The sequence below is a fragment of the Bidens hawaiensis genome, unplaced genomic scaffold, assembly GCF_021521415.1.
Source record: "Bidens hawaiensis isolate Kalapana, Puna unplaced genomic scaffold, B.hawaiensis_p1.1 tig00000670_1, whole genome shotgun sequence".
NCBI lineage: Eukaryota > Viridiplantae > Streptophyta > Magnoliopsida > Asterales > Asteraceae > Bidens > Bidens hawaiensis.
Window position 1 is genome coordinate 748,007 of NW_027491040.1, and position 72,089 is coordinate 820,095.

Here is a 72,089-nt window from a genome sequence, read left to right on the forward strand (position 1 = left end):
TTTTCATCACTTCCAAATGCCACAGGACCTTCAAACTTTTCTTCATAATTAACTAGTGACTTTCTGTCACAAGTCATGTGCCTAGAACATCCACTATCCATGTACCATATGTCATTCAGTGGAGTGGATTGTTCCTGCACAAAAGAAAATTTTGATTAGTTAGGTGATGAATTGCAAGTCATTTCAACTTGCAACTCATCAGTTTCAATTTCAGTGGCTGCACTAGAAGTGAGTGTTGTTGGTTCAGGATCTTCATGACTCAACTCAAGGTTGTCTAAGTTATCTATTTCATATCCACACTCTCTTGGAGTTTTTACAAATGATGTGGTGTTCTTGCTTTTATCATCTGTTTTTGTAGCTTCTTGCACAACATACTCCTTCTTTTCAGAATAGTCTCTCAAATCAGCAGTCTTTTCAACTTTGGATTCCACCTTGGGTTTCCAAAGAAAACCTTGTGGTTCATATCCATGCTTTGATAAGAACTTCTCATCACCTGTCAATTCAAATGGTTTCTTTCTTGAAAAGACACCTTTGTTTCTAGTCTTTTTATTACTAGGTGAACCTCGAGATTCATCAGACTTGACTGATTAAGTGTCTTGTTTGATTCTCAAAGGCTGATAATTCTTCTTGACAGCTTTCTCATGCTTCTTAGGAGACATACTTCTTCTTACTGATTTAGTCACTTGTTTCTTTTATTTGACTTCAGTTTTCTTCTCACTTCTTGTCTCTCCTGTTGATTTTAACTCATCTTTTCTTGATGGTTTCATTTCTACACACCTTTCCTTTTCCCAGGTAAGTATCATACTTTTGCTTGTACTGAACAAAGTCTTGGCCATACTTTGTTTCATCTGGAACATGAAAGGGTTTGAATTTGAATCTTTCATTACATGAATCTGTGTGGTAACCATATTCATCACACTTTTTGCACCAAACTTTTCCTTTGAATATTTCATGTTCTTTTGGTTTCTTGAATCTTTCACTTGGTTTAGGTGACTTGAATCCAAGAGTCTTCTGAGTCTTCAGACTATCAAAATCAATAAAGAAGGGAACAAACTCCTCAATTTGATGTCTTGTCTTTCAACTTTGCTTTTAACAAAGACAATTTTCTCCACAATCATAGGTTCCTCATCACTACTTTCTTTGTATCTTGACTGCCTCTTCTCATATTCTTCCAATGTTTCCACTTCTCCAATGTCCAGTACTTCATGACTAGAAAAAACTGGATAAACAGGGATAAAGTTCTTAATTTCAACAGATTCAGTTACCTTCTTCTTGTTGTTTTGCTTTATCCTTTCCAACACAGCCTTGCTTGGAGGCCTTACTGCATTGTAGCTTACCTTCTTTTCATAACTGTCATAAGAAACATGCTCTTTTCTCAATTTTTCGTTTTGTTTCTTCATTCTAGATGTGACAGGTGGATACAAAGGAAGTTTGTCAATAGATTCTGGTTTCTTGTATCTTCTTCCTCTTTCAGCTTCTTTGATCTGTTCATCTGTGATCTGATCACTAAAATCACTCAAATCATCTTGATTGAGATCATTAGAATCAAAGTCATCCTCAGAGACTTGTACACCAACAGATTTCTCTTCTTTCACAACAAATTCACCTTCTTCATTCATCTCAACATCTTTGTACAAATCAACAAATTCTCTTTTATCATCAAACACTTCTTTGAATTATTGCAGATAGGCATCTCTCTTTTCTTTGTCAACTTTGGGCATTAAATTGTTGTTGAATGGAGGTGGAACTGCTTTGTATTTGTCTTCTTCTTTTACTTGATTCAGAATTCCACAAATTTTTCCAGTGGAGATCAGATTCTTCAAGAATTCATTTTCAACTTGCAGTTTTGTATTCTTCACCTTTTCTTCAACTAACATTTTCTTTAATCCATCTATCTTAGTGATGTATCTGGTTTGAGTTCTGTAACTGATCATGCAGTCATCTTCCAAGCTTTTAATCTTTTCTTCACTGATCAGCTCACTTGACTCATACCCATTGATGATACTTTGTTTCCTAAAACACTCACTTTCCAGCTTACCTACTTTTGTTTTCAATTCATTAATAATTTCATTTAAGTCAACAGTAGGAGCAGAGTGTACCTGAGATGATGATCCAACTTCTTTCTTAATCAATGCCATAAATGCCACATTTGCTCTTTTGATGTCCTCAGCAATGTCTTCTTCATGATTACTCCAATCAAAATTACCCTCATGCTGTGAAGTTACAGCCACATTTCCTTGATTTCTGGGTTGATTTTGGTTGATTGGAACTGAATTGTTTGGAACAGTTTGAAGATTCTGATTGTTGTTCCTTTGAAAGCCTTGATTCTGTGGCACAACTTGTTGATTATTGTTCATTGGATGCTGTTGAAAGTTGTTGAAGTTGGGGTTATAATTGTTGGAGTTGTTTTTGAAGTTCTTGTTCCTTGAAGTCTGTTGAAACTGTTGATATTGATGCTGCTGATTTCTTGGTTGATTCCTGGTATTGGTTCATCTGAAAGTTTCTTGGCATGTTTCATTCTCTGGCAAAGTGACCAGGTTGTTGGCAGTTATAGCAGATGGCTTTAGACTTATCAAAACCAATTCTTTCATTAGGTCCTGATAGAAGAGATCTACCAGTCCTGTTATATAGTCTTTTGCTTCTGAGTGCCAACATAGTTGCTTGCCATTTCAAATCCATGTCTTCCAAATCATCTGCATCAATTTGCTCCAAATCATCTTGAACAATGCTTGTATGAACCATGTTTTTTTGCAACAAAAGCATTATAAGATTCAGTGAACATTGAGAGCAAACCATGATAATCTGATCCATGACGTCCATGTCCACTAGCCATTGAGGCTGAATCATGTTCTTTCAAGAGTTGGACATTAAACCTCTGCTGGTTTTGTGAGTTACTTGAACTACCACCAACAAAAGCCTTAGGTGTATCAACACCATGCTCATTTGGTTCTTCAATGACGGGAATCTGTTGTTGGTTTTTGGTTGACAAGTTCCCCATAGGTGCAATGAGAGCATTGGTTACTTGAAAACATGGCTTTTCTTCTTTGATCATTTCATTTTCAATCATTTTTATTTCTGCAGCCTGAAGGAAGCATACCACATCATCTACCTTCAACTCATTGAAATTGGGCTTTTGAAGGATGAATTTGAAGGCATTGTACCATTCCTTAGGCATTGAGTTGAGCATCTTGGTATTCAGGTCAAAATCGGTCATGACATAATCAGTTGTCCTCAACTCATTCACAATAGCTATAAAATGTTCTAGAATTGATTTCAATCTTTCTCCCTCCTTATACTTGAACCTTTCCAACTGTTGCTTCAATCTTTGCTTTTTTATGTTCTTCAGCTCAGTATTCCCCTCATACATCTCAAGAATGGCATCATACATTGCCTTGGCAGTTGTATGATGTGCCACCTTGGTTAAAATATCCCAAGACAGTCCTAGATTAATCATAGCTAAGGCCCTGTCATCTATCTTTCTCAATCTTTCACTCACAGCAATAGTTGCATTTGCATTTGCACCTTCATTGTTATCCCGTGGACCATTTTTGATTGAATTCCACATATTCACATCATTATAGCATACGGCTGCTTCAAAGAGTACTTTCCAATTGGTAAAGTTTTCCTGTCCATTCAATCTTGGAATCTTGTTAGTAGACACTTCTTGTTCCTCATATCCAGACATTTTTGAAAGAATCAAAATCAGTTTCTTTGTAAAAACAGAGTTTCAAAAATAATCAGATCTGAAAACAGGTTGTTCAGATCTGATGTGTCTGATATGATTAGAGCAAGATTTATAAATAAAGATTAAAGCTTTAGTTGAAATAAGGAAGAGAAAACACCAATAGATTGTAGATCTGGAAGAAAAACGAAAAAAAAACAGAGCTGCTGACGTCACTTTTCAATAGAACAATTGTATGCTTACGTCATCATTCTTCAAATCTTCAATCAGAAACAAGAATCTTACTAAAATAGCAGCAACAAACTCTGATACCACTTGCCAGGTCCCCGATTTCAGCTGGATCTTACTCAAATCATGTCATAACTCACACAAATAAATGTGTCGACAAGGGAGTTAATGACGGGTTACTATATTTAGAAAGATTACTGTTTATTAAAGGCGGAATCAATAATAAACAGGGTAGTTGCTATCAATAATCAAAGGTAACTAACACACACAAGACTCACTCAAAAGATTTCCATTCATACAAGGTTAATCATACAAAAGGATAATCGATTTAGGGTTTCTTGATAGGAAAGTTATGTCCGTACGATTCTAAGAACGGTTGTCTCTCAATAAATGTTCTTACTTAGTATCACATACCGCCTCTCACTCCGTTCGTTTTCTCGAGTGTGCCCTAATTATTCCTTTTATAGGCCTGACACCCTTGGACAGCTGTCATTCTTTCTAGAAACCCTAAATGCTAAAACATATTCAAATTACATATTCAGAAATAATCCTAAGTGTAAAACAAGTCTTCCGGGTAGGCTTTGCATCAATTTTGTCTTTCCGAGTATGCTCTGCCATCCTTCATAACTTGGTAACATAGAAGTGTGCTCGGGATCAGTTTCCGGGTAGACTTTACTTGAAGAGTATTTAACCAAGTAAAATACTCACCGGGTAGACTTCAATCTTCTGGACTTTGCCCGACAAACCCTTACGAGCAACCTTGTTCTTCAATGGTCCCTTCAACCTTTTGCTAGAAGATAGCTTATTAGCAAAGTATGCTTGGTAGCACTGTTCCTTGCTTGAGTTGAATCTTGCCCGATGTTACATAGAGATATTCCATAAAAACATCAAGCCTACTTGGACCATACTTAATAATGAATACCTTGCCCGGTCTTCCAATCACTTGGCTTCATGAGCTTGGTTAGCCTAAAGCTTACTCGGGAGTGAACTTTACTTGGCTATGAAGAACAGACTTGCTTGATAAAGTGATCCTTGCTCGGATAAGCATAAACTAGTGAACCATGCCCGGATCCATACTTAGCAAATTCTGAGGAGGTTGAGAAGATTTCAATCTTCAATTTGATCAGTTTTGAGTCAAATCTTGACTCAACATTATTTAACTTATGTTTTTTGCACGTAAAACACGTTAAGGTATTGGTTTTACCCCGAGTGGTTAACATTTTTAAGGTATCGGTTTCTAAGTTAAGGATGAGGTTATTCTTCGATTAACATGTAAAGACAATGCGTTGAAGAAATTGAAGAACAACGATGATGATAAAGACCCAGATGCAGCTGATTTTTGGAGGAAATTAGCATAAACACGTTGCGGGTACGTATTCTGGTGCTACTTAGACTGAAGGCGATGATCGACAATTGGTTGTGTATCAAGATACTGCCAATGTAACTCCAATTGAGTTTTCAAAGCCAACATGATTTTATTTATGGATTATAAAAAGGGGATTGTGATGAGCTCAGTGAATGCTGACGAGATCGAGGAGGGTGAGTTTGTGGATCATGACCTGTCTCTAGATCAAATTTTGTTGATATTGGGATTGAACAACGAAGAATTAGATGTTTTGGAAGCCGAGGAGGATATTGAGGTAGTAGATAATGATGAGGTACGATTCGAAACAAGTATTCCATCTGGGGATACGTCGTTTATCTATGAGGACATCAAGGTTGAGGATGTGCAACAGAGGAATATCCTGATCAATATACACGTTCTAATGTTGATCAGGGTGTTCCATTCTTCAGTGACGAACATGTTAAAGCTGCTGAAGAGCATCTGGAGAAACAGATGAAGAAAAAGGGTAAAGTATCTGAAAAAGGATCGGGTTCGACAGATCCTGATGCTGAGGGGTGGTTTGGGACACACAACAAATCCCAAACTTCTAAGATTATCGAAGCTTATCGTTATGTTGATAAAGAGCACCAGATCGAGGTCAAAGCACGTTCAACAACTCACAAAAAGATGACATTCAAAGCATCGAAGACTGTCAAAGGTGATATTGTTTCGTGGTTGTATGATTCGGATCTGAGAGTGTGTTTAATTAAGTGGGAGCACGGTGTTCAGTATTTTCAATACATCACCAATATTCTCACATTGCCGAGATGGGATGTAAGGACCCTAGCTAATCGGCCGTTTGTAAACTGTGGTGGAAATCAACTGGCAGGATGGTTTCATCAATATCTGCTTTTTGAGGTCAATCACGGGTTTAAGTTTTTCAAGCCGAAAGTGCCAACTAGAAAGTATATTGACGAGATATATCAAAAGACAGGTTGGAGAAATCTCGTAATGAAGGTCAAGCCACCACGAACGATGAAACGAGTGCCTGTAAAGACGTTTCCACAAAGTCTTTACAAGACATTCAACAGGTGGTATTATGATAACCAAACGGGTGAAGTGGTTATTGTTCTGGGAACATGTTTGAAGACTGAGTTTGTGCGAGTCATTGATCCAATGTGGCTCGTTAATTTATTAGAGACTGACAATGATGTGTTATTCAAGAACGAGATTCTTTTTGTTGATATCAAAGACCATGACCGCGCTATGCAATTCCAACATGTTATTCGTGTTTGTCACGCGATTGGAGTTCATAGTTTTGCTGACTGGAAGACAAAGCAGATCAAGTGAAGTAAAGACAAAGAACACGAGAAGAGGGGTAGTTTGTTAGTGCACCGTTTTGGTCATCTCGGGTCTTTGTATTAAATGTAATTTGTATTTATTAATGTAAAGGGCATTTTGGTAATTTACCTAGTCCCATTCGTTATGTTTAATAGCTCATTCATTAAGGATGTTTAACGAATGATGATATACGCTATTATCATTGTCCATTCGTTATTGATGTTTAACGAATGGACCTAATCGTTATTGTTTCGTATCCATTCGTCATGGAATGTTGACGAATGAGGTATAGCGAATGACTCATTCGCTATACTCAGTAACTTATGTAAAGAATGAAGAAGAATGAATCCATTCGTTACGAGATGTGTAACGAATGGAATTCATCTTCAATATATAGGCTGTTAAGCCTCGTAATGTATACAAGTGTTCTAATTATCTCTCGTGAGTCGTTACTCTGCCAAATTATACTCTCACACTGAACACAAATTAGTAACTAGATCCTGATTTCAATATCGATATGAATTGATTCGTGTTTAAGCTCCATCAAGCTCTCTCTCAGGTGGTTAGTCGTGACCCTCACTCCATCGGTGAAGCAATGGACCTTGCTACTTCCCTTACCGATGATCATGTTAGGGATGGAACCTTTTCCCAAAAGGATTCCAAGCATACCCTTGACAATTCCAAAACCGAATCCTCAACTGATGCTAAAGTTGAACCCAACCTCGCTCAAAACAACAATACATCTTCTTAGAACAATAACAACACTTCCCCTCACAACAAGAAACATAAACCCAACCACCAAGACTATGTTGTTAACCAAACCAACCAACAACCTCAACAAAACCAAAATGACCCGAACAAGAACCTTACTCCGAATCTCACCCGTTATGCACTAAGTGTAACCGCCATCATCCTGCCCAATCCCAATGTCGTCTTTGCACCCAATGCAATTGTTATAGTCACCTTGTTAATGTTTGTCATTTACATCATGGTGCGCAAACTGTTCCACAACGGTTTATGACACCTGCTCCTAGACCCGCTACTACCCCGTATGCTCAACCCGGTTTTCCTACCATCCGTGCTTGCTAACATTGTGGACACCCTAACCAAATACATAACATGTGCCCTCAGCTTACCCATGCTCACCAAGCCCTAGTTATACCTGCACCCTACTACACTACACATTCTCACCAAGTTCAAACTTATCAACCCCCATCCTTCAAGCTCCTCCCGTCAGTCAATACCATCCTTACCTAACCCAACCCTATCAAATTCCATACCCATAAGCTCAAGTTTACCAAACTTACTCTAACCAAATACCACTAGTGCAACCCATCCAAGCTCAACCTATTTTAGATATTATGATTCAACTTACCTCTACTGCTCAAGTTCTTATGAATCCAACTCATCAAGTTGCTCCAAGTCAAACTAATTAAGCTACTCAAGGATTCTAAAGACTCTTGCTGATTTCATTATACTAAATTTATTTTGTCTTTTCAAGTTATGTATTGTAATGAATCCTTACTTCATTATGGTATTGAATAATTTCAATTAGAATTGATTTTCCTATGCGTGTTCTTATCTCATAATAAAGTGAAGTTAATTATAGCATACTCCTATCTTATTCTCATTTTAATCTCAACTTCAAGTGATTCATTCCCTTAGATTTTCAAGATTTATTCAATTACGTCAAAAGGTGTTTTAGAAATTTCATGGTTTCATTTAAGTTCATTTCAAGTTTTTGAAATGTTTTATACATTGATGACTTTCTAGTCTTAAATTTAAAAAGCTCCTAAAATTTTTGTTTTCTCACGAACGTATGTTTTCATGTGTTTTGTAACCCACATGATGGGACGAATTATATGGAGCATTCGATGATCTAAGTGATTATGGGTTGACGCGTAATTATCCAAATCCTCGCATGGAAATTATAATATTTACAATTGTGTGTCATAATATAGAATTGAAAGTAGTTGGGTTCTGTACAAAAGTAAAGATGATAAGGACATGGTGGATATGCCGTTGGTGCATCCTATATATAATTTCCCTTATCGGATTTCCATTTGGAGCGTTGCTTTGACAACACAAAGTTCCGTGTTATGGTAAGTTTTATCTAAATTTTTTTCCTTAAATTTAATTATTTTAACACTGTTTTTTTTTAGTTTTCTCTAATTTCGGGACGAAATTCCCAAAAGTAGGGGAGACTGTAACATTTCGGATCTTTCGTATTAATAAAAAAACATGTATTTATTGGTATTTAACTTGGTTTAGCTAACTTTATATTACAATAACTTTCAAACTTGTCAAACAATGCTTAGAAACCTTTAAAATTGCTTAAAATGGCTAAAAAAATGCATTTTTGGAACTTCAGGGACTAAAAATGACAATTTTGGAACTTGCTGGCCAACCTCCCTCGCCGCGTCGCGCGAGGAAGCCTAACCTGGCTGAATAGCACGGCCAGGTAGCTGGGGAGTTCCAGTTTTTTATTTGGTTCGTTAATTCGTTTTAATTGCTAAATTTTTCCTAATCAAGCCCAAATCACGAATTTTAAGCCCCAAGAAAAGTAATTTAGTTTAGTATAATGTCTAGGTTCATTCCCCACTAATTTCCTGAGATTATATTGATCAAGAGACCCAATTTATGGTCATTAATGCATAATTCGGTTTCCTTAACCGATTAATTGCTTAACTAAACCTTTAATCTCTGTATTATTCATTATAATACTTGCCCTAAACCTTAAAACACTTGTCTCAGCCGTCATCAAGCTCTCTCACTTGAATTTCCTCCTTCAACCATCCTAATCTCCATCAATTTAACAAGTTTGTTCAAGGTTTGTTGACTTTGAAGTTCAAGACATCATTGACCTCGATTTTCTCTTAGTTCTCTTCTCGTTTGGGTATGTTTTCTTCTGTAATCTTGTAGTTTTTCATTCAGTAAACAAAATCCCTCAATCACTGATTGAGGGAGTTTCGGTGGTCAATCTGATCCCGGCCCGTTAAGGGTGTTTTAGTCAAGTTTATTTGACTTGTCAATATCTCCATCTTCTAATCGGATTTAGCTTTTGGTCCAAAAGAATTTTTTTGTTCAAAATAAAATTTTTGAGTGTAATAACCAAAACCCGACCCCCAACTCACTATTTGAATTATGGTCAATACCAGCTCGCATAAACTTTAAAAATCTCATAACCGGAGTTCTATACGTCCATTTGGATTGATTTCAACGCATATATTCGCGGTTTTAATTCTAGTTTATTATCTCTAAGTTTCAGATCTATTTGGATTATCTCAGTCGGAGCGTTAAAGTTTGATTCTTTGTTATTCTTATTACTTTCTAGTCTCGTTTAAGTGATAAGGTGAGAAATCATTCCTCATTTTATATATTGTTTTTAAACATATTTTGGGGACGTATGCGCATTTACATTTTTAAGTATTATATTATACACGCTAGAAAATTGTCATATATTGTGTGTGTATTCAATTAAATGACTAACTGTTACGTGATTATTTGATTCTAGCAATTCATAGGGTCCAACATAATCACATTATAGTAAAATCATACGACTGACATAGTAGCCATAGTCCTTGAGAGTTGGTCAACTGACACTTTTATTTTCTCATTGTTTGATTGTTTACATTCACAATAACAGTTTTGCCTTTTTATTATATTTATTTATTATTGTAACAAATCTGATGATTCCCTCACTCAACCATGTGTTGACAAAATTATGTTATTTTATACGTATATGAAGGTTATCAGTTGGTGTGAAGCTAGGTGAAGAGACTATGGGAAGACTATAAGAATAAAATTAATAAAAGACTATTTAAGTTAATTTATTTATTCTGATATGTTTGAATTGTTTTGGTAAATTTCTCAAACTTGATGTACTTAGATGATGTTTTGATTTTTTTATAAATAATTAAATAATATTGTCATATTATTTTGCACTAAAGTACCTTGTGAGCTGTGAGCAATCAATTCGCTCCCGGAATTTTTGCCTTAGGTTAGGGTGTGACAAGAATACTGTCGGAAAAGACCCCTAAACTCCTTGTTCTGTGGGTCACAATTTATCACCAGATGAATTGGAGGATACCGTCAGTCTGACCCTCTATCGTGTGATGATTGGTTCATTAATGTATTTAACCGCTTCTCGCCCTGATATAATGTTTGCTGCCATGTGCTAGGTATCAATCGAGTCCCCGAGTGACTCATTTGGCGGCTGTTAAGCATATTTTCAACTAACTGGGGGGTAATCCTGACATCGGGTTAAGGTACCCCAAGGACGATAGTTTTGATCTTATTATTTATACAGATTCGGAAACCGAATTATTAGGAAACTGAATTATTTCCTAGCAGTGTAAAAATTAACTTCAAGTCTACCAAGGCATGATGTCAATTTTTAGGAAACCGAATTATTTCCTAGCAGTGTAAGAAGCAGATAGCGGTCTCTACTTCAAACGCTGAAGCAGAATATCAAGGCTGGGAAGTACATCATATGGATGTAAAGTCAACATTCTTAAATGGAGAATTGAAAGAAGAGGTCTATGTCTTATAACCTGAGGGTTTCATGGAGCCTAAGAATGCGGGAAAGGTTTTAAGCTTACTAAAGCATTGTATGGACTAAGGAAAGCACCACGTGCTTGGAATATGAAGTTGGATCAAACTTTGAAGTTGTTAAACTTCAAGAATGAAATTTGGAACAAGCGGTTTATACAAAGAAACCGAAGAATTCTACACTGATCATTGGAGTTTATGTTGATGACTTGATAGCTACGGGAACTCCAAATATGGAAAGACTTGTTCAAATCCCAAATGGAAGATAAGTTTGAAATGAGCGATCTTGGATTGTTGGCATATCATATAGGTATTGAAGTTACCCAAGTCGGGGATGAGATCCAATAAAACAGACATGATACATCAAAAAAATCCTGGAGGTTAGTGATATGGTTAACAATAAATGAGACCAAAATTTCCATGGATCCGGGAACAAAGTTAACCAAGACAGAGGGAGGCACACTTGTAGACTGTACTCAATACAGAAGTCTAGTTGGGATCCTAAGGTACTTGTTTCATACAAGGCCTGATTTGTGTTACTTAGTGGGATTACTAAGTAGATTCATGCAAGAACCTATGGATCATCACTTGAAGGTTGTTAAGCAAGTGATACACTACATCAAAGGAACGAAGGAGCATGGAATTAGCTACAAGAAAGTAGGATGCAAGATAGTTAGGTTATAGTTATAGTAGTTATGGCGTCAACACAGACAAAGGAAAGGGAACTACTGGGCTCATATTATACTTTGTAGAATCAGAATTCATGGCAGCAACAGCAGCAGCATGTCAAGCACTATGGCTAAAGCGCTTACTTAGAGAATTAATTGGCTGGAAGGAAGAGAAGATAACTTTAAAACTAAAAGTTGACAACATTTCAGCAATAGCGCTTATGAAGAATCCAGTGTTTCATGGAAGGAGCAAGCATATAGACACACGTTATCAATTCATTAGAGAGTGTGTGGAAGACGGGCACATCAATGTGGAGCATATTAGAGATGAGTTACAAAAGGTTGATATTCTAACAAAGGCACCCGCATGACTCATTTTGCGACTATGAGACAAATGCTCAGTGTTTAAGATCTATGACAAAAATATGATAGTTATTAAGGGGGTGAATGTATCACTCGTCATCAAAGTACAAGGGTCGTGGGGTAATTAGTTGAAAGTATGTTTAAGTTTTTAAGTTATACTTATGCATGTCTGTTTTAATCTAGGGGTTAGAGTGTCAATGTGTCAAGTTTGTAACTACCAAAAACATTTGTCTGTATTTTGTTGATCATGAAATGTTGCAACCCTAATCATCATACCTCTTGGTGATAGGGGCAACATCTTATCATTCAATTCATTCAATCCAAGTTCAAGTTATGAATATAAGATTGTTGTTCTTATCATATCGTTCATCATATTATCCTATCAATTCATTATTCAAAGATCCATATTGGGCCAACATAAATCTTGCAACTCCCAACAAGTAGTAGGATAGTAAACCCCTCGACAATTTAGTGGTTACGGTCTTGAAAGCTTCAAGATACTCCATGAATTAACCGATATTTACCCACGCAAACATATCGGCTTCACACCGTTCCACAAGAATTTTATGAAATGCTTGTAATATTTCTTGTTGGGCAAAAGCACATGAGAGCATATAACAATTTGAGCTCCCCCACGTCCTAATTAGGCCCCAAATATATTCATTCCACCCATTTGCAATAATTTTGAATTCAAGATGTCTTATTTTCCCACTTTTAAAAACATCTTGTAACATATATCTAAAGCTTTACAAACCGGCGCCCATAGTTTCATTGGCGAGACCGTCTTGAACAAGCAAATTATTAATATGTGCAACGCATCGAGCATGAAAGAAATTTCCATAGCAAAACGGTTTATATTTTAAGTAAAGTTTTTCAACCGCCTTTGTATAGTTTGTTGCGTTATCCAAAGACAATAAAAATATATTTTTTTCCTCAAGTTAAAAGTCGTTATTATCTCATCTAAATTAAAAAAAAAAAAAAGAAATCGGCAGTATGTGGATACATAAAGTTTTCAAACACGATGGTGTGTTTCATCATTTGCCAAGAGGCCGGATCGACCCAATGAGCGGTGACACAATGGTAGGATTCCGGTAACCTATGTGGTGCCGACCAAACATCACTAGTTAAATTCACACCCGTTTGTATAGTTCGAAAAACTCAACTAAGTCACTTTTCGCACAATCCCACAATTTTAGACAATGTCGTCTAAGGGTGGTACGACGTACATGAGTGTAGCGAGGTTGAAGAGTCTCTTGAATCATAGTCGTCAAACGAGGGTTGACAAGTGGTTAAACGACAAACCTTTTTGAATCACGAACTTCGTCATTCTATCATGAACCGCTTTCATGTTGTAACGTAATATTGTACCATCTCGACCCAATTCGACTTGGTCCGAGACGGGAACTTTTTTTAACTCCTTGTAACATTTCTTTTCGATATGTTTTTTTATCCACAAAACCTGGGAACAGCAACTCGAGGCTGCAACATACTCAGCTTCGGCGGTTGAAGTGGAGACCGTTGTCTGCTTCTTACACTGCCAGGAAACAAGCCGGTTTCCTAAAAATTGACATCCTGCAGTCGTTGATTTGAAGTTGATCTTGCAACCTCCATAGTCCGAGTCGGAATAAGCAGTAAGATCAAAAGTATCATCCTTGGGGTACCACAACCCGATGTCTGGATTTCCCCTCAAATACTGAAGAATTCTCTTGACCGCAGCTAGGTGAGTCACTCGTGGACTTTCTTGATACCTAACACAAAGACAAACAGCAAACATAATATCAGGGCGAGAAGCCGTTAGATACATTAAAGAACCGATCATGGCACGATAGAGGGTAGGATCAACGGTATCCTCCAATTCATCCGGTGATAAATTGTGACCCACGGGGAGAGGATTAGAAGGGATTTTTCCGGCAGAAATCTTGATTCGGCTCAAGACGTCGTTCACATACTTAGTCTAGTGAATGAAGATTCCGTTAGCAGACTGGTGAAGCTGCAGCCTTAAAAAGAAATTCATCTCCCCCATCGAACTCATCTCGAACTTTGTTTGCATGGACTTCTCGAACTCCTTACACAATGTGTCGTTTGTTGACCCGAAGATAATGTCATAAACATAAATCTGAACTAGGAGAAGATCGTCACCAAACGTTTTATGAAATAAAGTGCAGTCGATAGTCCCTCGTTTGAAGCCAGTATCAGTCAGATGGTCGGCGAGCGTGCCATACCAAGCTCTCGGGGCTTGATGTAGACCATACAGGGCCTTGTTTAATCGGTAAACACGGTCCGGATACTATGGACCTTCAAAACCAGGTGGTTGTTGGACAAACACCTCTTCGTGTAGTTCACCATTGAGAAAAGCACTCTTAACATCCATTTGGTAGACCTTGATATTCTTATAAGCAGCATATGCCAGGAAGATTCGAATCGACTCTAATCTTGCAACTGGAGCATATACCTCTGTGTAATCAATACCCTCTTGCTGATGAAACCCTTGCACCACTAGACGTGCCTTGTTTCTGACAATCACGCCTCGATCGTCTTTTTTACACTTAAATACCCACTTAGTCGGAATCGCTTTCTTGACTCTAGCAGGCTTGTCTATTAAATCTCAAACACCCAATCGTGCAAATTGCTGTAATTCTTCATGCATAGCTTCTACCCAAGAAGGATCTTCAAGTGCCTTACGAGCTGTCGTTGGCTCAACTTGAGATAGAAAGCAAGTGAATATAGCAAGATTTACAATTCCCGATGAATGTAAATCAGTGTAAGCACACAATATGTTATTATCACTTGAAGAAGCAACTTGATGACGTGTACGAACGCCCACATCAAGTTCTCCAATGATGTTTTCCTGTGGATGATATCCATGAATCCGAAGAATGGGATTCTCAGGAACAACAACATTATCAAATAAGTTAGTGTAATGTTCACCAAGTTCAGGAGATGAAACATTATCACTGTCAAGGTTAATAACTTGATCTTTAGCTTGATCATCATCAGAAGAAGTGGAAACATTATCGATAGCCACTAGAGAAGCAACTTGAGGTTCCTCAGTTGGAGCATCAGATTGAACTGCAACATCATTAGAACTTGAAAATCTTGGAATTGCCAAATGATCTTCAAAATATGCTCGAACCAGGTCTTCATCAATGTGTTCAGTTGATGGAGTAAATGAATTAAATAAACTATCGTAGTCAAACATCCAATCGGGACCTTTCCCTTGAGGAGGAGTTGTGTACTTTTGACAGTCCACATGGTACCATTCTTCAACACAACCGGGTGTAAAGTTAAATACCCTTTTCTTTGGAGATGCATATCCCAAGAAATAACCTTCGATAGCTTTTTCTTCAAATTTACCTGCATCCTTCTTCAACATCGTACATGGACACCCAAAAGGTTCCAGGTACTTTAAATTAGGTTTTCGATTATTCAATAACTCATAGCTTGTCTTTTTGAGTCTTTTAACTGTTAGAACCCGATTAAGAGTATAGCAAGCTGTATTCACCGCCTCATTCCAGAATTGGACGGGAAGCTTAGAATCAGCGAGCATTGTACGTGCAGCTTCAATCAAGGTTCGATTCCTTCGTTCGGCAACACCATTTTGTTGAGGTACATAAGGTGTACTGTATTCTAGATGAATTCCTTTATGAGCACAAAAGAAATCCAAGACAGTGTTTTTGAATTTAGTACCATTATCACTACGAATTCTCCTCACCTTTTGTTTGTAAAGAGATTCAATCTTGGTGATAAGGTTTTGTACCAAAACCGGTGTTTGATCTTTCGTACTCATAAATAACACCCATGAGTATCTTGAATAATCATCAGTCACCACAAGACAGTACCAATTCCCAGAAATACTCGCACGATTCACAGGACCAAATAAATCCATATGGAGTAGTTCAAGAAGAGTATTAATGGAATTCAATAATTTAGAAGGATTTGTCTTCTTCTTCTGCTTGCCCTTTTTACATGCAACGCAGTGATCGGATAATTTAAAATTCTTCAATGAGACACCTTCCACTAAATCATTGGTAATCAAATAATTCATCTTTCTAACATGTATATGACCCATTCTACGATGCCATAGAATTGAGTCTTTCTTGGTTGATTTCGAGACAAAACATGTTTCGATCGATGTGGATATCTTAGAGCTCATGTTTAAGACATATATATCATTCGATCATGGTGATCGCATGACAACCATGTCCTCGGGAATAACATATCCCGGTTTCAAGATAAGACATTTTTGTCAGTAAATATTGTTGTGTACTTTTTGTCACAAATCTGTGATACACTTAATAAGTTATGATCCACTTTATCACAATAATTTACTTTCTCAAACATGACGTGACCATTTGAAACTTCACCCTCTAGTGTGATCATGCCCCCAGAATTCCCAGAAAATGCTACATAACCCCCTTGAATATTTCTCACGTTGGTTAGTAGGTCGAGATTCCCAGTGATATAACGAGAACATCCACTATCCATTATCTAGTTTTCACCAGACACAGTCCTGGATGTACCCTACCCACAAAATAAAGATGATTTGTTCAAAAAGGTAGCCCAGGCCTCAGTCTTGGGCACCTTTTGGTTTTCTCTTTGATTATTAACTTTAACAGAGTTCAAATGTTGTTCAGCCACTTGTGAATAAGTTACCGGCTTCCTAGACTTTCGTCTTAAGTATGCTGCTTGAACAATGTTTGAATTCGTGTTCCTACAATGTTTGAATTCGTCTTAAGTATGCTTTGATACCACTTGTTGGATCCCGAAATCGTATCAATCTCAGTAACAATAACAATAATAGATCTCAGATCTGAACGTAATCGATTAATACTTTAACAATAGATCTAACTCATAATTACGTATGATTAGGTGTTGTGTATGTTTATATATTATCAGTATATGTAATAATATTAAGGTTGAAGATCGAGAGAGGATTTGGAAAGAGTATTGTTAATTAAAAACTCACAAAACTTAAACTAAGCGTGAACAGGGTTCACTATAAATAGAAGATAGGTCTGGTTCGCTAACATCCCCTAGCGAACCAGATCCTACTTCGTTACATACATTAAATAGGCGAAACACCCCCTGATTCGTTAACATTCCCTAACGAATCAGGGGAAACTTAACTTAAGGAGCAGTTCGCTAGACATCCTTAGCGAACTGGCCTAATACCTTAACGAATTACATGAAATAATAATAATTTATTACATTAACCAAACGACAAATATGTTAACGATAAATACAAAGACTCAAGACGCAAAAACCGTGCACTAACAGACACCCCCTCGTCTTGAGCCCTTTGTCTTTAAGTTACTTGAAGAACTTGGACCGCCAGTCTCTGCAACTATGAATTCCATTTTCATGACAAACACGCACAACGCGTTGGAATTGCATAGCCAGGTCGTAATCTTCATGGCGCTCGATCAGAATCTGCTTCCTGTGTAGCACATCATTGTCTGTTTCAGGTAAATTAACCAACCACATCGGGTCAATTATCTTGATAAGTTTAATCTCCAGTCCTCGAGCAAGAACAATGATGGCCTCGCCCGTACGATTGTCATAGTACCATCGGTTGAATGAGAGATGCATTTGTTGGGGCATCGTCTTCACCGGCACTCGCTTCATTGTCTTCGGCGGTTTTACTTTAAGAACAAGTTTCTTCCACCCAGTATTTGGATCAATTTCATCAATGCGTTTGCGTCTCGGGACCTGGGGCTTGAAGAACTTGAACCCATGATTAACTTCGAACAGCAAGTGTTGATGAAACCACTCAGCTGTCCGGATGCCACCACGATTGATAAATGGACGCCTCGCGAGAGTACGAACATCCCAACGCGGTAGTGTAAGAACATCCATTATCCTCTCGTAGTACTGAACTCCCTTCTCCCATTTAACTATACATACCTTAAGCTCGGAATTGTATAGCCATGAGACGATGTCACCATGAACCTTAGGTACAGTCTTGAAGGTAGTTACTTGATTCACTTTGACCCATGCAGCTGCTATGTCTTTCCGTTCTTGATCAACAAATCGATACGCCTTGATAATCTTACCCGCAGCTTTATGACTGGACCATTTAGCAATATCAGCATCAGTTGGGTTCACAATAGAGTCAAAACGAGTATCCACAACTTTCTTTCCCTTAGACATCTTCTCCACATCATCCTCAGCTGCTTTAAAAGTCTGTTAATTAAATACCAGAGCACCTTGATCAACGTTCGTGTGTTGATACAAGTCAGGATACTCCTTAGCAGTGACGTCTTCCATCTCAACATCCTCATCTTCGTAAATAAAATATGTATTCATTTGACTAGACAGATCATCCTCTATACCTTCCTCATTCACCACTTCGACATCAGGCTCAGTTTCTAACACGGTCAGCTGTTCGTCATTCAACCCAAGCAATAGGGAAATCTGCTCTCGTGTCAGAGACCTGTTAACAAACTCACCCACCTCTATCTCATCCTTGTTCACCATACTTCTAATCACCCTCGTTCCATCCATAAATATTACTGTGTTAGATTCAATCATCTCAATTGGTTTAGCAGCCGAAAAATCACGATAAACAACAATCTGTTTCTCTGAATCGTCAACAGAACTCGTACCCGCACCAGATGCAGGGTCTTGAGCTTGTTTAGGCTCACCACCAGCACCAGACTCATCATCATCAGGATCTTCCTCATTATTCTTGATCTTCTTCAAAGCATCATCTTTGCAAGTCAATTGTAAGATTAGATCCTCTTGCTCTTTAATCTTCACCCCCTGAGACTCAACAATCTCACGTAGGGCCATTGTTTCCTTTTGACAGAAAGAAACATAGCTGAGAACTTTCTTCTGATTTTCCATTAAGCGTTCTTGATTCAACCGATCAGCAGACATCTGATTCTCATATAAATGCAGAAGATTAAAAAGCATTTCTGTCTGACGGTTTGGTGGCAAAGCATACAAGGATGGATGAACTGGTTGAATTGGACCTTGAGGCCTTGTAATTCTCATAAATGACAGATCACTAGGAGGATGAGGCCTCATAGATGTTGTTGGAGGAGTTGTAGCCACAGTATCAGTTGGCAAAGGTATTTCAGTTAATGCTGACTGAGGTATCATACCCAACTGTTCATGTGATACCATCGTCGTCGTCAAGGTCATCGCTGAAGTGCTAGTTGTAATTGGCACTACCTGGCGTGGAGGCGTTGATTGACGAGGTGATGGCACACCAATGATTACACCAGCCCCAGCAGACACACGTCTCTTCTTTCATGGCTCACCAGTTGCCACTGCCTTCCCTTTTCTCTTTCTTTCTAATTGAGCAGCAATGGTGGCAGCTAATGCAGCATCAACTGCGGCCTGTTGCTCTCTAAGAGCTGCATCACCAGTATTATCATTTCCACCTTCATTACCCCCATCACCATCATTTCCATCATTACCATCATTCCCATCTTCACCATTGTTCCCACCTTCTCCTTCCTCACTCTCGGAATCAGAATCATCATGAATCCAGCTATCCTCGGAAGGACATACATAATTAGGATTAATGATATGACCAATCATTCGTTTAAATGTTGGCCTTGCCTTTCGATAAATCGCCATTCTTCGTACAGTATCGGCCGTCATGTGTTCCATATGAAGCTTATCATTCACCAAGGTTTGATCAATTGCTAAATTAGGTATCAAATCTTGAATAATCAACTGCAAAAACCAAGGATACATTAAAAATTTCTTCTTCTGGTCCGTCTGCTGAACTTGTTCTATCAAATGATCGAATACAAGCTCAAAGTAGTTGAATGGCTTGTTGAGGATTAAAGCCACAAAGGCTGATTGCAAACTCAGTCGACATTCATCAAAGCCACCACGACGACCACTCATACAGTGAATAAGAATATCGAGAAGATACTTATATGGTGGACATAATCCATTCTTGTTCAACATAGATTTATTAACGTCTCCACCATACCGCACACGTGTAAACAAACCCCTAACCAGTTGCCTATCAAATTCACTCGGATTGTCATCAGTATTAGCAAATCGAAGCACACGCCTAATTACTTCAACATCAATTGTAATAGGAGTGTCATTAATCGTGGCTCGAATATGCTTCTCTTCCTCCACATACGCAGCAGTATCCCAAAACTGCCTTATAATACTCAGATACACCTTAGGTCGAGCAGTGATGGCGTAAAGTATCACTGATCTTCTTAGAAAAGTCAACATATCTCCAAAAGTAGCAACATCAGCAACATCTTGGTCAACATAGGCACATATGTTATGTTTTTTATCATACGGCAATAAAATAACATCGTCATGTTGTTCTTGAGGAGGTTGCTCTGGTGGTGGTTGTTCTTGTGGTGGTTGTTCCTGTTGCCCTTGATCAGGAACTGGTGGATCTTGATACACTTGATAAGCCATTTTACTGAATGAATATACACAAGATAAGTAATATGAAAAGATAATATACATATATATAGTTATCTATGTATGTCTAAACGATGTATTTAATTTCATATGATATGTGGAATTTATTTACGCGTTTAGATGGTTAGAGTAATATTATTTTCATTAAAATGTAACTTTAAAATGAATAAATAATTACAATTAAAAAAATAATGTCATTCGTGTGAGATATTACTCTGATTCGTTACTATTCAGTAGCGAATCAAGTGATTCGCTATCAGGTAAATAAGCTAACGAATTAAAATTAGTGAATTACTATAAAAGAGAACGAACTAGAAACCATTTCGTTAAGAATTGACGAATCCACAGCTTATTCGTTAGATAAATTATTCGCTATTCTAATTCGTTTGATTCTTTAACGAATGGGACACGAAATAGTTCCAATTCGCTAAAGTTAACGAATGGTCATAAAAGCTTAATCTTTGACTCTCCTGGTCAAATTCAAAATCACCAAGAACATCGAAGGTCAACTAAGCCAAACCAGATGCAAATCACTCATGCATATCGTTGAGTAATCAAAGCAATAGGTCTATCCAACTCGGAATCGTAATCCGAAGCTCAAGGTGTGAAGATTGAGGCTTTACACCATGATATAAACAACACGAATAAATAAGCTAAACAGAGGCTAAAACCCCATACTGATTAATGGACAATCAACATAGCAAACGATAATCAATCGATGATTAACATCTACCCAAGGTCTCGGAATCACATTCCGGTAACATTGACACAAAAATAAGCTCTATTATCACAGTATTTCAAACATAAATTAGGATTTAAAACTCGGAAAAACCCTTGAACACAAAAGTCCAGAATTAGTGTAGTAAAACACCATCATTTTTGACGAAAATCACATCGTTTTGATCGTTTATACCTTAGTGTCACAATGATATCCTTGAAATGTCAAGATTTGAAGATCTAAAAATCAGAGGAAAAAATTTGAAAAGGGTGACTTAGTGTTGAAGAAAGAAGATGAATAGTGAATAGACGATTCGTTTGCTTTGTCTTATATAACCTTACACGATTCCCAAAGCACCTTTTGTACGAATCAAGCGATTCGTATAAATTTTAAGTTAACGAATTAGACAAGTTAACGAATTAGACAATTCGCTATTCTAATTCGTTGCCTCAACAGACATGACTTATATCCTGATTCGTTAAATATGTATAACGAAGTTGAGATGATTTGTTACAGAGTGCGGAATCGAATTAGGTGAGCGAACAAGAAAGTAGTTCGCTAAGGAATCACCTAGTTCGTTTTTCATATTTAGCGAATTAACTCTTAACGAATTAAGAATCATTATTTAATTTTAACTTAAATAAATAAATGAATTAAATAATGAATAGATTTAACTTAAAAGGATTACCGAGAACCTTTTATCCCGGTAATTGAATACTTTAAAAACGTTTCACTTTTACAAAACATAAATTAAATTATTTATATAATATGTAAAGAAAGAAAGAAAAAAAATAAAATAGTTTTGGTATTTTTGTAAACAATTTTAAAGAATGTATGTACAAAGAAATATCCGAACCGTTTAAAAATTGAACAATCTTTTTGTGTTTTCTATGTTTTTAACAAAAGCAATACATATTTTTGTGTTTTTGTTGAGTTTGAGCAGAGAATCATATTGACCAAATTGCCCTTCCATCACAGTTTTATATTTCAGCGATATTATGACTGGTGTTAAGTCGGTCATTGGTATTGTTGTCCACTTAAATCTAATAACAAATTTTCAAGTGTTTTTGTGATATGATTAATTGGTTCAATTATAGCACAGAATATCAGAAACTATCAGCCTCTAATCTCGGTTCAAGCTTAATTTGATTTATGCCAAATCACCCCAACTTGACTAAACCATTATAGTTTTGATCAAAATTTTTGATACCAATTGTAGAAATGTTGAGCAATGCATCAAGTTTCCTTTACTGTGAGTGAGTATGCATGAGTCCATCTGTCGGCTTACATACATTGTATCCCCTGGGGTCCGTTTCTTAATGGTATTAAGATGCGCGCAAGGGAGGAACAAATGTATAACTAACGCGGATTTTGATCAAGTCAGTAGTTTGGAAGTTTGTACTAAGTACAGCATTGATCAAGTTTAATGACTTTGGGTTTGCTCTAGAAAGCGAGTGAAATATTCATGCTTATGAATACCCAGATGATTAAGCCGCACAAAGACTCACAGTGTCCAGAATCCTAACGCTTGTTATTTTCTTTATTATAGTTTTGGAGATCAACAACTATAAGGCTTGAGTATGACTGGTTATTACATTTCTGCCATCCTCACCGAGACTTTTGCTAGAGACTAACACCCCTTTCAATTTGGCGTTTCTTTATGTTTATATCACATACTTTACTCTACTTAGTTGTTTTAAGACCTACCAATGCACCAGTGCAATTAAGCACACAGTCTTTTAAGCTTACTTCTTGCTGGACTTGGAGTCAAGATAATCAATGTACTATCATTTTCTCTTTTTGCTTCAAAAACTCAAAATTTTGAGGAGCATAGAAAATAAAAATAAAGATAAATTTAATCGCCCCAGTTAACTTAAGTCTATAAATAAATGGTTGTTCTATCAATTCAACAAGTGAATAATAGGACCAAGTCATGCAAGCATGCTTCACAAACTTAAATAACCGACATAATTTTCAGCGAGAAAATAATCTAAAAACGCATAACGAACGCCCAACTCTTATCAATTATCAGGTAAATGGCTAACCTGAACATTTACAAGTAAATGTCATGACCAAACATATACACGTACATGTCCGTCAAATGTAGATAATTGACATAATTTTCAGCAAACGCATGCAAAAATCTTTTTGATTTTTCTCTATACATACTTTAAAAACACAATATTTTGTCTTTTTCAATATTCTTATAAAAAAATTAACTTCACATTCTTTTTGGATTTTTGGATTTTTTTTCTGTACAAACTGAAAAATACAATCTTTTTGGATTTTCAAATTTTAAAATGTTTTTGGTTTTTCAAAATATTTTAAAGGAAAAAATTAAAGAAACGAAATCACAATATTTTTGATTTTTCTGAATTTTCTAATGTTTTTGGATTAAGAATTTTTTAATGTTTTTGGGTTTTATCTATACAAACGAAAAACACAATCTTTTTGTATTTTCTAGACTTTCACCCCCTAAAACCAAAATAAATTTTAAAAGAAATAGCAGAAAATAAAGATAGTCATCCTTGTTTAAGGATATCAGCAAGGGTTTTCAATCCGTTAAAACCAAGCAAAAATTTAAAACGTGTTTTGTCAAAAGCTTTAGTAAACAGATCGGCTCTCTGAAAGTCAGTATGTACTTTCTCAAGGTCAATCAACTTCTTCTCAAAGCAATCCCGTATAAAGTGATATCGAATTTCGATATGTTTCATTTTCGAATGTTGTACAGGATTCTTTGTGATAGAAATTGCAGAAGAATTATCAATCAGAATAGGAGTAGTAAGAAACTTCAAACCGTAGTCGCGGAGATGTTGTTGTATCCACAAAACCTGGGAACAGCAACTCGAGGCTGCAACATACTCAGCTTCGGCGGTTGAAGTGGAGACCGTTGTCTGCTTCTTACACTGCCAGGAAACAAGCCGGTTTCCTAAAAATTGACATCCTGCAGTCGTTGATTTGAAGTTGATCTTGCAACCTCCATAGTCCGAGTCGGAATAAGCAGTAAGATCAAAAGTATCATCCTTGGGGTACCACAACCCGATGTCTGGATTTCCCCTCAAATACTGAAGAATTCTCTTGACCGCAGCTAGGTGAGTCACTCGTGGACTTTCTTGATACCTAACACAAAGACAAACAGCAAACATAATATCAGGGCGAGAAGCCGTTAGATACATTAAAGAACCGATCATGGCACGATAGAGGGTAGGATCAACGGTATCCTCCAATTCATCCGGTGATAAATTGTGACCCACGGGGAGAGGATTAGAAGGGATTTTTCCGGCAGAAATCTTGATTCGGCTCAAGACGTCTTTCACATACTTAGTCTAGTGAATGAAGATTCCGTTAGCAGACTGGTGAAGCTGCAGCCTTAAAAAGAAATTCATCTCCCCCATCGAACTCATCTCGAACTTTGTTTGCATGGACTTCTCGAACTCCTTACACAATGTGTCGTTTGTTGACCCGAAGATAATGTCATAAACATAAATCTGAACTAGGAGAAGATCGTCACCAAACGTTTTATGAAATAAAGTGCAGTCGATAGTCCCTCGTTTGAAGCCAGTATCAGTCAGATGGTCGGCGAGCGTGCCATACCAAGCTCTCGGGGCTTGATGTAGACCATACAGGGCCTTGTTTAATCGGTAAACACGGTCCGGATACTATGGACCTTCAAAACCAGGTGGTTGTTGGACAAACACCTCTTCGTGTAGTTCACCATTGAGAAAAGCACTCTTAACATCCATTTGGTAGACCTTGATATTCTTATAAGCAGCATATGCCAGGAAGATTCGAATCGACTCTAATCTTGCAACTGGAGCATATACCTCTGTGTAATCAATACCCTCTTGCTGATGAAACCCTTGCACCACTAGACGTGCCTTGTTTCTGACAATCACGCCTCGATCGTCTTTTTTACACTTAAATACCCACTTAGTCGGAATCGCTTTCTTGACTCTAGCAGGCTTGTCTATTAAATCTCAAACACCCAATCGTGCAAATTGTTGTAATTCTTCATGCATAGCTTCTACCCAAGAAGGATCTTCAAGTGCCTTACGAGCTGTCGTTGGCTCAACTTGAGATAGAAAGCAAGTGAATTTAGCAAGATTTACAATTCCCGATGAATGTAAATCAGTGTAAGCACACAATATGTTATTATCACTTGAAGAAGCAACTTGATGACGTGTACGAACGCCCACATCAAGTTCTCCAATGATGTTTTCCTGTGGATGATATCCATGAATCCGAAGAATGGGATTCTCAGGAACAACAACATTATCAAATAAGTTAGTGTAATGTTCACCAAGTTCAGGAGATGAAACATTATCACTGTCAAGGTTAATAACTTGATCTTTAGCTTGATCATCATCAGAAGAAGTGGAAACATTATCGATAGCCACTAGAGAAGCAACTTGAGGTTCCTCAGTTGGAGCATCAGATTGAACTGCAACATCATTAGAACTTGAAAATCTTGGAATTGCCAAATGATCTTCAAAATATGCTCGAACCAGGTCTTCATCAATGTGTTCAGTTGATGGAGTAAATGAATTAAATAAACTATCGTAGTCAAACATCCAATCGGGACCTTTCCCTTGAGGAGGAGTTGTGTACTTTTGACAGTCCACATGGTACCATTCTTCAACACAACCGGGTGTAAAGTTAAATACCCTTTTCTTTGGAGATGCATATCCCAAGAAATAACCTTCGATAGCTTTTTCTTCAAATTTACATGCATCCTTCTTCAACATCGTACATGGACACCCAAAAGGTTCCAGGTACTTTAAATTAGGTTTTCGATTATTCAATAACTCATAGCTTGTCTTTTTGAGTCTTTTAACTGTTAGAACCCGATTAAGAGTATAGCAAGCTGTATTCACCGCCTCATTCCAGAATTGGACGGGAAGCTTAGAATCAGCGAGCATTGTACGTGCAGCTTCAATCAAGGTTCGATTCTTTCGTTCGGCAACACCATTTTGTTGAGGTACATAAGGTGCACTGTATTCTCGATGAATTCCTTTATGACCACAAAAGAAATCCAAGACAGTGTTTTTGAATTTAGTACCATTATCACTACGAATTCTCCTCACCTTTTGTTTGTAAAGAGATTCAATCTTGGTGATAAGGTTTTGTACCAAAACCGGTGTTTGATCTTTCGTACTCATAAATAACACCCATGAGTATCTTGAATAATCATCAGTCACCACAAGACAGTACCAATCCCCAGAAATACTCGCACGATTCACAGGACCAAATAAATCCATATGGACTCATTCAAGAGGAGTATTAATGGAATTCAATAATTTAGAAGGATGTGTCTTCTTCTTCTGCTTGCCCTTTTTACATGCAACGTAGTGATCGGATATTTTAAAATTCTTCAATGATACACCTTCCACTAAATCATTAGCCATCAAATATTTCATCTTTCTAACATGTATATGACCCATTCTATGATGCCATAGAATTGAGTCTTTCTCGGTTGCTTTCGAGACAAAACATGTTTCGATCAATGTGGATATCTTAGAGCTCATGTTTAAGACATAAATATCATTCGATCGTGGTGATCGCATGACAACCATGTCCTCGGGAATAACATATCCCGGTTTCAAGATAAGAAATTCTTTGTCAGTAAATATTGTTATGTACTTTTTGTCACAAATCTGCGATACACTTAATAAGTTATGATCCACTTTATCACAATAATTTACTTTCTCAAACGTGATGTGACCATTTGAAACTTCACCCTCTTGTGTGATCATGCCACCATAATTCCCAGCAAATGCTACATAACCCCCTTTGAATATTTCTCACGTTGGTTAGTAGGTCGAGATTCCCAGTGATATGATGAGAACATCCACTATCCATTATCCAGTTTTCATCAGACACAGTCCTGGATGTACCCTACACACAAAATAAAGATGATTAGTTCAAAAAGGTAGCCCAGGCCTCAGTCATGGGCACCTTTTGGTTTTCTCTTTGATTATTAACTTTAACAGAGTTCAAATGTTGTTCAGCCACTTGTGAATAAGTTATCGGCTTCCTAGACTTTCGTCTTAAGTAAGCTGCTTGAACAATGTTTGAATTCGTGTTACTACAAATTGGCTCATGCGGGATAAACTTTGGTTTAACCTGACCATGTGTCTCGTTAACATGAATAACCTTCCGTGGATTCACATTAGAGAACATAATATGAGTGTCATCAGCATACGACGCAGGTCGTTTTAGAATCTCTTTTACCAATGGAATTGGCTTGGAGTTGTCCTTGATAAAAAGATGAAGATTCTGATAGCTCTTCTGACTACAATTTCTCATTACATGACCATCTTGACCGCAAAGAAAACAGCTCCGCATGTCTACATGATGATGTTGAGAGGTAATTGGAATAAATGACGCAGAAGTTTGATGATGGCTCACATTTTTGGTCATGCTCTTAGTAAACTCATCAGATAATTCAGACTTCTTTTTCAAGTAGAAATCCAAATTAGAACAATTCGAGAAACTGTTCAATGTATTTGTCCCAGTTGACTTCACAAATTTAATTTTATTTGCTTGTTTTAAAACTTGTTTTGCTTTCGTCAATGGATCAGATAGAACTGATGTTTTTGCTTGAGCATATCTACGTTCAAGATCTTGAATCTGTGACGTTTCATTGATAAAGACACTCTAAATAAGTTCAGGTTTAATGATACTTATTGGAATATCTTTTTCCGTGAACATCGTGTCCATCCCTTTTAACTTAAAAACTCTAATAGGTGAAGGCTTAGAACTAGGAGGATTAACAAATCGCATTAAGTCCTCATCAGAAATCTTTGGTTTATCTGACTTCTTTTCTTTCACTGGTTTAGGTTTTACAGATTCTTCCTTTTTCATGTCAGACTTGAAAGAACCATTCACAGCTTTCTCAAATTCTTGAGGTTCGCAAAGAATATGATTTGAACTTGGGATGTTCTTATTCTTGTGTATTATCTCAGGTTCAAACACGTCCTCAATAATCACTTTGTCATCATTCTCAACAAAGACCTTTTTACTTTGAACATGAGGTTTTTGAGGAGCAACTTGGGTCCTAACAGTTTCTGTATTAACTTGTTTTTCTGTTTTAACTGGGTTAGGTTTTTCAGATATCACAGTTTCTTTCTCAATCAAATCCTCTTCTTTTCTAGCAAAAGGATTAATTTTGTAATCATTGTGAAATGGTGGTGGAATTTCAAAAAAACCAATACCTTTCTTTGAATCCTTTTGTTTACCAGATACTTCAATAATTTCATTCAACAGAAAAGAAGAATTTCTAAACTTTCCCAGTTTGTTCTTCAACTCAAGAACCTCATTCTCAAGCTCGGTTATCTTTGAACGATGTTTCAGAATTTCTTGAAACTTTGGGTCATTTATCGTCATTTTTACAAATAACTCAGCTTTGAGATCGTGGTTACTTGTCGACAATGCTTCAATCTTTTCTCGAGATTTCATTTGAGATTCAAGAGATTGTCGATAAGTATCCTTCAAAGAAGCAATTTCTCTTACAAGATTATCATTTTGACTTTTCAAAGTCTAACTTAGGTTTGTTAGATTCACAATCAACACATGATACTTTAACAGATGAAGTAGCAGAGATAGAATGACTAACCTCATTGGTCTTGGTCATGCAAGCAAATACTATTGGAGGCTTGTCGCAAGAGTCGTCAGAATCAGATCCAGAATCATTATCAGAAGACATCTCACTCCCACTTGTATCTTGACAATCTTTGTGTAACCCAAGCATAGCCAAATTTGCTTGAGCATCATTACATAATAACCGTTGTGACTAGTCATTACCATTTGCTAACATTGTTTGTGTTGTAGAAGAGGATGGTTTCTTTTCAACATCACTACCTCGTGGTGTAGTATAATTTTAACCACGAGAACCATTGTATTCTTTCTTTGGTTTGTCACATTCCTTTGCGAAATGCCCAAATTCTTGACAATTATAACATTTAACTTTCAACTTGTCAAAACCCAATTTCTTGTTTAAAGCCGGAAGATCTTTTCCAGTTCTCTGCATGAATCTTTTAACCTTACGGACGATCATAGCCATGTTCTACTTTAAATCCATAATTTCCAAATCATCTGGATCTATCTGATCATAGTCCTCATCAGTTAAATCACTTGTGGCAATCTTACTACTTACCAAGTTTTCATATGAAGACATGAAAGCTTTCAGAAAAGCAAAGTTTTCCTCAGCTTCCTTCATATTAACACTAGATGGTGAAGCAAATGGATTAGTAGTAGTTGAACTTCCAGAACCACCAGACAATCCAGAATTACCAGCAGAATAAAAACAAACTTTTGGATCATTAAACATAGTTGATTCTTTTTCACTTGCAGCTTGAGTAAGAAAAGCATTGATTGGAGAAATCGATGAACTAAGAGGCATACTTCCACCATAGAAGGCTGGATCTTGATTTTCCTTGGAAGATTTTTGACACTTCAGATCATATTCTCTGGCTTCGATCTTTTGTAAAAATTCAAGTGCAAGTCAAGTCTTCGTTCAAGAAATAGTCATTCTCTTTCAAGACCATGAGAAATGTTGAGTAAGAACTTGGAAGCACACTCTTAATAGTGTCAATTTTATCTGTTTCAGAAATTTCTAACTTCATCTTGTCCATTTCAGCAATTAAGTGAATAAAACGTGTAATCATCTCTTCAACTGTTTCTCCCTTCAATTGATTAAAGTTTCGAAACTGAAACTTGAGCATCACTTTCTTACTTTCAGCTGTGTTCCTCATACTTCTCATACGAAGATGTTGGAATAGAGAAGCACATCTCTTTATGTTACCCACTTGATGAAAGATATTTTCTAGCAATGCCATAGTGAGAGTGGAATAAGCTTTTGTTTCGATTTCTAAAGCTTTATTTTTTTCTTGAGAATATTGAGAAACAGCTTTAGGAACAAAACCAATAGTATCATCACCAATCAACGGTTCCTTATAAACTTCATCGAGACAATATGAGCAGTCAGGGTGAACAGACCCCAAATGTGCACGAAACCGAGGTTCCCACTTGGCAAAGTCACTAAACTTCATCAATCTTGGACATTTAGAATGTGAACCTATCACGATATCAAGTTGCAACATTTGTTGCCTCAACATGTTTTGAGAAGCCAATGCATACATACCAGCCATATTTGACAAGGATTAAAACTTCAAGGGTATAATGAATAAGATTTAACGAACTGTAAACAGTTATAGCGAACTGTGAACAGTAATTAACGAATCAATCCTTAACGAAATAAAGATTAATGTTAACGAACAAGAATTGATTTGAGCGAATCAAGTGATTAACGAATCAACTCAGACCACGAATCAGATGGTCAAAAAATCAGTCAACGAACTAGTCAATACTAACGAATTGACTAAGTCAATCACGAACTGCAGGCTTAGTGAACTAAAGGTTTCTTGTAACGAATTAGACAACGAACAGATTGTAACGAATCAGCTACAGTTGATTTAGCGAATCAACTATAACGAATCAGGTTGTTACAACTGTTTGTAACAAACTTTGATACCTTATGCCACGTGGCAAAGGTTGTTATGACACAAATCCCAAGGTGGACACGTGTCTCACGAATCAGTTTACCCAGTCAGCGAATTAGATAACACGAATCAGCTAATATAGCGAACTAACTAGCAAATCACGTGAAATAAGTAACGAATTAACAGATTTTAATGAACGAATCAAAGTGAAATTGATAACGAAACAACATAGCGAATCATCATCATCTTTGAATCTTCAAATCTTCAACTGAAATTTCCAGAAAATTGGAAATGATGAACACGAAACCCAGAAAACTAGAAATTCCAGATCCGTAATACACACTCGATTCTTAACTAAAATCCACAAATTAACTACCAAATTACTCGTTATCAACATGCGAAACCAAATCGCCAATCCTCGGAACCAATTAACACAACTCGTGAATCCAATCACACCAAAACTAAACCTCTGTTTCGGTTAACCCCGAAATCACACCAAAATCAATCCAAACCTCAATTCCGATTCACAATACCTTATCAATACCTTAAACACCTCAAAACCAATCCAAAATAACCAAAAATCAATCCAAACACCTCTGAATTAAATCAAATTCATGAAAACAGAACATAAACAAACTAATATTCCAAATTAACACCAAATCAAGTGTAATTGAGCCCGAAAGCTCTGATACCACTTGTTGGATCCCGAAATCGTATCAATCTCAGTAACAATAACAATAACAGATCTCAGTTCTGAATGTAATCGATTAATACTTTAACAATAGATCTAACTCATAATTACGTATGATTAGGTGTTGTGTATGTTTATATATTATCAGTATATGTAATAATATTAAGGTTGAAGATCGAGAGAGGATTTGGACAGAGTATCGTTAATTAAAAACTCTCAAAACTTAAATTAAGCGTGAACAGGGTTCACTATAAATAGAAGATAGGTCTGGTTCGCTAACATCCCCTGGCGAACCAGATCCTACTTCGTTACATACATTAAATAGGCGAAACACCCCCTGATTTGTTAACATTCCCTAACGCATCAGGGGAAACTTAACTTAAGGACCAGTTCGCTAAACATTCTTAGCGAACTGGCCTAATACCTTAACGAATTACATGAAATAATAATAATTTATTGCATTAACCAAACGACAAATATGTTAACGATAAATACAAAGACTCAAGACGCAAAAACCGTGCACTAACACGAGTACTTAGTTATCGTTAAAAATGTTGGCTTCTTTAATAAAAAGTAATGTATACATTAAGCATATTTAATTTTAGGGGCATTTACATATTTCCCCTTACTAAGTACCTTAATTACATATTTTCCCAACTTAAAAAAAATAATTACATATATCCCCTTTCTTAAATATATATATTACATATTTACCCAATTCATTAAAATTAACTAATTAGTTGACTATTATACCCTCAATTTATAAAATGATGAAACCAATCTGCTCAAAATCTTAAAGTCCACACTTGGCCATTGTTCCTCAGAACCCATCAGCTCAAAGTTGGCCTCCCTTATCCGACCTCCGGCATCGGTATCGTCTCCGGCAACAACTTCCATTCATTATCACCCTGAAATTTGTATTGAGGCATGAAATTAATTGCAAAATTTGAAGCAGCCACCACCCACCGTTCACCATCCCCGTCGTTCTCCGGTTACTTCCGCTGAAACCCACCAACCTCTACCAGCAAGCCACCGCAAACCATCTCTACCGACCACCACCATCTCCTCCTGTTCTCCCATCCGCTCTCAACCACCGCCGTTTGATTCTTCCATCATCCTAATAATAGTTCGCAGGTTAGGTCTCGTCTCCGACGGCTTTTGGCTGCTCGCATGTGTAGTCAGGGAGGAAACGCTTGGTTGATGAAAACAAAATAAAGGTTTTTTGAATGGATAAGAATTACAAAAGGGTAATTGGGTAATTTTTGGTGATAAGGGGAAATATGTAATAAAACTTTAAGGGTTGGATAAATGTGTAATAAGACCTCTTAAATATGTAAAAATCTTTAAGTTGTTGCAAAGGGTCTTGAAATATATTGAAAATGTTGTAACTCATGGGTCAAACTATTTTCACCCATGATCCATGGATAGTATGGATTAAGGAGAAGAGATTAAAAAATTAGGAGAGAAGTTTATGCTAGGAAAACTAAACATTATTATTTTTGTTTATTAGTATAGTAAGATTTTGATGAGTTACGGTACCAAGTGTCTTTTTTATCAAATCCAATCTTTTATAAAAGTTTAAGTTTAGTGTTTCCTTGTGCTAGAGAGCTACACTAATTTGATGTAACATATCCTATTCCTAATGGTGAATTGTTTGTTACATGTGATTTTTATTTCCAGGTTGATTACCAAGAACTTTGTAGCTAATTTCATTTCAAAGTTGTTATTGTGAACTTGTACATTTTTAATTTATTAGTATATCATATCAGCTTAAAAAAGGCTCATCTTATTTTAGCCGAAGGGAAGGTCCAAGCCTCATCTTATTTTGAAAGCAGTAAGTTGTCAATCGAGCAATAAAAAATACATGTATGGATCAACATGTCACTCACTAACCGACTTAGGTTAACAAACTTACAGAGCAATTAAAAGAATAATTAACTAAGGTGCGCATAGATACTCAAAAGTTGTAGTTATGGTGAGAACCATACATACTGCAGACAAGCATGTTACACTACTCCTGAAGAAGTTACTAAACAACACAAATCATCGTAGCATCTTTCAGTCAAACAACCCTTTGGCTGTCCTTCCAAACATGTTAGCAACCTGTACAACAATTAATATTCATACATGCTCTCAACTCCTTTTTATTTATAATAATTAATAATGTTCAAAAGATGAATTAAACCTGCTTGGATGAAAGGCCTATCTTCTCCAAATCATTAAGCTGCACAATTACACCAACTTATTGTTAATAAACTACTCACAAGTCACAAGTCATTTTAGCAAAACCCAAATTAACTTACTGATTTCAAGGGGCTCTCATCTCTAAGCTCAAGTATGTAGTCAGCCATCTTTTCTCCAATACCCTTTTAACAACAAAAAGTATTAGTAGTTATTTAAACAGAAATTGAACAAACTTACTTGTTTGTATAGTTTATTATGGAAATTAATTACCTTCAGTTCCAGCAGCTCCACCCTGGTTTGAAAATTTGAAACATTAATACATCACTTTAGCACATGGCGCGCGCGCACACACACACACACACACATATACGCTAAATTCAACTTACATGCCGGCTGTGTTTAAGAAGTTGATATATCCTTGTGCAAGAGTGCCCTGCGTAATGATTCCATCTTAAGTAGGTTCACAATGGAAACATGAATAGCGAAACTAAAACTAAGATCATAAAATATTGTACCTTTAGAGTACAACTCATTGTTTTCAATTTGTTAAGCGGGGTGTCATTATCATCTGCTGCAACCGATGGAGAAAGTGGATGAACGTTCACGTTGGCGTTGATGGGATATAAAACTTTCCTCACGCACATTGGCGTGCTCTCTATCTCAACTGTCCTTATCCGTTGTTCTGAGATGGTTAAGATTTGAAAATTTTAATATTCTATTAATTTCAATAAAAAAAAATATTGAAATTGTACCTGATAATGTCATCGATTTTTTGAGCTTGCTTACAGAACGAGGAGTTGATGGATCTGGTCTTTTTGTCTTACCTTTAGATTCAAGCCATGTGCGAAGCCTTGCTTCCATGTCAACTTGAGTTTGAGTATTTGGAGTATTATTATTATTATTATTATTATGCTTTGAAGCCGAGTGTACAAAGTTAGAGATACGCCTTGACCTTGCTGCCAAACTAACGGTACGAACAGATTGTTCATACTCTCCTGGATTCTGCCAAATCACAATTCTCAAAAGTCATATATATCCACAAACCAAAGAAAATATAGACAAAAGGTCGTTCATACCAGACAAGCTACCATGACAGCGTGACTTGTTCCTCCTAGAGAATCCTGCAGAATCCTGGTCAACTTGCTGTCTCGGTAAGGAATTCGAGTGGTGTTGTTGTTCAGTGCATATATAACTTGTGATAGTGCAAATAGTGATTGATTAATCTTTGTACTCTCATGAAGGCGAACACCGTCATTACCACTCTTCTTATTGTCTTCATTTCCTGATGGGAATGCATATAAATATCGCTAAACAACAATATATAGATGAGAAACAAGTTTAGATTAGAGAAAACCTGCTAAGTCAATGAGGTTTAGTTTCCCGATCACATGAGCATCTGAAACAGAAATGACAAGAACCCCATGACTTCGACTGGAGACGTCATTAAGACCCGTTCGTGCAACTTTCCGCCTCTGCAAAGCGCAAGAGAGAGTCTTTTGAAAATCAACCATTGAACGTATTGGGATTTTAGAAAGTCCAACGGGATGAGGGCGTCCATGTTTATCATCCAAGATGGCGATTTCCTTGGTTTTGACTTGCAATAGATCATAACATCTCTCCATGTAAATCTCATAGTAAGAGATTTCTATGGTTTTTATCTTCTCACACAGAAACAAAATAGTCGATGTTGCCATTGGCATGAGACCTGCCACCTCATCATTACCCTGCGCATGCCTAATAAATTAATCACTTGTTTGAAAATTGTGAATTCAATTGGCAACTTAGACATACCTGCATCAGAAAAGTTTTTCCGGTGCCAGTAGCACCATAAGCAAAGACAGTAGCGTTGGATCCATTTACAACTGCAGGGATCAAAGGCATGACCTCTTTTTCAAAGATCTCCCTCACGTTCTTATCGTCTTGCCCGTAAAACGAATCTAGCTTGTAGTTTTCATTACGACTGAAAGCAAATAAAAATATATAATTTAATTTAAAAGGAGGAAGGAAACAGGACAGAACAGCACAGCATTGACATACCATGAGTATGGATCTTTGAGATGCACCGTAACATCCGAGGATGATGATGATATAGAACTAGAAGAGATACAAGGTATGGTGGAGTCAAACAACGGGCGAACCCTGGCTACTACCCTGACCATTGAGATGGAACCATCATGTGAATTACTAGTTGCCATTGGAATTCCCAGACGGATCTTACTGATTGGAGGAGTACTAACGGTTAATTAAGGTTTCAAACGTTTGAAATCAAATAAATAGCCTTATCAATATCCAGAGGAAGGGGGAAAGAGTAACGTTAAAAAGCGTTTTTAATTTCTTTTTGAAACTTTACTTTTTCTTTTTTTATTTTTATATAATGAAACTACTTCCTTTTAAAAAGGCAACTCAACTCGTCGTCTTAAATTTACTTCTTTTGAATTCGGGGGTGTTTGGGATTGTTTTTTAAAAATGTTTTTTGCTTTTTGAATAGATAAAATATCCAAAATGTCCCTCCAAAAGCACCTAAAAGCATCAAATTGGTGCTTTTATTGGTGCTTTTGAATGGGCATTTCTGACATTTTGTACCTCTAAAAAGCAAAAAACATTTTTAAGAAACAATCTCAAACATGCACGAAGACTTTCAAACCGGACGGTCTGGTCAACCACTTCTGACAATTAAACCATCCAGGATGGTTTATGTGTGCTGATACATCGGAATCAGTAACACCAAATCTATCATTGGTATTTCAGAAAGGACATGCCCAAACTCATGCATCATCAGCCCCAAGTCATACAAACACTTCATCAGAGACCTAAATCGGCCACTCGTTTACCTCATAAGCTCCAAGAATAATTTCCAAAACATGCCAAAGAGATAAAACACAAATTATTTACTTTCCTTATTTATTTTAAGTCTTTTCAAAAGATTTGTTTCTAGTTCTTCAAGTTTGTTATTTCTATAACTCTATAAATACCTTTCACTTTTTAATAGTAATCATTAGAAAATTGTCCCACGTTCTCTTCTTCTTTTCTGGTGTTCTTGAAGATTGACCATCTCGATAGGTCTTATCATATGCACTAGTACTTAAACCAACGAGACGTATATCATGATTGAACTAGAATACAGATCTGTTCCTTTTTTTAGTTTTTCTTCCTTTTTTGCGTGAAGGTGGGGATTTAGACACAACAAGTTGTGAAGGAGCGCATTGGAGTTGGAAGCAGTGGCATGTAATTGAAAGTAATGAGGGTTCTGAAAGTTAGACTGATTTGTGAGAGGTTGCATACGTTGGCAGAGGTACAGCCAAGAGATTGGGTTTTTTCAGTTTTATATATAACCTATAGTGTTTAACAAACGAACTAACACTTTTTCGGTGAACGAACCCTTTATCATTTTTGAAAAAAAATATTCGAATTCGTATTATCTCAAGATGGAAAGAAAAGTAGATGATAAGGTTTTGTTTGTAACAACTTTACAACTTCTAACAATTAAGTTTTTTTTTAAAAAAAAAAAAAGAAAGGTTGGTGAAAAGTAAAAGGAAAAAAATGATCGTGACGATATAACTAGAAAAAAAATGGATATTTATTTTTAATACTCCTAACTTTCACTCATTGGACGATAAGACTCTCAACTAAAGATTTGTCTTCCACCACTCTCAACTTGTAACTTATTATCTTATATCACTCCCGAAATTAACGAACCCTAACTTCGTTAGTTTTTTTTCTTTTTTGCCGACGTGGCATGTTTTTGCTGATGTGGCATGCTATGTGGAAAATACCTTATTAAAAAAAACCTAACAACAAATGCTACACACACACATACACACCACACCGTCTACACCATAACACCACCACCACAGACCTCCATCACTTTCGGCCTCTATCGCCACCTTCACTACCACCGCTAGCCTCATTACCTTCACCACCACCAGCCTTCACCACCTCCATCACTGCCGGTCAAAATCCCACACTTAAATGAGGTAGTTTTATGTCATAATCCCAAACTCAAATGTGGTTGTCGCCGCCTCCGCCTTTTTTCGGCGAATTCTACCGTTAAAATTAAACCTCATACTCCAGTGCTCTCTACCAAGCTGTCACTAACGAACGAAAGCGGCAATCAATAAGCAAATAGCCTCCCCACACTTGAATTAAACCATGTATCATCAATATTCCACAAGTAATCCTTGAGCCACCTGAAAGCAAAAACAGAAAACAGCCCGCCAGCAAAAGAAAGCAAGAAACCCCAAAAATAAAACAAAAGCATATTACCGAGTTGCCTCCCGATAAGCGCTAAGTTTACAGAAGAGTCTTCAGTCGGATTCGCTCCTGAAATCTCAATCAGGAGGTTTTCTTTTATCCAACCCCGGTCTAACCCGTTTAGTTTCACCCGTCCAACATATTTAATCTGATAACACATAGTGAAACTAAAAAGTAATTTAAAACATTCAAACAGGTCGGACCACCAATACTTAAACTTACCTGTACCAAACCTAATACGTGGCATATAATGAGGAAAATGATTATTTTTGCATTTCAGTGTTGTCCTATAATTCTTAATGTACCATTTTTGAACCCTTAAAAAGTGTCGATCCAAGAATTTTCGCGCCCTCTTCTGTGAGTTTGTCGATTTAGGTGGCGATCCATTATCTAGTTTCTCCAAAGACCTGCTAACCTTCAAATGATATGGTGAATAAACTACCACCATATTCTGATCCACCTTCGTTGCCACTTCCTCTTATATTTCTTCTTCTGGTGACGTTTAATCTCCATTGTTAGCTTCCCCATGATTAGTGTTTCTAAATAGATAAGATCGTCAACAAGGTCAAATTTTGCATGTTCGTCAAAAATTGGTAAACCCACTATTTCATCACCAAACTCATCCTCTCAAGATGGTGCATGCTTCTCCTCTTCGTCATCTTTCATCTAGTCAAATGTCTCCACAACGACATCTTCACTCAGATCCATGTAATCAGGTAGCTCCAACTCCTTCTCTTCTATTACGCCCTCATAATCATCACTCCATAAGAAATCATCCGTTTCATAGGCGGCTTCCTGCTCCTTGTGAGAAAAACTCTCAATTTGATATTTAACACTTATCTCGTCTAACCTGGCTTCGAATTCCTCTATTTTATAGATTGTTTCTCTTTCGATCAACTTATCAAGTCTGGCTTCCATTGCCTTAAACTTATGGAGTCTTTCACGTTCCTCTTGTTCGGCTCTTTCCAACATCTTCAATATAAGATACTCCTAAACTGAATCGATCTATTAAACGTATCAACTAGACTCGATAAAATAAAACACAATATAAATATCCTAAAGACGACTAGACATGCTAAATCTAAGACACAGACTCACAAGACACACCACAACTCAATACACAAAAAGACCAATTAACCAATTAAGTTCAATCAAAGCTAGTTTCGCTATCGCCTAAATATCCCGGTTATGGCGCCAAAAACTTGATGTGCAAAACGGTCTATTAAAAACCTAACCTAACCTAGACATTCTAGGTTTAAATTTATAAATATAGACTCTCCTAATGCTAGACCACTAGACAGGCAAGTGTACCTATCGACTGTTGTAAAGCCTAATGAAGTCCGGATATCGAACCCAAAGGACACTAGCGACACCTAAACTAGACTTTAACTAATAACTTAAGTAAATTGTGTAAGGTCGCGTTACCGGTGCCCTACTTTGGATGTTGGATTTACTCATAAACACAGTTCTAAATATCAGAGTTATTTTATACTTTCGCGGAATAATATAGAAGTTAGCCATTCATTACAAACATCCACAACTTGTCTTTTAAAAACATAGTATTCAAAACATCACGACAAATCTTCAGATGCCAACCTCTTCGGATCCTGCCATGTGTCTCCCTCAAGCCAGCTGTATTAGTCGATTAACCTGCGCACATACTAAAAGTCAATTATGCTGAGTGAGTTCTAGTTATCAGACGACATACGATACATTCATATACTTACATATGCACCCGAAGGTACAAACATTCATATTTACTTACATAAATACGTACTTTCATTCTTTCTTTCATACTTACATACATACTTTCATTCATACATATACGTTTTAAAGAGCATTCCGCCCTACAACCTTCACCGATATTATTAGGGTCGGTCCCTTACATTCTCCGTATTATTAGGGTCGGTCCCATACATTCGCCGATATTATTAGGGTCGGTTCCCTACATTCGACGATAGTATTAGGGTCGGTTCCTTTTTCTAACTATACCTTCCATACCTTTTTATACATTCATAATTATGACTTCCAAACGTACATACATCATTTATATATCATATATATATATATATATATATATCATATCTTTAAACTATCCCTTGACGGTACATGCAATATCCGAAGATCGTTCATGCATCGTCAAGCATTCATTCATACATAAATCATATAAGACATACACTTACCACTTAAGGTAAGTGTATTAACTAATCACATCGAGTATGCACATAGCCCCGAAAACATAAAAAGGAATGGGGCTAGAAACTCACCTGAACGCGGTTACGTTCACCGTTTATGGTTATTCCTTTCTTTAGCTGTGCGCGACTAACTGTATAACAATTACACGTATCAATTAACAATCACTACCCATATCGCGTTTCTAATTTAGTTATAACACTCAACGAACGGGGTCCGGGGGCAGCGCCCCTGGCAGCGGGGTCTAGGGCGGCAGCCCCTAGCAGGGCAAGGGGCACAGCCCCTGGCTGGGGTCGACACATTCGAGTGCTTCTTAACACATTTTTCATTAGAATTCTAATTTATTATTTTATTCGCTAACTCATAAAATTCTAGGGCTTCTTTGTAATTAATCCATTTTATCTAAGTCCAGGGACCTTCTGTCATTCTCTCAAATTTTAATTCGTTATCCAGTTCCTTAACGAATGGGGCTCATAACAAATGAACCCATTCGTTACTTCATAACGAATCTGCCTTCGAGACGAATTTGCTATTATAACGAATTGGACCTTATAACGAACCAGTCCTCATAACGAATTGGACCTTATAACGAACTGGTCATCATAACGAAATGGACCTTAACGAATGGGGCTAGTTCGTCATTCTTTCTTTAACGAATTACTCACGAATTAAGGCTAGTTCATTAAACTCCTGCTAACGAATTAAGATTCGTTCGTTAAGTTCCCGTTAACGAATTATGTTTAGGTCAGAGAATGTCAGGACATTCTTACCCTAACCTCGTACCCACTTTCCGGCGCCGTCGTCGCCGAAAAACCGGGATCTTGCCAGAAAAGCGAGATCTCGCTTGTTTTTCACCGTTTTTCATCCCGTTCAATCCAGATCTAAGCTAGGGTGACCCCTAGGCTCATCTTTTGCTCGGTTCATACCCGATTCCACCCGGATCCCATGACTTTAACGGTTTAAAGGTGTCTGCTCATCGTTTCGCGACTAGATCTAGCAGGTTTGGATCTATACAATATCATACTATCATTACCTCGGGTTGATGCTCGGGTTTATTTGTGGTTTCGGCTAGAGAGAGAGTAGGATGAGAGAGAGCTAAGTGTATGTTTTTTATGGTGTAAGGAATGAGTGAAATGAATGGATTAATGCATAGTTATTGTTTATATATTATGGGTCATGGGCCCAAGCCCATGGTCTTTTCTCTCTTTCTTTGAAATCCAAGTCAGTTTACCCATTTTATTTAACCCAACACAAGCCCAAATCATACTACTTAATATTATTATTTATTAACCGAAACGAGTAAACGGGATGTTAAAAATTGATTTAATTTCTTTTTGTGTTTTTTAATTATTAACTAACTATAAACTAAATAATACTTAAACTAAAACTGACACGAAAACTAGACACGGACAAATCGAACTGGAACTCAAATAGGGGAAATAACTACCTAGGCAAAGAATCCTACTAGTTAACTCGTAAACTCTCGGAATTGGTTATGACTGGTAACCGGATTTTAAAAATATAAAACTTATGGAATAACTAAAGTATGCCAGATCACCTTCCGGTCTCACCAACAATACCTAAGAACCCTAAATATCATGTAAGCTTAACGGTTTAATGGTTCATATCACCTCCCAGTGTCACCTTACCTAAATATGCTAAGGTACCCAAAGACTAAATAACCTCCCGGTCTCTCTAATCACAAAACACCCTAAAGTGTAAAGGGGTATTCTTATTGAATTTGGTTATAACTCGGATCTATAAGAATCTAAAGGAATCTAGGGTAACTCACTCCTATGTAATCACTACCCAAACCCGCAAAAGACCAAAACATACGACACTTAATTACCTCCCGGTCTCTCAAGTGCTAGAATATAAGGTATCTCTAAACTCTCAATTACCGTTCTTATGGAATACATTAACAACATACCAAAACTAGTTGTAAACACGTAGTAAACAACCTAATACGCATCCATACATGAAAGAAATTCACAAAGACACATGTGGAACAATAAATCTATACATACTATTAAAGCAAGATTGAATTTCCACTTGTCAACATTCTAGCCCCTCCACGTCAATGCCACGTCACCAATTGCCTTTCATACTAATGCCAACTCATCCACTATCCTATATTTAAACCTTAACATTTCACCATTTTTTACCCTCTTTCTCTATTAACCGGATCTCCTTTCATCCTCTCCCAAATTTCGGCTAATCCAAATCTAGATTTTTATTAATCGTTTTCCGATAAGTTTCTATTATATATTAAACTTCTGATTGTAGATATATGTATTTCCGGCAACATTATATGTTATTCCGGTTATTGTTTCCTCTAATCTTTATATTTTTATTTTCATTGTTAACTGATTTTATTAAAATCAGTTTAGGTTGTAAATCAAAAACTGCGATGTCTATAATATTTGGACGTATTTACGTTTTTACGGTAAGTATTGCCGGTAAGTTAGTCTGGTTATGTGTTATACCTAAAATAATTATTTTCTTATATTTGTTTGAAGTTTTTTATTTTTCGTGTTTTTTTGTTTGACATGCTGTTAATCTAGGTTCTATATGGAAATTCGGTTTATCCATCGATGGTATCATTATTTCATTTTTCCGGTAAGCTACGTTTAGATTATCTGGTTATAAATTATAATTATAATCTTCCATAATATCAATTTTATAACAAAACTTTATTATTTCAGGTTATTTACCCGATTGATTTACGCAAGATTTCATTTTACTTTGTTAATCAAAATAGGAGATACCATTGTTATTATCATTATTTGTTATTTTCCGGTAAGACTTTCAAATTTTCCGGTTAGAAATTAAATATCAAATGTTCAATAATATCAACATTAATATTCTACTTTATAATTCCAGGTCAATGCCAAGACAGATATAAGCTCATTTCTCTTGAAATTGTATAAAAAAAATCCGAGATACCATGGTCATTCTCAAAATTTCGTTTTTCTGGTAACACCTTTAAAATTTTCCAATTATTAATTATAATTCAAAAATCCATAATATCAATATTAATTTTCAATTTTATTATTTCAGGTTATTGTCCGACTCATATAATATAATTTCACGATTGAGCAAGACTGTATAAGATGTATTTTTATTATATATTCGTATATATTTACTCTTTTGAATATTCATGTATTTCAATTTAATAAATTTTAGTTAAAAGTAAATATTAATGTGTACCTTGATGTATATTTGTTTTCCGGCGCGTTAATAAATGACACAATTAAGTATTTCATTAATACAATTTATTTAGTTTGACTTTCCTAATTTGTTTAAATAACCGAATTAACATTTCATATACATTGACTTTCTTCAATTAAGTATTTCCTAATTTGGTTGGTTAATACAATTTATTACATTATCACATTTTATACACATTGACTTTTCTTAATTTATAAAGAAATCGATTTTACAAATTAACTACATTTCTTTCCTCATTTACTATTTGACCATACCAATGTTAATTATAAAATAACATTTACATATATATATATATATATAGTACTTTGCTACTACCATTTATAATGTAATTATTGTATTCCCTTTTATATAAAAATTTAAATCTTAACGAATTATAAATTATTTTAAAATCATTTCACCCAAGTCAAAGTTAAAATGAGTTTACCGTAATTGTATATAGTTTTGGTATATCATAAAAACTTAATCTGAAATTAATTATCCATAATTTACTTAATAATAAGTTCCCTAAAATTAATGGTCCATAACCGATACATAATAATAAGTTGACTAATTTACATAAATAAGTAAATGAAGGTCTCGAATTTGTGTATGGTATTTATCTACATTTTTTGTATATGATTTAAATTTGAATTTCTAATTAATGTCCATAATAATTGTTTGACTAACATTTACACGGAATATATATCAACAGGTTTCCTATTTAAACCGAATTTTTATTTGATGAAGCTCTCCTGTTTATATATAAACCGTATTTTTATATGGAATATATATGTTTGATTAACATATTAATGTATATTCGTTCCGACATTTTTGTATATCCAACTGTTTTTCCAATATTATATTTACTATAACCGTATCTTAATAATTACAAAAAATTATAACTCAGGTTATGTTAAATTTAGACATTATTAAAATTATACTTTACAAGTATGTTATTATTTTTATTTTTGTTATAAACTATCAACTTAGCGTTCATAGTATTACAAATTCAAATTTCGTTCTAGATATTTCAAAAGTACTATTTCCTAAAACAAATCCACGAAACAGAATAAGTTAGTCAAACTTCAAATTTTGCATCAAAAGTAACAAATTCAAATTTCGTTCTAAATGTTTCAACTTCTATTATGTTATGCAAGTCAAATTTTGCATATTATTTTTACACTCCCATAACTAATGGTACACATATTTCATTTTATTAAAACATAATATGTGACAAAAATATACTCCTTACCAAAAATCAATGCTGTAAAACTCCCGAGTAGGCGGCCGAGTACTCCCCGATTACTCCCCGCCTAGATCGAGTACTTGATGGTTGGTTAATGTGTATATGTTTTAGTTTGTTTATCTATTAGTTTTAATTGTTTATTGTAGGAACTTTGGTACTTCATACGTGCTTTTGTATTTCAGGTCATTGATCGTTAAATATGCTAAATTGGAGACTTGTACGAGCATGGAATGATATCTCTGGAAGATCGGAGCCACTACACAAGTGTTGGAAATGAAAAAGAAACAAGTAGGAGAAGATAGAGGATGTAATTACGAGAACGTGGGCGAAAACGACGAAGAAAACGGAGTTGAAACGAGAAAAATATGAAGAAAACAAGAGCTTGAGCAAGTGTTCCACCGTGGCCCACGGTCAACCCAGCTCATAATCAACAGTTTACACCATACCGTGGGTTCTTGGACCACCGTGATTTCCAGCAGTTGCGAGACGCTATTTCCACCACCATAGCTTGTGCCAAGACCCTACTTATGATTCATATCATCCGTATTGAAGATCCAATGATGTCAAGGCTCGGCTAATCTTCTAGAATCGCACCCGGGATGTATAGTTTGTAATCTTTATAGTTTTTCTCATGTGACTAAGAATATTATTGTGTTATTATTGATGATTGATATATGATTATTGATGTTTGGTATTTCTGAGTGTTCGGTCGGTTTAGGTTTACGTTAGTCTGAAAGATCTGTTACTAGTTGCTAGATAATTGATCATATGACTGTTTGGTTAGATTGAATACAATAAAACATACAATTACCCTTAACTGAGTCACACTGGCAAGGACTATTTGATAACCAGTGCCGTGTGTAAAGTGATTGTTGATGTCTAAGGTTTTGTCTGATTGATCGGTCTTTAGTTAATCGTTAATAATTAATCTGTTAGGTCGCATGAGATAAATGTAGGTTGCTTACTTGAATTCCCGGGTATGATTTGTTTGTTAACTGCTTAATACTCATTCACTTGTTTGTTTCTTAATTCTCTAAATTTACTTAAATTGCTTGTGTGATCAGCACTAAACACTAGTTACTTCATAATTATAAATCTGTTACACGATTACATTGACCACATACTCCTTGTGATACGATACCCTACTTGCTCTAACTATTTAGAATAATTAGGTTTTTGATTAACTCAAACGACGGTCATCAGTACTCCCCGCCTCGGCCGAGTACTCCTTAGGTATTTTCCGAGTAATCCCCGACTACTCCCGAGTACTCGCAACTCCCTAGTCGACCGCCTAACGACTTTTATAACATTGCCAAAAATTATTTATTTCATTACCATAAGTCCAGAAATGTTCGCACATAACGCTCAGAAACTAACGACTTTCGTGATTATATTATAATTTACAATTATTCTATATCATTTCTATTTATATTATATTTTACATAAATAAGTAACTAATTTATACTATATATTCATTAATTTCTTAATCATTCTCATCACCTTAAGCCATTACAACCTCCATTGTTTTTCTTCATCCAAGTTAATGTCAAATTTACTTTTACTATTTTTTGTACAATCTACCACCTTTTTCATTTAATATATGTTATGTAATTGTGTTTTTGTTTCTTAAGGTAAATGGAGGTCCAGAAGTTTACTATGTTACACGAGATTGACGTACTTAGATCTACTCCATCTACCATTAAGGTAAAAGTGTTAAAGGTTTGGAGTGTCAAGGATAACAATAAAGCTAATGAGGATTTCTTGATTGAAATGGTTTTTATGGACGAATCGGTAATCATTTTTTTACCATTTATGTTTATGATTATTAAGGATCACAATTATTTATGTTTTTTTAACTTCAGAGTAATCGAATGCATTTAAGGCCCCGAACCCGGTAGCCCTACTTTAACGTCGGATTTACTCATAAACAGAGTTCTTACATATCAAAGTTAATTAAAACTTTCGCAGAATATAAACCTTTCATTAAATATTACATATTACTTTATAAACATGTCTTAACAACATTCTTGTCTTTCAAAATAAACGTTAATAATATTAAAACATCTTGAGTCTTCGGATGACAGACTCTTATTCGTCCACCATGTGCCCGCTCAAGCTAGCTGCCTCATTCTACTCACATGCGTGCATATTAAAAGTCAGCTACGCTGAGTGAGTTCTAGTTAATCAGGTGACATACAATACATACACATATCATACATACATACATATCTGAAGATACGTATCCATACTTAACCAGTTACCCTTCGATCACACATACATACATACATACATACTATCACTAACCTCAGTCTACCGAGAGTACGTTCATAGTCCGCTGTCTATACCTATATTCATGGTCGTGAACACGAAAAAGGTCCGTAGTCCTTACATATGTTCACCATTTATGGTACGTGCAAGGTCCGCATTCCTTCCCTATACCATCCTATATTAACAACACGTAGAAGGTCCACAGTCCTTCCCTATGTTGCAACCTAATTCGTAGCACGTATGAAGTCCGTAGTCATCCCCTATGCTACCACAATACAATTACAGCACGTATAAGGTCCGTAGTCCCTTCCTATGTTGGCTCCTATTTGAAGTACGTATAAGGCCCACAGTCCTTAACTACGTTCTCACATATCGTCTATAACTCGTATAAGGCCCACAGTCCTTAACTACGCCATCACATGCCAAGTCTATATCCAACGGAAGTTAGAGGGATTTGTCATCCTTACTTACTATGTCAGACGTAGAACTCCCTTATCATTCATGTACCTGCATACACTTACTTTGCATATACAATAATTACATTGTAGCATGAGAACACTCTAGACGTTCTTCACATCATTCATTTAACAATTATACTCCTTGTCGATACGTTCAATATCCGAAGATCGTTCAAGCCCCGACAAGCATTCATTCATAATGTTCATACATCATCCATACATTACATATAACATTCATATCTTTATTTATAACCTGACGGTACGCGCAATATCTGTAGATCGTTCACGTACCGGCAAGCAATCATTCATATCTATCACATATATCATACATAGCATACACTTACCACTTAAGGTAAGTGTATTAACAAATCACATCGAGTATGCTCACAGCCCCGAAAACATAACAAAGAATGGGGCTAGAAACTCACCTGGATTTTGTTACATTATCCGTTCACTGTTACTCTCTTCTTTAATTGAGCTCTTCTAACTGCATATTAATCACATGTATCAATACTTGTCCTATTTGCATTTCAGCCAAAATGACTAAGTCTGGTCTGATCTAATGGTTTTGTTTTAGATTACAATTTACTTAGAATATTTTCATCCTTAAGTCCTAATGTATTTGAATACATTGTATTCTAATGATCATATTGTAATCTAATGATCACATTGTAAGCTAATGATCACAAAGTAAGCTTATGATCACAAAGTGATCTAATTATCGCAAAGTAAGCTAATGATCACAAAGTGATCTAATGATCGCAAAGTAAGCTAATGAACACAAAGTGATCTAATGATCACAAAGTAATCTAAAGATCACAAAGTAAGCTAAAGATCATATTGTAATCTAAAGATCACAAAGTAAGCTAAAGATCACAAAGTAAGCTAAATATCATATTGTAAGCTAAAGATCATAAAGTAAGCTAAAGATCACAAAGTAAGCTAAAGATCACAAAGTGATCGATATTCATAAAGTAATCGAATTCAATGTAAGTTATCTATAAAGTAATCAATTTGTCCAAAAAGTAATCGAACATATCAAAGTAATTGAGTTAAGGTAAAAGTGATCGAATTCCCATTGTAATCGACTATAAAGTGATCGATTCCCAGAATTGTGATCGAGTCTAAAGTAATTGATTTCAAGATTGTGATCGAGTCTAAAGTAATCGATTTCAATAAAGTAATCGACCATTTAAAGTAATCGAGTATTGCATTATGATCGATTTTGGAAAAGTAATCGATTAAAAAAGTAATCGACTGAACTATAGATCGAGTATGCTAAAGGTTACGGGTTTGGTCTCTTTTCCACGTTATACCCACTCGTTTTATCCCTAACACCACGTTATGGCTTGGCATTAATCTATAAGCATTCCCGTTCACATTTTTGGCCAAACTTGACCCGGAGGATCATAAAGTTTGGACCTTTAGGTGTAAAATGTTCAGAACTAGATATAGGGTTTCCTTTAAATGAGCCATCCTTAACCGTAGGTTCGCTAAGTTCATTTTAACATCAAGTTTGCTACTTTATGTTTCGTTTATAGCCGATCTACTCAAGGTTTAAGTTTCAAGGCCAACCATTCATAAAAACGTAAACTTTAATATAAAGAACATACCTTTATGTGTTCGTTAGGTCACTGTTAACTTGGTTATGAACTTTAAATCTTGTATATATCTTGTATGTTAAAGATCTATCAAAACCCAACGTTTGTTTGATCTCAGATCCTTCTCTTTCCTTCGGTCGTATATGGTGTAGGTGTGTGTATGTGTTTTGAGTGTATAGAGATTCTTGAAAGATAAGATGGTGGAAATGGAAAGGATTAGGGTTTAAGGGGGTATTTATACTCCCTTAAGCCCATGAACCTAAGGCCCATCTTTCCTTTTTGGTCTATAACTCATTCCATCTAAATAGCATGCTTACTCTTATTATAATAATAATAATAATAATAATAATAATAATAATAATAATAATAATAATAATAATAATAATAATAATAATAATAATAATTATTATTATTATTATTATTATTATCGTTTCACTAACTCAATTATTTCACCCGGCGCAAATAATATATTAAATGTTATTTTAGAATTTCGGGATGTTACAATGTAGTCAACAGTTTTTAAACAAGATATATTCCGCTTCAAACGTTATTTAAAGGAGAATGCTACATTAACTATAGTAAACCCTAGCCTTGGATCTAATGCGTCTAATTACAAGGTTATCAACTGCTCGAAGTTTTGAACTCCAGTACCCATGTGAATCCTTGTAAGCAGTTTGATGGTCCTACATTCGGTTTTAAGTTTTACTCATTCAAGTTAGTTATTGATAAATAAAACCCGTTGAAAGCTACTGTAGGTATTATTTACAAAAATTGTTGTTTTTATAATTTATGAATATTTTATGTATTTCAAATTCTTTAATCGGATGTCTTCCAGATATAATTGGACATGTTGTTCATGTTTTTAAAGATAACAATTCCGATCTGAGAGATGTCAAAAGAAATGCAAGATTAACTATTGAGGTTTCTAATATCAAGTACATGTTTTTCATAATTTTATATGGCCGTCTTTCTTAATATTTGAACACCAAAAAAATTTACTTTTAATATTAGTTATTTTTATAGCGGTGATTGTGTTTACGTCACTCTTTGGGGGATTACGTATCACAGTTCGCTAAGTATGTTGTTGAGCATTTTGATGAATCACATATAATTATCCTCATGCAATTTGGTAGAGTTAAATACCATAAAGGTTTGTTTTAATATTTTTTTATATGTAATTCCTTTTTTCTAAGACTTGATTATTTGAATATCATAATGACTGTCTTGTGTTTATTTTTGTAGAAAAACCCTATGTGTCTAATTCCTACGGTTCTAAAGTTACTCGTGTGTTCATCAATGATAATATTTCTGAGATTGAAGATAATAAGACACGGTAATACTATTATTAAATGTCCTAATTGTTTCTTCAATATTTATTTTCCTTACATTTATGTATTTCTATTCTTTTAATTTTGTTTTGCAGTTTGTTTGAGTTTTTGGACTTCAATGTTGATGGTCCTGGTCGTAGGCCGATTCCTATAAAATTGATGTCTACTCTTGATGAAGAATTTCTGAAGGCTACATCATTTTTCAACATTTGTGAAATTTGCACAATATTACAGGTAAGTATATATAATTCCATGTAATTATAATTTATAACATTTACCATAAATATATGTTAAGTTGTTTAAGTCATTTATTTCAGCCAAAGAGTATTATAGTACTCGGGACCATAAAGGCGGTTTGTCCAGAATCTGAATGGCACTATGTCGGTTGCAATAGTTGTAATCGTAAGTTGAGCGTGACTGTTGTGGAAGGCAATGATGTTTATGAATGCAAGAATCAGAGATGTAACACTTTGGGTGTTACACCTACTCCTATGTATAATTTATAAAAAAAATATTTTAGATATTAATTTTTCACATGTTGTTGATTCAAAAAATTACTTCAGGTATAAGATTAAGCTAAGAGTTCAAGACGACAGCGGTGTTGTTTCGTTAACACTTTTTGATCGCGATGCCAAACTTCTTATCAACAAAACAGCATCTGAATTGCTTGCTATTAAAGATCAGGTTATGTTATTTTGTAGTCATATTCAAGTTCTTAGTCTGTTATTTATACGAAACACTATTTATGTAACACATAGTTTTCTAAAAAATATTATAGGATGATGTCGGTGATAGTGGATTTCCCAGTGAGTTGAACTCTTCGTTGGAAAAGAAGTTTGCTTTTAAAGCTGAGATTGCCGATTTCAGTTTTAGGAATAATGTTGAGGTATACGGTATATCAAAGCTAACATCAACAAATTATTTCCGAGATTGAGAAAAGACTAATGCATGAGTTTATAATGGTAAATTCATTTGCATATAATTACTAACAACTACATTATAGCCTTATATTCTAACGTTTTGTATTATATTTGTAGCCTTCGGAGTCTGGATCTTTAACATTTGGAAGTTCTTTAACTGACTTTCAATCTACAAGTTGTGCCTCTTTAAAGGTTGTTAAACTTCTATCTATTTTAGATTATTTTATGTTTTCGCTTTATTTATATATTTGTTTTTGAACTTTTATTTTTATTACATATTTCTGATGATGGGGATAATAAAACTCCAATTTCTTATCGTTTGGTTGATGATGAAGTGAATGACATCAAGTTGTCAAGTAGTGATTCCGATGACAAACTGAACGTAAACTTGTGGATGTTTTTTATGGTGATCAACCATCGTAATTTTCTTCTACTAAGTCGAAGACAAGTGATGTTCAAGATGATCTTGAGTTGGTTAGTGTTGTTGGAACAAGCAAGGATGGTGTTAAACTTCTTACTCCTAAGGTCGAGAAGTGACTATAATATTTATTTCATACTTTAATAATAAAGACACCTGAGTTTGTTCAGTGTCATTTATATTTTAAGACTTAATTTTGGTGGTATTTCTGTTCACTTGATTGTTGGGTTTTATTTTGTTCACATACATTTCTTTTTTATCATGGTGGTTTTTAATATTTTTATATAACCATTAACGTTAGTTGTTTTTATTATTTAGTGCAGCTCCCTAATTTTAGTTGTGTAACATCCCATTTTCTTGTTTCAGTTAATAAAATAAAATACGAGTTATTAGGAGTCGGTCTTGTGTTGGGTTAAGTAATATGGGTAATGGACTTGGTTTAATAAGAAAAGAAGGAAAAGACCATGGGCTTAAGCACATGACCCATAATATATAAACATAAATTACTCATTAATCCATCCATTTCACATATTCCATACACCACCCAAAACACACACTTAAGCTCTCTCTCTCTCTCTCTCTCTCTCTAGTTCTCTCTTTATCTTAGCCGAACCCAAGAGGAAAACCGAGCATCGACCCGAGTCAATCGTGCGCAGCTAAAGAAAGGAATAACCGTAAACGGTAAACGTAACCGCATTCAGGTGAGTTTCTAACCCCACTTCCTTGTTATGTTTTTGGGGCTGTGTGCATACTCAATGTGAACGTTAATACACTTACCTTAAATGGTAAGTGTATTCCATAATGATCGATGTGATAGTATGTATGTATGTTATGAATGAATGCTTGTCAGTGCGTGAACGATCTTCGGATATTGCACGTATCGGCAGGGAAAGTAATATGTAGAATGCCTAGTATGAAATATGTATGTATGAAATTACGTAAAGGAATGAGTATGTACAAAAGGACGATTATATAAAGAAAGGTACGTATGGTTATATAACGAACAAAAAGTATAGTTAGAAAGGGGACCGACCCTAATAATATCGGCGAATGTAGGGAACCGACCCTAATCATATCGGCGAATGTAGGGAACCAACCCTAACAATATCGGTGAATGTAGGGGACCGAACCTAATAATATTAGCGAATGTAGGGGACCAAACATCATAATATCGTCGAAGGTTATAGGGCGGAATGCTCTTTAAAACGTATATGTATGAATGAAAGTATGTATGTAACTATGAAAGAAAGAATGAAAGTACGTATGTATGTATGTATGTAAGTATGAAAGTAAGTATGTAAGTAAGTATAAACATATGTACCTTCATGTATATATGTAAGTATGTGAATGTATTGTATGTTGTCTAATTAACTAGAACTCACTCAGTGTAGCTGACTTTTAGTATGCACGCAGGTTAACAGATTTAGACAGCTGGTTTGAGCGGGACACATGGCAAGATTGAAGAGGCTGGCATCTGAATATTTGTCATGATGTTTTGATATTATCATTTATGTTATGTTTTAAAAAGACAAGTTACGAATGTTTGTAATGAATGGTTGACTATTATTATTATTCCACGAAAGTTTTAATTAACTCTGATATTTAGAGTTGTTTTTATGAGTAAATCCAACGTCCAGTGTAAGGCACCGGTAACGGGGCCTTACAAGTTGGTATCAGAGTATAAGTTCGAGAGAATTAAGCATCCTACATGCTTATACTCGAACAGAGAATGAGATTTAAGTAAGAAAAGAAAGAAGATGTCAGTTCAAGAAAGTCATGTGTCACTCAAGCAAGCTAAGTAAAGGTAAAATATGTGATTAATTTCACATGTAAAGTAGAATGATGAATGAATGCTAGCTTAATTGCTAGAGAACGAGGTATGATGTTAGCTTAATTTCTAAATATATATTGTATGAATGCTAGCTTAATTACTAGGGATAGGGGTATATGATGATATGAACTGTTTGACTGTCTAACTTTTAGAAGTAGAACTAGCACAAGTGGACTCACAAAGGGAAGTGTATAGGACATGGAGACTAACGTGATTAGCTAATCACAGCTGGCCATTGTTATTACATGCCTTCCTATCCTTGTACTAAATGGTTCCTTAGGTGATGACGTTTGTGTTTCCTTATAAAATACGAATGGATGAATCTAGGAAAGTTGCTGGAAATGGAGGACGTACAGAACGTGGTGGTAGGTCACACATTGTCCGAGAACCGTCGGTAGAATCAGCTACTAACACTGAGGGATAAGGAAGTGCAGCTGGTCGAATCCGAGTAATAACGAAGGGTATCAACTTGACCCTGATGTTCAAGCTGCCAATGCTCAAGTAGTAGCAACTGTTGTGAAGAACTTGAATCCTGAAAAGTCTCCTGGAAGTCATGCGAAGACTGCTGAGAAGTCTGGGGAAAAGAGTAAGAAAGATGATGAAGGAGAGAAGGGTGACTCGAGTGAAGTTCGATCTGTGAAGGTTGATGACATGAAAAGAGGCTGAGGTGGGTGTAACTATAAGTCGTTCAAGGGTTGTGACACGCCGAAGCTAACTGGCTTGGGAGACGCAATCGCTACTCTCCAATGGATAACCGCAATGGACAAGGTTATCCGAATTAGCGAGTGCCATCCCGACCAAGCGGTAGGTTATGCCAATCAGTCGTTTGGGGATGAAGCTATGTACTGGTGGGAAAGTGTGGAGTAGAAGAAGAGTCGGGAAGAGATTAAGGCCTTGAAATGGGATGACCTGTAGGAGATGGTTATGAAATGTTTCTGTGCTGATGCTGAGGTGGAGAGGGCTGAGATGAAGTTTCTAAACTTGAAGGCGGGTAAGATGACACATCGCGAGTACACTACTGAATTCAACCGCATGTCTAGGTTGGTACCTGACATGTTGAATGCTGAAGCCAAAAGAATCAGATGCTACCTCAGAGGGCTTCCACAGAACATCTGCACCTTAGTCAGGGCAAGTAAACCAGGTACCTTCGACTCTGCTGTCGAACTTGCAGAGATGGTTTACGATGACCTGACTATGGATGATGTGGCGTTAGAAGAGAAGAAAGAGAAGAAATGGGTTGTTCCTGCCAAGCGACCCAATACTCAAACATGGAACCCTAGTGACAAGCGACAGAAAGTGTGGGAGAAGAGGTCATGTAGGACGTGCGAAAAGATGCACGCTGGAGAGTGCAAGTGGGGCATCGGGTATGATGTGTGCCATAAGTGTGGGAAGTCCCATGGTGGGGAATGCAGATCAGGATAAAATGCTTGTTACAAATGTGGTAAGATGGGCCAATTTGCTCATGATTGCCATGCAAAGCCCATGTGTTATCAGTGCGGACAGACAGGTCACTTAGTGAGGACTTGTACTAGTGATGAAGCTGGAGAAAGTGAGTAGAAAGATGTTGAACAAGGGAGATCAAGGACTATGGCCTATATCCTGACTCAAGAACAGGCCAGACAGATTCCTGACGTCGTGACAGGTACATTTCTAGTTAACTGTATTTCTGCTTTAGTATCGTTTGATTCGGGTGCGAATAGAAGCTTTGTAGTTACGACATTTAGTAAGTTAGCAAAAATGAAATGTTGTCATGTGCCTGAAACTTTTAAAGTAGAAACCGCGAGTGAGACCTTAGTAAAAATATTTAGAATGGTTAAGGATGGTAAGATAGAATTAGAGGGACATGAGTTCCCTGTTACCTCGTATGTTATTACCTTAGGAGGGTTCGACGTGGTTTTGTGAATGGATTGGCTATCTGAGCTTGAGGCCCAGATAGTGTGTAAGAGTAGGTTAATAAGGTTAAAATTGTTGGATGGCGGTACAGTGACGGTTTATGGTGATAAAGAAAGTTCAGGACTTAATGTCATTTTGATGATAAAAGCCAATGGATTATTGAGACGAGGGTGTGGTGCCTATAGGCGTATGTTGTCAAGGCTACGGCCGAGACGAGAGAAGTGAAATACGTTCCCGTTGTGAGAGACTATCCAGAAGTGTTCCCTGAGGACCTTCCGGGGTTGCCACCGGAGCGTGAAATAGAATTTCAGATAGACTTAGTACCAGGAGCCCAGCCCGTCCTGAAAGCACCTGACCGTCTTGCGTCGTCCAAGATTAAAGAATTGATGTCCCAACTACAAGAACTCCTCGATAAAGGCTTTATAAGACCGAGTGTTTCCCCGTGGGGCGCACTGGTGTTGTTCGTTAAGAAGGAGTATGGAAGTATGAGAATGTGTATAGACTATCGTGAGTTGAACAAGCTTACGGTGAAGAACATATATCCGTTGCCACGGATCGATGATTTGTTTGATCAACTACAAGGATCGAGTTGGTTCTCATGAATAGACCTTAGATCAGGCTATCAGCAGATGAAAGTGAAGGAGGCAGACATCCCTAAGACAGCGTTTCGAACACAGTATGGACACTACGAGTTCCTCGTGATGTCGTTCGGTCTAACGAATGCTCCCGCAACATTTATGGACATGATGAATAGGGTGTGTAGGCCGATGTTAGATAAGTCAGTTATCGTTTTCATTGATAATATATTGATTTATTCAAAGAACGAGTCTGATCATGCTGAGCATCTGAGGGAAGTATTGGAGGTCTTGAAGGAAGAGAAGTTGTATACTAAGTTTTCGAAGTGCGCGTTCTGGTTGCGAGAAGTGCAGTTTCTAGGTCACGTGATCAATCCTGAAGGGATTACCGTGGACCCGGCTAATATTGAGGCGATAACAAACTAGAAGACTCCGCAAAACCCGACTGATATACAAAGCTTCTTAGGGTTGGCTGGCTATTACAATAGATTCATCGAAGGCTTCTCCAAGATAGCTGCACCGTTGACCGGTATGACCCGAAAGTCTGTAGTATTCAGTTGGGGTAAGTTTCAAGAAGAAGCTTTTGAGGAATTAAAGAAGAGATTCACGCAAGCTTCAATCCTTGCTTTACCTGATGGTGACGAGGATTTGGTTGTTTGCACTGACGCTTCGCATTGTGGGTTAGGTTGCATGTTGATGCAACGAGGAAATGTTATAGCTTATTCGTCCAGACAGTTGAAAGTTCACGAAAGTACTTATCCGACGCATGACTTAGAGCTAGCAGCAGTAGTGCATGCTCTTAAGATATGGAGACATTATCTGTATGGTACAAAGTGTACTATTTACACCGATCATAAGAGTTTGAAGTATTTATTTGAATAGAAGGAGCTGAATATGAGACGGAGAATACGGTTGGAGTTAATAAAGGACTATGACTGTGATATCAAGTACTACCCTGGTAAGGCGATTGTGGTCGCCGGCGTGCTAAGCCGTAAGAATGAAGAAGTCATTGCAATAGTTTAGTCATATAAGTAGCTAATAAACTCAGATCTCTTTGGAGAAATCATCGAGATTCAGTCTAAGGTGCTTGCAGATGAATGATTAATGAAGAAGGAAAGAATTTTTGGACAACAAGATGAGCTGATGAAAAACACTCATGGTGTTACGATTAGGTTTGACCGTATGTGGATTCCACACCATGGAAATCTCAGGGGTCGAATCTTAGATGAAGCTTACAAGTCGATATACTCAATTCATCCGGGATCCACCAAGATGTATCAAGACCTGAAGAGAGATTATTGGTGGCCAGGGATGAAGAATGACGTAGTAGACTATGTTAGTAAATTATTAACTTGTTTACAAGTCAAAGCTGAACACCAGAAGCCTTATGGGAAGATGCCGACTTTAGAGATACCAGAATGGAAATGGGAACACATCACCATGAATTTCATAACTAAGCTACCTCGTACAGCTAAGCATCATGATACCATTTGGGTGATAGTGGACCGTTTGATCAAAAGTCCTCACTTTTTGTCTATACGAGAGGCTATCTCGTCAGAAACGTTAGCAAGTTTGTTCATTAAAGAGGTTGTGACTAAGCATGGAGTGCCACTGTCGATAGTGTATGATAGAGATACTCGCTTTACTTCGAGATTTTGAGGGAAGTTCCATGAAGCTATGGGGAAGAGATTGAACATCAGTATGGCGTATCATCCTCAAACAGATGGACAGTCTGAAAGGACAATCCAAATCCTTGAGGATATGCTACGTGCTTGTGTTTTAGACTTTGGAGGAAGTTGGGATGATCATCTGCATCTGGCAAAGTTCTCTTATAACAACAGCTACCATTCAAGTATTGGTATGCCACCGTTTGAAATGTTGTATGGAAAACGTTGTAGAACTCCTGTGTGTTGGGGAGAGATTGGCCAGAAGGAGCTTGGAAGCTTGGAATTCGTGCAATAAACCTCTTCAAGGTTTGATCAGATCAAGGCAATAATGAAAGCTGCTCAAGACAGACAGAAGTCGTATGCAGATAAGCGGCGGTGACCGATCGAGTTTAACGTTGGTGACAATGTGATGCTTAAGGTCTCGTCTTGTATTCGTTTTAGGAAGAGTGGAAAGCTGAGTCCTAGGTACATTGGACCGTTTAAGATAGTAGATCGTGTGGGTGAAGTGGCTTACAAGCTAGATTTACCCTAGCAGTTAGAAGGAATTCATTCTACCCTTCATGTTTCTCATCTGAGGAAATGTCTAACCGATGACACGTCACATGTGCCATTAGTAGACATGGAGATTGATGAACAACTAAACTATATCGAGTAGCCTGTAGAGATCGTTGACAGCAAGAAAAGCAGCTTCGTCATAAAATTATCCCTTTGGTGAAAGCGATATGGAAACATCGCAAAGGATCGGATGCCACTTGGGAAGTTGAAAAGAGATGCGCATGTTTTATCCAGGATTTTTCAGTAATAGTTAGGTTTCGGGGACGAAACCTCTTTTAGGAGGGAAGACTTGTAACATCCCATTTTCTCGTTTTGGTTAATAAAATAAAATATGAGTTATTAGGAGTCGGGCTTGTGTTAGGTTAAGTAATACGGGTAATGGATTTGGGTTAATAAGAAAAGGAGGAAAAGGCAATGGGCTTAAGCCCATGACTCATAATATATAAACATAAATTACTCATTAATCCATCCATTTCACATATTCCATACACCACCCAAAACACAAACTTAAGCTCTCTCTCTCTCTAGTTCTCTCTTTATCTTAGCCGAACCCAAGAGGAAAACCGAGCATCGACCCGAGTCAGTCGTGCGCAGCTAAAGAAAGGAATAACCGTAAACGGTGAACGTAACCGCATTCAGGTGAGTTTCTAGCCCCACTTCCTTGTTATGTTTTCGGGGCTGTGTGCATACTCAATGTGAACGTTAATACACTTACCTTAAATGGTAAGTGCATGCCATAATGATCGATGTGATAGTATGTATGTATGTTATGAATGAATGTTTGTCGGTGCGTGAACGATCTTCGGATATTGCACGCATCGGTAGGGAAAGTAATATGTAGAATGCCTAGTATGAATTATGTATGTATGAAAGTACGTAAAGGAATGAGTATGTACGAAAGGACGATAATATAAAGAAAGGTACGTATGGTTATTTGACGAACAGAAAGTATAGTTAGAAATGGGACCGACCCTAATAATATCGGTGAATGTAGGGAACCGACCCTAATAATATCGGCAAATGTAGGGGACTGACCCTAATAATATCGGCGAATGTAGGGGACTGACCCTAATAATATCGGCGAATGTAGGGGACCGACCCTAATAATATCGGCGAAGGTTATAGGGCGGAATACTCTTTAAAACGTATATGTATGAATGAAAGTATGTATGTAACTATGAAAGAAAGAATGAAAGTATGTATGTATGTATGTATGTATGTATGTATGTATGTATGTATGTATGTATGTACGTATGTATGTATGTATGTTTGTAAGTAAATATAAAGGTACCTTCGGGTATATATGTAAGTATGCGAATGTATTGTATGTTGTCTGATTAACTAGAACTCACTCGGCGTAGCTGACTTTTAGCATGCACGCATGTTAACAGATTGAGACATCTGGTTTGAGCGGGACACATGGCAAGATTGAAGAGGCTGGCATCTGAAGGTTTGTCATGATGTTTTGATATTATCATTTATGTTATGTTTTAAAAGACAAGTTACGAATGTTTGTAATGAATGGTTGACTATTATTATTATTCCGCGAAAGTTTTAATTAACTCTGATATTTAGAGCTGTGTTTATGAGTAAATCCAACGTCTGGTGTAGGGTACCGTTAACGGGGCCTTACAAGTTGTATTTTTTATGTTATTTTTTTAAAATTTAGTTTATAAATTTTGTTTAACATAATTAAATATTAACTTTACAAATTTTAATTACATTCTCCCAATTTTTAAAATTAACATAGATCTTATTTAGGTTCTAGTATTTTGAATATATTCCAATAATTAATGTCTTGGTTATATTATCAAGATACACATTTACCAAATAATGACCTGTTTAAAAACCAACTTTTTGTATCATTTATAACCAATTTTTTATTATTTTTAATCTATTTCTACCATCCGATCAAAATCATCCTAAGTCTTTGATTCTTCATCCACGTTTTCAAGGTAACTTCGTCTTATTAACCCTAATTAGCGCTTTCTTTAGATGATAATAATCCCTGTTTTTAGATTTATCTTCATTATTTCGCTTATTTTTGTATTACTTACTATAAACCTAATTAGCATTGATATGTGCTAAGTAGATGTATTATCTTGCATTAGTTGTGTTTAATCAACCATCCTTGGAAGATATGGTGAGTATCTACCAGTTATAAGTAGTCATTATTATCATTAACTTCAATTTTTTAGGGTAATATATTCTAATAAACTTTCTGTTAATTTTCTAGAAAATTCCGAGAGATTATTTTCAGCTTCTTTTTCCAAATCAGTTTGTCCATGAGACTGTTACCATTACGCATCTAAATAAAAAATGGAGGGTTGATAATGATTTTAGCATTGATAAGTATGTATTTGCCTCTGGATGGTTCCCATTTATCATAGACAATGGTTTTGAATTTGGTGATGTTTTGGTTTTATGTCCGACTCAGCCACACGAGTGGAGATTGTTATATGTACCGGATCATCCCGATTGGCGGCATAAGGTTTTTGATGTCTATGTCTCTTATCCAACAATGAATAAGTTGGCATGTTAAACTTTATTATTATTCGGACGTTTATATAAATTTTTAATTTTTTAATATTTATTTGTTTAATTCATAAAATTTACCTTTTACATTTTTTTATATTAACACTGTTTACTAAACTTGTGTATCAGCAATTAAGGGATGATCTGTCACACCCTCAAAATCCACTAACGGAGTCTTACCGTCAGAGGGTGTGAACTAACATGATCGGAATCATCAGTTATAATCAAACCATAAAACAAATAAATGTCAACACAAGGTTGGTGAGTTCACAAGTTATATAAAAATAAATGTTTAGCGTTTGCGTTCAGCGTTTTTGCGTTAAGCGTTGTGCGTTACAGCGTTTTGCGTTACAGCGTTTTGCGTTACCAGATAGTGTTATGTCAATTATATATCTATAGGTAGCTAGCCTATAAAGCAAGTATTACTAAGTGTTCGACACCGAAGCTGACTGTTTATCAATTTGCCTTGCCACCAGGTCATCCAGACCATGGTATGTGTTTAGCCAAGATTACACCCGCTCGACATCCAGTCGATTTTAGCGTTGGGTGGGGTTTGTCAAACCCAGTAGTACTACTCAACAGTGACTCGCTATTATCCAAATATTAACCGGTTCGATGATATGAAGGACTTTAGTTTACGCGTTTGCCACTTAGTCTTTACAAGTGATATATAATCTATATTAACAAAATCTCAAATGCGTTTCGGAGTATGTTATCTCCCCCAAGTGAAAAACTTTTAAAACAGTTTAAAAAGGGGAAAGTGAAACTCACTGTTTGCGAAGAAATTCCCAAATTAAATCACCAAGATGCGCGTCACAGAAAAACTCTCTCTAGCGTTCTAAAACAACAAAGAGATTTTTCTAAGTGTCGGAATATTATCGAGTCTCTAGACCCGGCACATAATACCTATGCACATAACATGTTTCGCGTTTCGTTTGTGAATCGTGTGTGACTTTAACAATTGTATGTGTGATACATTACATGTGTAAGCAATCATATACGTGTCATGTATTCATAAAGCACATCACTAGCAATTACTCCCCGTAAGGGCATTTTGGTCAAATCATGACAATTAACTAGCCATTATTCCCCATAAGGGCAATTTGGTCAAATTATGACAATCAATTAGCAATTATTCCCCGCAAGGGTAGTTTGGTCAAAACATAACAATTATATAGCAAGTATCATGTTTCATGCGTTTTCACAAAACTCAGCAGCTAGTTTCACCGAGACAGAAATTCTACTTACAAGATTGTACTATTCCACTGATCATAGCATCTCAATTAATTTACCAAAAATCATCACAGAAGCATATATGTCTTAGGTTTCCAGAACATATTTTATTATATTTTTATTCCACATAGTTTTCTCACAATCATCAAATCATTACAGCAAACTCACAACAGTCAAATTCATGCGCAACAGAATGTTATTTGCAATCCCCGTTAAAAGAAAAATCTAATAAATGCAAGACCACTTGGGTTAGGTTCCTAACTCAATAAGTCAACTTCCAGAAGTGGAACCAACCCAATTGGTCTCTTAGTTCATGAGATATAACATTTACAAAACAACCTAACAGCAGGTCTAACAGCTCAGCTTTGCACAACGTTTTTGTAAAATCATAAAAGTTAACCTTTACTTGTCTAAAAATTACAAATTTATACTCTATAGAAACTAGACTCAACCTAGTATACTGTAGTACCAATAATCTCAACCAATTTTCACGTTTAAACTTCGTTACAGTCACTTAAACATCAAATACACATTCTGTCCAGAAACTGTTTGCATCCAAACTCAACATATTAACTATCTATGAACTATCATGCATTCATATAACACTATAGACTCCATAAACACCATCCATGCACATCAATTACACATTACATACATGATTAGGGTTTTTGTTTGAACTCAAATCAAAGACACAACGATTAACGTGTAACAATATCAACACTAGTTATCAAATCATTATCCAATCAACAACAATCATATTAACTATACACACATACAAAATCGGCTCATTAGGGTTTTCAATTAACCCATTAAACATCAAAATCAAGTAATAAGGATGTATAGGATAATCAATTATACCTTCCTAGCACCTAATTCTTCAATCAAGGGCTTGATTTGATGGTTGTATGTGTGTGTGAAGGTGACGGCAGCCAAGGAGCAAGGGGGTGGGGTTTCCGATCGGCACTTGTGGGGGAAGAAGAATAATAGTTAGGGTTTGGTTAATGATGTATGTATAAACATAACATGTTACATTCAAGTCCCTCCACTTCTAAGTATTACTTTTCTACCCTAACTAACTTGTTTACATCTTGAGTTAACGTTTATAACCATGTTATCACATAACACATAAGTCTAACACATAATTATCACATAATTACTGTTTTGACGTTTTTCGTTTATTCATCAATCGTTTGCGTCAACTCGTTTACGTTTCGGTGCAATTCCCGAAAGACTACACATGTAGTAAGTGTTAAGCGTCATTCAAACTCTAGTTTAAATGCAATGAAGTGTGCGTTATAGATTTAATGATCTTATGTTTGAATTGACGGAGTTGAGTTAACGGAGTTAACCTGAAATTGACGATTGTCACATCATTCCCATGTTAAAGAATTTTCGTCCCGAAAATTTGAGTCAAGTCGTGATGAGTGTCTGAAAGAGTAAGAAAAAATTTCAGTTTGTCATATCATCCCCTAGTAGAAAGAAATTTCGTCCCGAAATTTAATTCATACCTCCGGTGATTTCTGACGGTTTGCTGGGTTTCGCGGTTTTCTGTGTTTGGTTAGCCCTTCAAAAAGGTGAGGATACTTTTTCATCATTTGATCCTCGCGTTCCCACGTGAACTCCGGTCCACGTCTCGAGTTCCAACGAACTTTAACGATTGGAATTTTGCTGTGCTTGAGCGTTTTGGTTTCCCAATCCAAAACCTCGACTGGTTCCTCAATGAAGCGTAACTGTTCATCAACTTGTAGTTCATCCAAAGGGACTACTTGGGTTTCATCGGATATGCATTTCTTCAAATTGGATACGTGGAATACATTATGTACGCCACTGAGTTCTGTTGGTAGGTCCAGTCGGTACGCCACCGGACCAATGCGCTCAGTTATCCGGTAAGGACCAACATACCGTGGGTTGGGTTTATTTCGCTTACCAAAGCGAACCACACCTTTCCAAGGTGAGACTTTGAGTAACACTTGATCGTTCACTTGAAATTCGAGAGGTTTTCGGCGCTTGTCGGCGTAACTCTTTTGGCGATCTCGTGCTGCTGCCATGCGATTTCGGATTTGAACAATCTTTTCCGAAGTTTCGAGTACCAGTTCCGGACCAGTGATTTGGCTGTCACCCACCTCTGCCCAGCAGAGTGGTGATCGACACTTCGGTCCGTACAGCGCTTCAAACGGCGCTGCTTTAATACTTGCGTGGTAGCTGTTATTATACGAAAACTCTACCAAAGGTAAGTGAGGTTCCCAACTTTTTCCGAAATCCAACACGCATGCACGCAACATATCCTCCAGGGTCTGAATAGTTCGTTCACTTTGCCCATCCGTCTGAGGATGGTATGCTGTGCTCATATCAAGACGGGTGCCTAGTGCGCTTTGCAGCGACTTCCAAAAGTGCGAAGTGAAACGAGTATCTCGATCAGAAATGATTGAGACAGGCACTCCGTGTCTAGACACTACTTCCTTCATGTAGACGCGAGTCAGTTTTTCCATTTTGTCCGATTCCTTAATCGCTAAGAAGTGTGCAGACTTAGTCAACCGGTCAACGATCACCCAGATGGTATCGCATGCCGTCGGTGTCTTAGGTAAACCCGTGATAAAATCCATTGAGATGTGTTCCCATTTCCACATTGGGAGTTCCGGTTGTTGCAGTAGACCAGATGGTTTCTGGTATTCTATTTTGACTCTGGCACAAGTCAAGCATTTGCTCACGTAGGTGGCAATGTCGGCTTTCATGTTCAGCCACCAGTAAAGTGCCTTTAAATCATGATACATTTTATCTGAACCAGGGTGGATAGAATATCGGGACTTGTGAGCTTCGTCCATCACTAGAGTTCTCAACTCTCCGTATCGTGGAACCCAAATCCGGTTCTCAAAATATCGGACCCCGTCCGATCTGGTTTCAAGTTGCTTGTTCATGCCCCGCATGAGTTCCGATGGGAGATTATCATCTTTCAAAGCTTCGAGTTGGGCATCGCGAATCTGATCGGGTAAGTTTGCATGAATCGTGAGTTGCAACGCTCGCACTCGTCTGGGTTTATCTGTTTCTTTTTTGCTGAAAGCGTCGGCCACTACATTGGCCTTGCCAGGGTGGTACTTGATGGCACAATCGTAATCTTTGAGCAGCTCGACCCAACGGCGCTGTCGCATGTTCAGCTCCTTTTGATCGTAGATATGTTGGAGACTCTTGTGGTCGGTGTAAATGGTAAACTTGGTACCGTACAAGTAATGCCTCCATATCTTAAGAGCAAACACCACAGCTCCGAGTTCCAAATCATGGGTCGTGTAGTTCTTCTCGTGAACCCGTAGTTGTCGAGAGGCGTAGGCTATAACCTTCTCGAGTTGCATCAGCACACAACCGAGACCTTGTATAGATGCGTCACAGTGTACCTCAAAATTTTCCGTTCCCTCGGGGAGGGCTAGAATAGGGGCGCTGCAGAGTTTGGTTTTCAACAGTTGAAAAGCGGATTCTTGCGCGTCACCCCAATTGTACTTGGTGCCTTTGTGAGTCAAAGCGGTGAGGGGTAGAGCAATCTTTGAAAATCCCTCGATGAAACGCCGGTAGTAGCCGGCCAGTCCTAGGAATTGTCGCACCTCAGTCGGAGTCTTAGGTGCTTCCCAGTTTTTGATGGCCTCTACCTTACCGGGATCGACATGGATACCATTCTCGTTGATCACATGTCCTAAAAAGTGAATCTCGCGAAGCCAAAATTCACATTTCGAGAGTTTAGCATACAGTTGTTCCTTCTTCAGCAATTCCAGAATTACCCTTAAGTGCTCTTCATGGTCAGCTTCGTTCTTGGAGTAGACAAGAATATCATCGATGTAAACAATCACAAACTTGTCGAGGTACGCCTTGCATACTCGATTCATGAGATCCATAAATACGGCTGGTGCGTTGGTTAGGCCAAAAGGCATAACCGAAAACTCGTAGTGACCATACCGTGTTCTGAAAGCCGTCTTTGAGATATCTTCTTCGCGCACTCTTAGTTGGTGGTAACCAGATCGCAGATCGATCTTCGAGTAGTAACTCGATCCTTGAAGCTGGTCAAACAAATCATCAATTCGGGGTAAAGGATAACGGTTCTTGACCGTCACCTTGTTCAACTCCCGGTAGTCGATGCACATGCGGAAAGTCCCGTCCTTCTTTCAGACAAACAAGACAGGGGCTCCCCATGGCGATGAGCTAGGTCGGATAAAACCCTTATCCAACAAATCTTGCAACTGAGTGGACAGTTCCTGAAGCTCCGCCGGTGCGAGCCGATACGGGGCTCGTGCTATGGGTGCTGCACCGGGTGTCAACTCGATTTGGAATTCGACTTGTCGTATAGGAGAGAGTCCAGGCAAATCATCCGGGAAAACTTCCGGAAAATCGCGCACAATCGGTATGTCTTCAATTCGCTTCTCCTCCGCGGGTTTCTCAACAATCTGCGCCAAAATTGCCGGATGACCCTTTCGTAGGTACTTCTGCGCCTTCATGAGGGTAATGACGCTGGTGGTCATGCCGCTTCTCTCACCTCGGACCGAAATGATCTCGCCGGAAGGGGTAGAAATGTGAACTATCTTGTCGTGACATATAATCTCCGCTCGGTTCTCGGATAACCAGTCCATGCCGACTACGACATCGAAACTACTAAGCGTAAAAGGAATAAGGTCGATATCAAAAATATGACCTGACAGTTTTAACTTACATCCCGCAAGTACATGAGTCGTTACTATAGTCTTACCGTCAGCTAATTCAACAGGAAACTTAGCATCTAACGGAGTTGGAGTTAAGTCTAAGAGTCGGCTAAAGGCTTTCGACACAAAACTCCTATCAGCTCCAGTGTCAAACAATACAGAAGCAAAACAATCGTTCACAGGGAACTTACCAGTCACCACGTGCGGATCATTGCGGGCTTGACCCGACCCAATTACAAAAGCTCTACCCTTGACACTGCTTCCACCACTACTGCCACTTCCATTACTTCCGTTGTTGTCGTTCTGTTTCAGCTTGGGACAATCTTTCCTGAAATGACCTTCCTGCCCACATTCGAAACATCCCTTCGTCGTCCTAGGTGGCTTAGGAGCACCCTTTGCCGCAAGGTCTCCTCTACATTCCTTCGCCTGGTGACCCATCTTTCCGCATCTCTGACACTTGACACGGTCACACGGGCCAACATGATGATAGTTGCACCAATTGCACTTTGGATATTTCCCAGCATATCCGCTCGAACCCTGCCCGCTACCGTTGTTATTGTTGTGGTGATTCTGATTGTTAAAGCTCCGAGTGAATTCGGGCTTACGGTAGTGTTGTTGCGGTGGGAGGTTCGAGGACGAGGATCTGGTGTTGTCAAACTTCCTCTTTCCGCTGCTCGGGTTGCTGTTGCTGTGGTTGTCATTACTCGGGTTGTCACGGGCTTTAGTGGTTGAACCCGTAGGTGGTAACGCACCTTAGGTCACAGCCTGATCCGTCAGTTTGTGAGCTAAACGGATCGCTTGTTGAATCGTGGCTGGTCTGGAAGACGTCACCATGCCCTGAATCTGCGGTGCTAACCCATCGATATACATCTCAATCCTCTTACTTGGCGGATCCACCATCCGCGGACATATCACAGCCAACTCGTGAGAACGGGTAGTGTAGGCTTCAATTTCTGAGCCCACCATCTTCAGTGACCAAAATTCTGACTCTAACTTCGAAATCTCCTCTCTCGGACAGTACTCCTCTCGCATCATGTTTTTGAACTCCTCCCAGTTCATCGCGTTAGCCAGTTCCAATCCAAGGATCTGCACGTTCGAATTCCACCAAGTGAGGGCAGAATCCTCAAGTGTTCCAGCAGCGAATTTGACCCTACTGGCAGGGGGACAATTACACATCTCAACCATATATTAATCTAATTAATAATTCATGATTAAAACCATTGTATTCACTACAAAGTATTTCCAATCAATCCTTAAAATCATAGAAAATAATAGTTCGGATGGAGACAACCCCTCCATCTAGGTGTCATCATCACTAGATGTCATCATCTGAGGACACCTCTGAGTGTGCCTCCTCCTCAGCCGGTTCTTCCTCCGGTTCTTCTTCGGGTTCCTCCTCGAGATCTGCCTCAGGCTCGGCCTCAGGCTCTGCTCAGCTTCGACTGCGTTCTGAGCAAGTTGCATTTGTAAGACATCGCAACGCTCTAAAGCTATCTCGGTTCGGGTCCTTGCTACCTGGAGTTGCTCTTGCAAGTCTATCATCTCGGCTTGCATCTTTCTCATAATTTTCATCTGTTGATCACTAGCCTCTTGCATTTCCTTCATTGCCGCTGCCATGCGGGCAATTTCCTCCTTAGTCTCGGTTCCGTCTTTTAATAGTCTGGAAACGTTCGCTCTCGTATAGCGCATGTAACCCACATCACGCTCCAAACATGAAACAACAGCTGCGAGAACTCGCTCTACAGATTCGGTTATGGGTGGTAGGGTGTTGGGATAAGCAGGGTGGTTCGGGTTAGGTAACGGGGGAACTTGCTCGCGATAGACCATACGTCTAATCATGTTAAGGTACCAATCCCAGCTAACGTCGTTTTCGTATATGCCTCCGGATAGGCGGTACCTCTTCGGTGCGGGAGCTTCGAGTTCCGGGACTACTCGGGGCGGCGATGCGGTAGGTAATTGCGGTTCCTTCCCGTGAGCATGAGTCATCGGATCAGATGAGAATGAGGGTGGCGGCGTCGACATTCCTACAGGTAAGCCGTGTATGCGCGCGCGTATGAGTGAAAGAGGTAAAGAGATAAGATTACAAGACTACACAAACCTATGCAGTGCGTATCATTATAACTAATGGGTCGTCGCGGTTATAGTCTAGTATGCATGCAGCTTCTAGTTCGCTATAACCAATGGCTCTGATACCAATCTGTCACACCCTCAAAATCCACTAACGTAGTCTTACCGTCAGAGGGTGTGAACTAACAGGATCGGAATCATCAGTTATAATCAACCATAAAACAAAGTTTCAAAACCATGAAAACGTTTACGAGTAATTAAATGCGGAAGCGTAAAAACCTTTAACCAAAAGTTGCGTCACGCAGGACGACTTAAAACCAAAGATAACCGTTAAAAATAAGTTTGCCTAACAAAAGCGTTTTCAAGCAATGCATGTTCCTAAACCGCGCGCCCGCCTCGGCTACCTGAGAATAACATACTAAAAGTGTCAACACAAGGTTGGTGAGTTCACAAGTTATATAAAAATAAATGTTTAGCGTTTGCGTTCAGCGTTTTTGCGTTAAGCGTTGTGCGTTACAGCGTTTTGCGTTACAGCGTTTTGCGTTACCAGATAGTGTTATGTCAATTATATATCTATAGGTAGCTAGCCTATAAAGCAAGTATTACTAAGTGTTCGACACCGAAGCTGACTGTTTATCAATTTGCCTTGCCACTAGGTCATCCAGACCATGGTATGTGTTTAGCCAAGATTACACCCGCTCGACATCCAGTCGATTTTAGCGTTGGGTGGGGTTTGTCAAACCCAGTAGTACTACTCAACAGTGACTCGCTATTATCCAAATATTAACCGGTTCGATGATATGAAGGACTTTAGTTTACGCGTTTGCCACTTAGTCTTTACAAGTGATATATAATCTATATTAACAAAATCTCAAATGCGTTTCGGAGTATGTTATCTCCCCCAAGTGAAAAACTTTTAAAACAGTTTAAAAAGGGGAAAATGAAACTCACTGTTTGCGAAGAAATTCCCAAATTAAATCACCAAGATGCGCGTCACAGAAAAACTCTCTCTAGCGTTCTAAAACAACAAAGAGATTTTTCTAAGTGTCGGAATATTATCGAGTCTCTAGACCCGGCACATAATACCTATGCACATAACATGTTTCGCGTTTCGTTTGTGAATCGTGTGTGACTTTAACAATTGTATTTGTGATACATTACATGTGTAAGCAATCATATACGTGTCATGTATTCATAAAGCACATCACTAGCAATTACTCCCCGTAAGGGCATTTTGGTCAAATCATGACAATTAACTAGCCATTATTCCCCATAAGGGCAATTTGGTCAAATTATGACAATCAATTAGCAATTATTCCCCGCAAGGGTAGTTTGGTCAAAACATAACAATTATATAGCAAGTATCATGTTTCATGCGTTTTCACAAAACTCAGCAGCTAGTTTCACCGAGACAGAAATTCTACTTACAAGATTGTACTATTCCACTGATCATAGCATCTCAATTAATTTACCAAAAATCATCACAGAAGCATATATATCTTAGGTTTCCAGAACATATTTTATTATATTTTTATTCCACATAGTTTTCTCACAATCATCAAATCATTACAGCAAACTCACAACAGTCAAATTCATGCGCAACAGAATGTTATTCGCAATTCCCGTTAAACGAAAAATCCAATAAATGCAAGACCACTTGGGTTAGGTTTCTAACTCAATAAGTCAACTTCCAGAAGTGGAACCAACCCAATTGGTCTCGTAGTTCATGAGATATAACATTTACAAAACAACCTAACAGCAGGTCTAACAGCTCAGCTTTGCACAACGTTTTTGTAAAATCATAAAAGTTAACCTTTACTTGTTTAAAAATTACAAATTTATACTCTATAGAAACTAGACTCAACCTAGTTTACTGTAGTACCAATAATCTCAACCAATTTTTACGTTTAAACTTCGTTACAGTCACTTAAACATCAAATACACATTCTGTCCAGAAACTGTTTGCATCCAAACTCAACATATTAACTATCTATGAACTATCATGCATTCATATAACACTATAGACTCCATAAACACCATCCATGCACATCAATTACATATTACATACATGATTAGGGTTTTTGTTTGAACTCAAATCAAAGACACAACGATTAACGTGTAACAATATCAACACTAGTTATCAAATCATTATCCAATCAACAACAATCATATTAACTATACACACATACAAAATCGGCTCATTAGGGTTTTCAATTAACCCATTAAACATCAAAATCAAGTAATAAGGATGTATAGGATAATCAATTATACCTTCCTAGCACCTAATTCTTCAATCAAGGGCTTGATTTGATGGTTGTATGTGTGTGTGAAGGTGACGGCAGCCAAGGAGCAAGGGGGGTGGGGTTTCCGATCGGCACTTGTGGGGGAAGAAGAATAATAGTTAGGGTTTGGTTAATGATGTATTTATAAACATAACATGTTACATTCAAGTCCCTCCACTTCTAAGTATTACTTTTCTAGCCTAACTAACTTGTTTACATCTTGAGTTAACGTTTATAACCATGTTATCACATAACACATAAGTCTAACACATAATTATCACATAATTACTGTTTTGACGTTTTCGTTTATTCATCAATCGTTTGCGTCAACTCGTTTACGTTTCGGTGCAATTCCCGAAAGACTACACATGTAGTAAGTGTTAAGCATCATTCAAACCCTAGTTTAAATGCAATGAAGTGTGCGTTATAGATTTAATCATCTTAAGTTTGAATTGACGGAGTTGAGTTAACGGAGTTAACCTGAAATTGACGATTGTCACATGATCCGCTTGTACGTTACCTTCCATATCTTTTTCGTGGAAGATCATATGCCAACTGGGATGTTTCTTTAGTTGATGGTAGTAGATGGACTCTTGTGTTTAAAATTTTCAAAAGCAGTATTTTTGGATATGCATTTGTTGGTGAATGGCCCATTATAGCAAGGCATGTTAAGTTACAAGTTAAGGACTATCTTGTGTTGGTACCGAATGAGGAGAATACTCTGAGGTTATATGTCTTTGATAGTCGTGGTGTTGAACGTATACAGTTTGTTCAACAAAATTTGGTTATTGGTCACTCGGGCAATGTTGATATAGTTACTATTGACGGCTAGTTTCCCAATATTCACATAATTGGTATATCAAAATATAATTATTTGTTAACTTTTGTTCTATGTTTTTTTATAATTAGATGATGAAAACATTGGTGTTGTTGATATAGAAAGGGAGCGTGTTAGAATTAAAAAAGAGCATGTTCGTAACAATTTTGTTGAAGTTGTTATTAGGGATCGTTTGGTAAGTTATTTTCTCATGTCATTAATTGGTTTTGGTATACAAATTTTTTTTTTGTATTTAAGTATGTATTATTGTTAACATGAAATACTTTTTATATATATTTACAGCGTTCACTTGTTTAATTTGCACGTGACAATGGATTGGATGTTCCGACTGAGTTGGTGTTAATAAACCCAAATGGTGAAGATGTGATGACTAAAATCCACATTG

The 72,089-nt window shown here is 37.0% G+C and overlaps 1 pseudogene across 1 annotated transcript; it reads right to left on the reverse strand.

Moving 5' to 3' along the window:
• Positions 1-33,501: 33,501 nt before the first annotated feature.
• Positions 33,502-35,828, reverse strand: LOC143530781 (kinesin-like protein KIN-10B; annotated as a pseudogene). Its single transcript, XR_013134914.1, has 11 exons — positions 35,697-35,828; positions 35,451-35,619; positions 35,014-35,383; positions 34,736-34,941; positions 34,412-34,661; positions 34,175-34,374; positions 34,046-34,092; positions 33,930-33,951; positions 33,779-33,841; positions 33,661-33,699; positions 33,502-33,578 (listed from the first exon to the last, which is right to left on the reverse strand). The product of XR_013134914.1 is annotated as a kinesin-like protein KIN-10B (transcript).
• Positions 35,829-72,089: the final 36,261 nt, after the last annotated feature.